At 37.2% G+C, this 61,072-nt stretch overlaps 1 protein-coding gene across 2 annotated transcripts; it reads right to left on the minus strand.

The window, feature by feature from the left end:
- Positions 1–12,706: 12,706 nt before the first annotated feature.
- LOC146002811 (RING finger protein 145-like) lies at positions 12,707–59,908 on the minus strand. Of its 2 annotated transcripts, none has more exons than XM_083140769.1 (3): positions 59,571–59,908; positions 37,497–37,704; positions 12,707–16,994 (listed from the first exon to the last, which is right to left on the minus strand). In XM_083140769.1, exons 2-3 carry the CDS (start codon positions 37,681–37,683, stop codon positions 15,256–15,258), a joined length of 1,926 nt encoding a protein of 641 aa, XP_082996895.1. In that variant the 5' UTR covers positions 37,684–37,704; positions 59,571–59,908; the 3' UTR covers positions 12,707–15,255. The 2 variants fall into 2 exon arrangements, with proteins under 2 accessions (XP_082996895.1, XP_082996894.1); XM_083140768.1 differs by having other exon boundaries at positions 59,559–59,908.
- Positions 59,909–61,072: the final 1,164 nt, after the last annotated feature.

The following is a 61,072-nucleotide window of genomic DNA, read 5'->3' on the forward strand; positions in this document are numbered from 1 at the left end:
AAGTTACACCTACGACAAGAACCATACAAATAGAGTTAAAAAAATATTACGCAAGTGTTCCTAATTTCTTTATAACTAGCTTAAGAATTTCATGAAATGATTCCTGGTAATAATATGTTAAAAGTTTGTGTTTTTTAATGTCATCTCTTGTGTTTTGTCTAACGATTGATTAAATCAAGTACTGAGCATTATCGGAAAGCAATACTCGAAATGTTAAACTGAAATGTTAACATTATCACAAAAATCTATTTTCCATGGTTTCCTGCATTTGACAACTTTTTTCTTCTGAAATGTTACACGAAGGAAAGGGAGGGGGGTGTTTAATCTCTGGAAACATCTATGAACAAATTGAATTAGGGCGAACATTTTTAAAACGGTCCAAAATATGCACTTAACTTCCTAACTTCCCCAAACTTACACCCCCAAAAAGTTTCCAACACCCACCCCCCAAGGGAAAAATCCTGGATAAACCCCTGAGTGGAGGTACGTGTCATAATTAAATAAAGATGACTTACATAGGTAGACCTTTGTACTACGAATGGGAGAGGAAAGAAGACTTTACAAGATTCTTGTTGGAAAACGTGATGGTAAGAGACCTGTAGGAAGACCAAGACGAAAATGGAGGGATAGCGTTGAGATGGACCTGACAGGAAATGGGTAAGGATGGAAAAGATTGGATTGATCTTGCCCAGGATAGGGACAGATGGAAGGCTTGTGTTGCTGCAACCATAAACCTTCAGGTTTAAGAATTCTAGAGAGTAAGTAAGTATCTGTGGTATTTCCTACTTATGTGGGTGATAGCAGCTACAGTTCACCATACTAATCACACATTTAAATTTTCAACTAAACATTTATTTTATTGATCCTGAGAAACATATGTAATATTTGCCTGCATTAAAGTTTTCTTTATTCAGCATATATTGATCAAGAGCCTACATTTTTATAAAAGAAAAAAGTAACAAAATAGAAATATCAAAATTCTTAAGTGAAACATCACAAAACATGTAAATTCAGTTTTAATTCAGGTTAGATCTTAAATTCTGGAAAAGTACAATCTCAGATAGAAATATTTTAATGGACTATCATGCACAGATTTCCAAATATTCACATCATTCATTGTGCAATTAACATTTCTCCATTCCTCTGCATATTATCAATACACTTTAATCTTAGACCTTATGTCAAAATGTTCTTATCTCTGACCAGGTCATTTATCTGTCTTTTAACAATATGAATACACTCATTATGGCTGAAGTTATCAATTTACAAATGATTGACACACATGGAATGATAATGTTATCTGTTTATGATGTCATAACTGTTGAAATATAATTAATCAGTGAAATGTTTAGCAATTCGTTATGCTGATTGTGTTCTAAGTTAGATAATTATTACTTCTGTACCTCCCATGTCATTTCAGAATGATAAGTTGGTTAATTTAAGTTGTGTAAACAGTAAGATGATATTTGTTCAAATGCACACAATTTCGAGGTGTTCATGTTGCCCTCAGATTGTTGAGATCAGTAAGCCCTGTTTATTCTTAAATACAGGGTGGGCCACGAATAAGTAGTGTGGTTCTTCAGTACCCCATACCAGCTTTTATTCTTCATTTAAACGGGAACCATTTCAATAATCCCTTATGACAAGAGAGTGTTACAATTGTACTAATGACAATAATAAAGTAGTAGTTATACATTATCCACATGCTTGTTTCAGGCTGGGGCTACTCTTTCATGATCCATTCTGTATAACTGAAATTGCAAGACAGATCTCAATACCGGGGGGGGGGGGGGGGCTGAAATACAGGATGTTCAAAAATTAAAGTTGCTATTTTAACCCTTAATAAACAAATAATTATAAATCATAATATGTGGAAGTTGGTTTTTAAGTCCACTTTCTTTTCAGATAGGCTAATTAGGACCGGACCTACAGTTTAGAGTGATCTGAAGCACTGTGCAGTGTGCCTGAAATAGGAATCAAACCCGAGACTCTGTGATTAAAAGGCAGTATTACCACTACACCATCCGGGAGGGCTTATCATAATAACTGTGTGTGTGTGTGTAAAAGTGTAACTTTCAATGTTTTTTTCTACGTTTGATTCCAGGCATGTTGATATGTGGAGAATATACAGCGGCGGCGCCAGGATTATTGAATTAGGAGTTCTGAGAGGGTGCGGAAAGAAATTTAGGGGGTGCGATTCTGAAAATAAGGAAAACATGAAACACACATGCAACATTTCAAAACTGGGAAAGGGGGGGGCAAGGGCAGTTTACTTTCCCTTGGTAGATAAGTTTTAGCATAGTGCGGGGGCAAAAATAGCAAAAAGCAGGGGGGGGGGGGAACTGCATCCCTAATCGCTGCCACTGATTAACATAAATTCCTGACTGAAATTAAAATGTATGTGTGAAATATATAACTTTAGGTTGACATTCATTTCGCAGGGATTCTGTGCCCCCCTTGCCCTCCCCCTGGACGTCCATGATGATATGTACCAGGTGGTTATAATTAAAGTGACGGTGTTCAGAGTGGTACAGCACGGGCTGTAATGAGAGTAGCAGTCTGAAACTTCGTAGATATGCTAATGAAGCAATGCGCTCGCGAATTATGCAAAAAAAAAAAAAGTTCCAATTCTCGCCACCAGGGTAAAAAACGGCGCTGTAAGCAGTCAAAACATGGAATTTTCCATAACTCTGACGTCAAAGTCGGTGAAATTGCCTAACCATTGTGTGAGCTCCCTGGTTGTTGTTGGTGACGCTTGTTGCTTTTTCCTTTAGTAATGTTCATGTAATTCGAATAGTGAAATTGTAGCGATATTTTATTACAAAGAGTATTGTTTTCTGCGATTTATAGTGTTTTTCCTGTAACTATACCAAGTTTTGACTGCTTACAGCGCCATTTTTTACCCTGTGACATTGACATTTTTCCATAATTCGCGAGCGCATTGCTTCATTAGCATATCTACGAAGTTTCAGACTGCTACTCTCATTACAGCCCGTGCTGTACCACTCTGAACACCGTCACTTTAATTATAACCACCTGATATTAAGTATTATACTACAGTGTAAACATTCAGATACACGTTGCAGTCTTATTGAACTATGTAGTGAAATACAAAATAAAACCATCCTGCCCTCAAAAATACAATTTTTGAAGATTTTCAATTAACCACTGGAGGTACAAAATACATAGTATATTATACCTTCCGTCTGACACAGGACAAAATGCGAAGAGCATCTTTAAAATCCCTCCTGCAGCACTACCCCCAACAACGAACTGTAAAATTTCTTCGTGGACATTGGGCCTCTTCCCAACAGTTTTTGAAAAAGCTTGAAATGGTACGTTTACTAGACATGTTACGTGGAACAAATACATAGCACGTATTAACAAGAAAACTACCCTTCATGTTACAACTCACATTAAATAATTTCCCAAGTACGGCCTGGTGATACCTTGAAAGCAGCTGAAATTCTTGCTCCAGTGCGAGGAAGAACAAGCAGGCAGAAAATAAACCATTTATCAACAATGAAAAAAGAAAAAAGCATAACTCACATTAAGCTATAGGCAATTATCAAAAACCACGGACAGACCACTTGAAGAAACAAGAGAAGAAAAAATTCATAACAACAATGCTGATAAAAGAAAAAAACGGTCACTGATCTTTATAGAGGTTGCTGCCAGTGCAGAAAAGTATGTATATCGGCACATCTTCCAGTACTTGCCTGTTGCATACAAAAATAACGGTCTTACTTCAGTAACATTCGGCGCTCAATATGACGACATGACATAATATTACATATTAATGCTAGTGTTTTCAGTTGAATGTAGGGGGTGCTGAAGAAAATTAAGGGGCATGCAAGCACCCCTCGCACCCCCCTGAGAATATAGCCAAATTCCAGTAGGATCTCCAAGAAGAGCTCATGGAAATCTATCATTTGATAGACAATGTTGAAGTACATATCTTGTTTGATTCATTGAATTTGATATTGTGGGCACTTCATCACATAGGTTATATTGGACCATCACACAATACGGGGATATGCCCCTTAATTAAAACAAAATTGAGGACAGAACTCTTAAAGAGTAAATAAAATATATCTGTTAAAAATTGCCTTATTCAATTTTTAAAACTAATTCCTTCATTCATTCCTCAAGATGATCTAAAACTATACTACAAGGGCTGCTGGAAAAGTTTCTGCAAACTACCACCAACAGTGGTGCTATTATAAAAATCGGAAGAATAGACCTTTTTTATGTTGAAATTATCTTTGATTGTTTGTTTAAGCCTATTCGTTTATTTTTCACAGCAGTTTGAAGTAGTAGTTTCGTGTGAGAAATGGAAATTTCTCGTGAACACTTTCGGGTAATGATATTTTATGATTTCAAATGTAGTTTAACACCGAAACAATCCATCGAGCGACGTCATTTGGCTTTTGGGGATGAAGCACCATCCAATAGGTCTGTGTACAATTGGTTTTCCGAATTCGAGCATAGTCGCACATATCTCAGTGATGAATTTCATGAAGGTTGTTCATCCATGTCTGTTGTTGCCAGTAATGTTGATGCTGTGCGTGAAATGATTGAGAGAGATCGGCATGTGACATACCGTGAAATTCTTGCATCCCTGAACATTGACATGAAAGAAATACATACTATTTTGCATGGTCATCTGAACATATGGAAACTTTCAAGCTATTGGAGCCCCACACAACTTAACCGAAGCTAAAAACAGGCTCATGTAAATTGGTGTAAAGAAATGCTAAAAAAATTCAACCAAGGCAAGTCAAATTTGGTGTACTACATCGTTACAGGGGATGAAACTTGGATCTATTTATATGAACCCGAAACTAAACAGTAATCCACTGTTTGGGTGTTTCAAAGTGAGCCGAAACCAACAAAAGAAGTTTGTTCAAGGAGTGCTGCCAAGCAAATTATTGCTTGTTTTTTCAGTTATACCTTACATGTGGAAACAATAGCTTTAGAAGATCGAAAGACTGTAAATACTGAGTGGTATACAACAATTTGTTTGCCAGAGGTCATCAATGAATTGCGTAAAACAAACCCAAATCGTCACATTATTCTTCACCACACAATGCCAGTTCCCACTCAGCACACCAAACTGTTGATTTTTTGTCCAGTAAAAATGTCGAATTAATGACTCATTGTCCATACTCACCTGATTTATCACCTAATGACTTGTTTTTGTTCCATGAAAAGTAAGATGCGTGTTGAGCGATTTATGTCACCTGAAGCAGCTGTTGATGCATTCCAAACAGTGGTTTCTCAGGTATCAGCTTCAGAGTGGAAAAAATGCTTTCAAAATTGGTTTGAACGTTTAAGGGTGAATATTTTGAAAAACAATACCATTTCCAGAACATGTCTTTTTTCATAGGATTGCTGAAACTTTTCCAGCAGCCCTCGTATATGTGTGGACTAAATTACCCTTATGTAGTAAAAGCTGAGGCTGTAAATGGGCACTCAGCACATAGAACAACACAGCCCTACGGAGTATTATACTGGTCGTAGATCCAGTCACCAGAGCTTTCTTGGCTTGCAATATTGGTATATAAGTGGAAGTGAGGATGATTTTTGGGTAGGGCTACGAGATCGCTATAAGGGAAAAGAAGGACTTCCTATCCAAAAATGTAGGACTTTTAAGTCAAAATGTAAGACCCAAATCATTTGCAGTTAATAATGCACATTACTAGAACATGTTAAAAAGTAATGTCAAAATTGGCACATTTTCAGTTCTAAAAAATATTTTTTAAAGGATTTCTTGGATACAAAATTCGCAAACTTGTAATCAATGACAACAATACATTTCTTACCAGACAGGTTTTCAGTCATGTTTCTCGGAGGAGCCAATTTTTCTTAAAATTTTAGATTTAGTCAAAGTATACTTATGGAACTCTGAAATTATACTGAACTAGTACCAAAACCTTTTACAGACACTGTGAGAATTTTATATTTCATCACTGCATTGTGCTGACATTAATGAAAATACTCTCTCAACATTTGCATTACTACATGGAATGACAAACAAATATTCTGAAATTAACATAACTTGAAATAATATGAAACATAATGTCCTGAAATTGTTCGAAAAGTTTCAATTTGATATTTTATAGCTAAGTGGCTTTGTTCTGTATCAATCTTTGGTGTGGCACTCTTATTATTATTTTTGAAGTGTCTGAATCGAGATTAATTTCACTGTTGGGCATGGGAGTGCAGTCTACAAAATTTAAATGCATGATGTTTCCTTTTATTAGTATTTTTTTCGATCCAAGCACATATTTTCTTAATTCAAATTATGTCAGGCTCAAAATGTAGGACATTTGTAATCATTTTTCAAATTTCTTCTGGATGCTAACATTAGGCTAGAATGTAGGACACGTCTGGGAAAAAGAGTACGTCTGGTAACCCTTCTTTTGGGTGCCTTACCAGAAGGTCACTCCTTACACCTTCTTTGAGTATACACCTGCTTCCAGGATCAATAGAAAAGGATACTCTGCCAGCATGGGTAAAACTTGGGGCCACCTTTGGGGGCAGAATCGAAAAATTTCCATCCCATAAAATTAGCATCCATGACTATTTTGCTAAATAACTTACATTTGAGAAATCATAAAAATTCCTCTATTTATTTGTTCCTCAGACCTCGGGAGGTTAAAAAAAAAATTGAAAACCTGAAAACCGCATGAAGTTATGCCTATGCATATCAGCCTATTTCATATGTATGGTACACATCTGTGTGCACCAGTGATTCTTGGTGATTATCTGCCCTGCATACGAATGACACAAATAATGGCTGGAAAAGAATAAAAATGTAATTTTGAAAATATGATCGGTCTTACAAACTTTACGTAACAGATAGATATCAAAAGCACAGTCAAAATTTTGTAACCTATAATTTCCTGATGAACATAATTAATTTGTAGTGTTCTCCGTATATTACCTAATAACTGGGAACACATGGGGATGTATTACACAGAAACTTATGTGGAAAATGTAGGCTAATCAGGAGTGGACCTACAGTTTAATTGATTTGCTTTATTTTACTTTACTTCTTGTGCCACTTTTGGCTAATTTTCAAAGATGGGATGAGTGATGATATGATGAATGGACAACACAAACATCCATGTCCAGACCAGGATTCGAACCTGGGACCCCTGGCATAGTAGCATGATGTGCTAACCACTCTGCCATGGGGGTTGGCTAGGACCTACAGTTTAAAGTGGGATCTGAACCACTATATGCCTCCACCGGGAATCCAACCTGGGACCCCTTGATTACAAGGCAACAATGCTACGACTGTGCCATGGGGGTCATCCTATTATGATCGATGTGGCAGAGAATGTGTTAACCAGTCCATTGTCTCTGTCAGTGTTATTGCAATGGGATTTATCAGCTTTGAAATACTGATTAGAGAGATGTTGAATAAAGTGGCTTTCCATAAACACTTGAATGTAGGTTATTCTCACAGGGTTTCACTATTGTGGATTAAATGTATAATCAATATGTATTATAGGTTATTATTAGAGATGGGATCTTAAAGGGAATTCCATTTTTATTTTACAACACGGATCATGGAACAAATAACAACAGTGTTGATTATTATCTTCTACCAACAAGATTACATGATTTTGACTTCCCTTTTTCAGCCCACATTCCCTTTTTTCTGGTCCCTTTATTGACTAGTTTTTCAGCCTACATTCCCTTCCCCCTTTTTTGTTAAAACAAATCTTCCTTGTTGATAAGATATCAAATATTTCATACACCTGTATTTTCCATGAACAAAACTATCAACAATTATCTATTTGGTGCAGCTTAGAGGAAAGAAGAAGTGCCTTCTGCGTTACCTTCCCTCCATGAGTGTTGGGACTATGTTGCAGCATTTGTCAAAACATTGGGATCTGGGCTTACACAGCAACAAACGCATTGTAAGCGGAACAACTGTTGAGTTGAAAGTGTATTTACCTGCTAAATTTAGACTTTTATTGTGAAGTTATTTTAGAATATTTGTAACTTTACTGTGACAGTGACGACAGTATTGAGTGTCAGTGAAATGGTGAAGCTAGGTACAAGTGGCAGCAAGCTATGGAATGCGGTTAGCTGTTGCAAGGAAGATTTCATCGAAACCGGTGGTCAGATTATTCGCTGTACTTTACCTTCAATAAAAAGGAAATGAAAAAGGACTAGTTTATTTTGCAGGCATATATAATCTTGCATTTTTTACTTTACTTCAAATGAAATTTAATGTAAATTTCATATTACGAACGGTAAACTAGAGTCCTTTTTCATTTCCTTTTTTTTTGGCAATAATTTTCCCTTTTTTTGTACTTTTTAGAGTAAATTTTTTCCCTTTAAAATTCGGTCTCTAGTTATTGTGTATACAGCTGGAGAGATAGCGAAAGATTTACAATACTGGAGGCATCTAGTAAAGCAACTCAAGGTCCAATAAGGATGTTAAAAGCTTTGAGTTACAAGCAGACTCGTTAGAAATTAAATAAATGAATGAATAAAAACTGACCTATTTTCTATTTATACAATTGCAATTTCCTTCAAGTACATTACATTCAATTCTCTTGATCCCCTATTATGATAAAAAAAAGTCCCATTATTCTCGGCTGCAGGCTGAAATCTATTATATTGGGTTCAACCATACAGCAAAATGCTATGAAAATAATAATCATTGTCATTACCACCAGTGGCACTGACTGGTAACCCTGTTATGAAATCCATGCCCCTCTCTCTCTCTCTCTCTCACACACACACACACACACAAACACAGCCATTTCTTTCTCCTTTAACTAAAATTATTTTTAAATTCAATTCTAACAGGAAAAAAAATATGTTTCTTTGTATATTACACTACAGTCCCATTTAAGTTTTGATTGATTGAGTTAGTTTATTTTACTTCGCGTTTTGTGCCTCTTGGCTAATTTGCGAAGATGAGGATGAGTGATGAAATGATGAAATTGATGAATGGACATTCACAAACAACCAAGCCCGACCGGGATACGAACCCGGGACCCTTGGCGTCGCAGCGCGATGTAGTCCCATTTAAGTAAATCCCGATTAACCGAATTTCCAGGTTAACCGAATCGCTAAAAAAAGCAGTTACTCGTGCGCAACCGTGTTTTACGCAGGAGCACCGATGAAGCACGTATTATTGTTAGCTTTTTGTTTATGCCTACATGCTGAAATACATATGTACTGTATATCAAAATACTGTACGTAATAAAATGTACATACTGTATATCAAAAAACCTTTATTCTGAAGCACCATCGGTTAAATGGGACTGTAGTGTATACAAAATCAGGAAATTTCTTCGAAGACAAAATTATTAGTACTGTTACTATATACTGTTATAAAACTATTAGTACTTCTAATAATAACTAACAAACTGAAATAATTGCTCTGTCATTTAGTTAGTTACTTGCTCATGCTAGTTCATTGAAATTTATCTCCGCACCATTTTTTTACACCACACAAATGATCCATTGCTAAATCAAATACATCATGTTTTAGCAATGGAACATTTATTGTGTGAAGGGAAACCTGCATGGAATTCTTTTTACAAGTCAAGGGAAGAACAGAAGCAGTTGATTTAAGATTCCCATGGTAACAAGCTATGGAGAGGCAACAATTGAACATTGAAATCAGATCAGGAGTGCCATACCCCAGGAAAACATATCTTTGCAGTTATAAGAAAAAAATAGGAATTTGAACTTGTAGCAAACAGAGTAAAGGAAATTTCTCATACACACATCTTAACACAGGGAAACCAAATTTTGTTGGGAACTTTCTTTCGGTACCCAGAAAAATAATTATCAAAATTCCAACAGAAAATCATCACACACAGGTAAATTTATTCAGAAAGTTTCCCAAATAGTGAAAACTTTTCATCAACAGTATCTAAATTACATCCAGTCAAGAATTACAGGTGGCCTATCAGGTTTCCTTATTTTAAAATCTCGCAAATAATAATGTGCGCGTGCGAGTCTTTTCATTATGATGATTTTGTGCACTTTTATTGCAATTTTTTATCTTGGGTATCTCCACTATTTTATGTACATCTTCTTTCAGTGGATGTTGTTCCTTTTTTGTGCATATTGCATTCTCTCCAATTTCAATGACTATAAACATTGTTTTACACAAATACTTACTCTTCAATCAGTGTGGCAGCAGTGGCTCAGTCAATAACGCATCTGACCACCATGCTAAAGGTCCCGGGTTCGATCTCTGGCCGGTTCAAATCCGGGAACTTTTCTAACGTCGGAAGCTGCCCCCGCGCCCACCCAGTGTCAAATGACATGGGTACCTGGGGGAAACCCTAGGGGGTAAAAGCGGTCAGGGGCATGATGCTGATCACATCACCCCCACTCATGCCCGGATCAACAAAGTGTGGGGCATTACCCCCCCCCTTCCATATGCCTTCATTGCATGAAGTTAAGCACAGGGGAGCCCTTTACCTTTTTTTACTTGCTCTTCAATCTGTTGAAATGTTAATGTACTTCAATAATTTTATACATATCAAAACTATATGGTCTGAAATTACCTTACTTTTTCGTATTTGAATAAAGAATGACCAATTCTGAAATTTTATCCATATATTGGGTACATTTTTCTGAATTTTGGAAATCCAGAAGAAGTATTTCCTTATCCTTCACCCTGATATTCAGATTATTATTATTATTTATTTGTTCAGCACAGGATACATTTCCCGATTATATTGAACATAATACACTGAATAAATAATGAGAAAAAAAGAATATATGGAAGTACACAATATTTACATCAATTTATGAACTTATTGTTGTGATTTATCTTTATTTCTCAGCACACTACACGAGTTTGTGAACATGTCGAAGTCTACAGTTTTTAATAGTTCATTCATTGTGTCCTGTATGCGCACTGCAGGTAAAACCTATGCATGTTGACCCTTGACCTCTCCGTGTAGAATAATTTTCGGTTTCTTGCACTGTGTCAGCCTACATTCAAGTTTACACTTTCTAACTGCAGAACACTCGCAGCCATGGGTTATCCATTACTTTCTGCACAGACATAAAATAATTTGAAACCTTGATATTTGTCGGCCAGAGGTTTTGGTTATCTGGTTGTGTCTTGTATATTCACAGGTAGGTCGGGTGAGGAAAAAATTGACATGCTAACAAGTTGCGAAAATGGGTTGCTAACAGCTCTAAACCTGGCTTCCTAACCTAACAAACGTAGGCATTATTAGATATCTGTGAAAGCAATGCATGATTTCCTCTTTCAAGGAATGTAAGGGCTGGTCCAAAGATGGCATTGATGCACATTCTGAACTAAACTTGAAAATAATAACTAGAGACTGGATTTTAAAGGGGAAAAAAATCCCTCTAAAATGGACAAAAAAGGAAAGAAAAAGAACTGGTTTATTTTTGCACTACACTAAAATATTACTTTAAATGAAAGCACAATATATAGCATTCATATGTAAAAAGGGATACATTACATTTCATATGAAGTAAAGTAAAAAATGCAAGAACTTTCATGTATTCCTTTTTGTATATGAATGATATATTTTGTCCTATCATTTAAAATAATATTTTTAGTAGTGTGCAAAAATAAACTATAGTCCTTTTTCATTTCCTTTTCTTGAAGGTAAATCACAGCGAATAATCTTACCATTAGTTTCAATGAAATCTTCCTTACAACAGCTTACCGCATTCTATAGCTTGCTGCCACTTGTACCTGGCTTCGCCATTTCACTGACACTCAATACTGTCATCACTGTCATAAGTTAAAACTATTCTAAAAACTTCACAATAAAAGTCTAAATCTAGCAGATAAGTACATTTCCAACCCAACAGGTGTGCTGCTTTCAATGTGTTTGTAGCTGCTTAAGCCCAGATCTCATTGTTGCAACAATCACTGCAATGTATTCCCAACACTCATGGAGGGAAGGTAAGGTAGAAGGCGTTCTTATCAATAAAGGGACCAAGGAAGATGTTTTTAAAAAGGGAGAAAAATGGAATGTAGGCTGAAGAACTAGTCAATAAAGGGAAAATAAAGGAAAATGTTTTTAAGAAAGGAAAAAAGGTAATGTGGGCTGAAAAAGGAAAAAAAGGGAAGTTAAAACAATATAATTTCATTGGTGGAAGATAATTATCAACACTACTGTTATATATTCCATGATCAATGTTGAAAAATTAAAAAGGAAATCCCTTTAAAATCCAGTCTCTAATGATAAATTGTGGGTTTCTGCATGTAAAACATCTTTCCATTACCATTACATTATTACTATACATTTGATATTTTTGAATTCACAGATCACCACAAGGCTACCACAGCTTTAGAGCATATACAGTGTGATAAAAGAGTAGTATTTGTCAAATCTGTAAACACTAAGTAATAGTATACTGATAACCACAGTCCCAGGCCTGGACAAGGCCATCCAATAACTTCCCCAACCAAACCAACCCCCACCCTTCTCTCCACTCACTACACCTCCCACCAAACAGAAACCTGACCAATTCCATACAAGACAGAATTGTAGCTATTTGGTATCAAGGAGGAGTCACGCACTATTAAAAATGTTTCAGTCGAAGGTATCCAATTTTATATCCTACACTTCAATGTTTTCTAAAAAAATAACCTACCTCCTCTTCAACTAACTGGATAAACTAAATGCAAATGTTGAAATAAAGCTAACTGAAGTGATCAGAATTTAGGAAGTTTAACTTTGTATTTATTTATTATCAATATATACATCCTAATAAACTTTTCTCTCTTAATGCTATACATATGTACACAATCTGAAGACTTTCTCTTCAAGAACTATACATTACAAGCGCAAAACAAATTATGCTAAAATGTAACAACTGAATTACAAATAAAATAACACTAAATGAGTACTGTTGAAATTACAGGAAGCACCAAGTGGAAGTTCAGTAAATATTTATTGATTTTTTCCTGGGATTTCTCTTTGTGTTAATTGCTGAAATTTCACAGAACACATTTTCACATTAGAAATGTATATAAAATCTTGAATGTAATTTCACCATGCTAAAAAGTAAAAATCTCAAATTTGAGAAAGCATTACAACAAAATACTTAATGACTGATGTACGCAGGTTAAAAAATCTGTAAGAACAGAGTAATGAATTATTATTTATGTTTACTTACAGTTAAACTTGTTTCTGTAAATTTCTTTCAGTCTCTACATGGAAGAATTATAACAATTGTTTATTAATATCCATCTTTCACAATAAAAATAGCTTGCGAGTTCAAGATGCTAAGCATCACGCATAAATAACATGATATATATGCAAAATGACAACTCATGATTACTCTGAAATTTTTCTTCACATTCTCAATTTTGTTATTTTAGTTGAATCAAAATAACTAAATTTGGCAATCAATGGTAATTCACTTTTATACAAACCAGTGTATGAGCAACACTTCTTGCTTGAATCTTGTGGATTTCTTCTCAACATTTTAACATCATTAAATAGTTATTACAGATAGAGAGAATTTACCATGAAAAAAATTCTGCAGAATGCAATTTAACAAAGTATACAATAATACGACATAAGCAAGTTACTAATATTTATCTGCAAAAAATTACATGTAGAGGGTTGCAAATACTACATCAAAAACATATATTTTCTTTTAGACATATCACTTGACATACGGTATATTTTTTCATTATTGATTGTATTATATGTTTGTATGTTGCAATTATAATATCAAATATCACCTACATTTTATAGCTATTTTTCGTCAGTTTTAATATTAAGAAGATTAGATTGATTTTCAAAATTCTTTAGAGAATTATGATATAATAATGAAAAATTATACAAGTTCTTTACAAGTGATCATGACTCAATCACTACTAAACTTGTACCTGATATTCTTTTTCCAGAGTACCATGAACACTTTTTCAGTGAGCATACTACAAAAAAATCACTAGTTCATCCCTATGACTTGGTATGTTTCTCATATGATTAGTTCAATTTTACTTTTATTTATCTGAAGGAGAAAATATGAGTTATTCAAAAGGCACCACCTCATTTCATGCTACTTGAAAGTTGCAAAATGCATGTTGAAACTGATGTCTGATAAGAAACTGAAAATAACAGAATCTTCTCATATTAACATTTCATCTGCAAAACTCTTACTGTTAAACATTATTAGTACTATATATAAAATTCCCTTGGTTAAGGTGTGCAAAAGCTTAATGTTTTGTGCTGTGCTTCTTATCATAGTGACGTATAATTGCTTTTAAGGTGAATATGATTTTGATAACAAAGATTTTGGTTTTCTCTTTGACTCGCAAAAATCTCCAGCCCAGAATTGAATGACAATTAATGAAAAATACGAACATGTTAGAAATTTATTCTAGTCTGACTAAGGATCCAATAATAATAAAGCTCACAGCAGTGCATTCACTGATAAAATGGCTGCTGGATGTTTTTTATCATATCCTTGCATCTGTTATGCTGTCACGTACTACTGGAAAGCATACAAAAGGTTTTGATCCTTATATGCTAATAAAGTTACGAATGACATATCACCCGTGGAGCAATTCACTGTCACAATGATATAAGCATGGTGGAAAATTTTTCCTACCTAAATCCCACACTGGGAGAATAAAGGATATCAACTTTGTTGTTAATTTCTAAGATGTCTAAAGAAAAATACACCCAATTTATGATGATGTATCTTGTTTTAAATTAAGTCTCGCAAGTGAGCAAATTGTGTTAACTACCAACGATTGTGTAATGTTATAAGTAACTTTGGTTTCAATGCATTACTACAAACATCAATAAAATAATGTGACAATACGTAGTAAAATAAACGAAACTACAAGCCACACCGTTAATCCAGGTTCCTGAAAATAAATTTGTCTTGTAAATACATGTCCATAACTTCATTAGCATCAAATATTGGTAAGTTACTTGACATTATTCATCTTCCATGACTGCATTTGCAAATATCACAAACATTACTTTAAAAGGTTTTACTTCCAAATGTAAAATTAACATAAAATTTAAAACTGCGTAATGGCAGGCACAAAAGTATAGGTTTCTATTCAAGCAACACATTCTGCTAAATTAAGTGAAATAAAAATGTAACGGTTTATAAAATATTAAAATCAAAGCATACGCATTCTATTTAGTTTCATTCTGTTTGCTTTCAATCCATTAGTATCTTTTCATGTTAAAATGCATTCTAATCAACAATAGGACTATTGGAAGGAGGGTAATATCTTATCTACCCTGAGTCTCTATGAGTGGAAGAATCATCAGTCCCTACTGGGTTTATTACTTCAGTCTCTGCAACGGGAGTCTCAGTAGTTTCGGGACTGTCGGTATCCTGTCCCAAACATATCTTTGCTGAACACATCGGACACTTGTCTTGCACGTACAACCATTTCCGTAAGCACGAACCGTGGAAAAAGTGTTTGCAGCTTGTTATTCTGGCCACCTTCATCTCCATGTAACATATGGCACACACATCATTGTAAAGTTTCAGATCTTTCGACGACGCTTCCGGCAGCGAGTTGATCTTTCTGACGGCTTCGCGACGTAACAAGAAGGACTTCCAACCGGACTGCAACCTCTGCCAGACGTTGTAGTAACAATGGATAATAAGAACGGAGCTATTTACTAAAGACCAATCACCTTGAACCGACTCCCTCATCCCCGCACCCACCACAAAAACTGCAACGAGAAATTCGAGAACGCGAGTAACGGCTTTGGCATAATAGACCACGTCGTCCAAACCATCCCAGCACTCCTCGCAATAGGCATCGTACAGAAAGAGCACGTACACAACCAGCATTCCTAAAACTTGAACTGACGTTAAAGCACATGTTGAAATAACGACTAGGGTCCAAAAGTCTATATCAAATACATAATACAGCATATATGTCATATAAAGTGGAAATACGAATAAAAATATGCAAACGGAAAGCACTCGCAGATGACGGAAGATTGATCTGCTGTGGGAAGCACTGAGAGCTAAGAGAACTGGTTCTGTAATTTCATACATTGACTGAATCAACGAACCGATAACAATGAACAGGATGATTGACATGGCTCCTAGGCGATGAGGCATTTTTAAGTCAATCAATCCCGTTTGAATCGCTAAAAGAACCATCGTTAGGCCTTCTCCCATACCTGCATGAACTAATTGATCTGTAATAATGCCATTGTAGCCTTGGATAAAGAGCTTTGTAAGACTGAGAACTCCATATGAAAAATATGACACAGCGAAGCATGTACCGAGTAAACTAATAGGAGATGCGCATATTTCGGAAATTGCATAAAGAAGCAGCAGGTACCATTCTTCTGTGACTGGGTAACTTAAAGACCTTTCTATGGTGGAGCTGTACTCCTGTGGGTGGTAAGTATAATTATACAACTGTGTCGTTAACAGCACGGCCCAAAAGAGAAGAAACTGTGAGGAAATGAAAAACTTCTTCCAGATAAAAACCAAGGCGTGAACGAACCCAAAAGCATCAATAGTAACTATCATCCTTTCGTACACATCCTTCATGTACGTTATTAACTTTGGCACAAAGCTTATCATGTAGTAAATCATTGACAATATCATAAATGCACTACAAAAGTTATGGATTACATGCAAATGTACAATTGGGAAATTTGCCATTCGGGCAGCTACGGGTACGGAATAAATTGCCAAGAAGGACTTTCTCATGTTGCACTCAATATCCAGCAGATACGAGATCGTGGTTGCTACGATGATGTGGAAGGCAATGGAAGATATCTGTCGCTTGAGGTAAACAATATTGTCATTGTCTGTGAACAGGAATGACTGCTTCTCTATCTCTATCTTGGACACTGATAATGCCTCCGCCTGCTCCACAAGTACATAGTGGCGTGAAAAGAACTCTGCGGCTGCAAGAAGGGCAACACTGATGTAATGCATGTAGAGGTTGACTAGTTCTTCAAGTGGTAGTAAAAGAAGAAGCACTCCTTGAAGAATAACTGAAAAAAAAAATGATAAAATTCAGAATTTCCACACTACATCTTTTAGACATAGAAATACTAATACTGTTAACCTTCCAGATGGATGGTATTGCTATCTTCCGAGCACATGGAAACAATTAATGTGCCATTTCTTGAAAATTACACACAATATTTCAGTTCTGTCCTTTTCCTTTATTTGTATACATATGAAGGTATGACATACTCAAATGACAAAACAATACATACATGGTTACTACAGTATTATTAATATGCGGTGTGTGAGAAAGTCATTTGGTTTATGAGTATTATGAAATAAATCTTATAAAATGGGCTCTAACTCCTCAATCACTGCTTTTTGCAGTCTAACGTAACACTTTAACCACATGCAACAATTAGGGCTACTGGGGAAAATGCCCCAATTATCAGAATTTCCTGAAAATGAAGACTCAAAAACGATGCATAAAATCAGTTTTTCTTTTCCCAAATTGGGCAATGGGCATTACACATCCTCAAAGAGTGGTATATTGCCATGCCTCCATCCAGCAGTTTTAGAGCCGATGCTAGAAGTAAAATTCCAGATCTTTTCTGTAAGCTGGCCACACTGTCAAGACTTTTATATTGTTATTGTCCCGCCCTCCAAGATGTATTGGCCTATTTTCAACAAACTTTCCATGGTTGTAGGACTGTATGACTATAACATATATTTCATCATTCAATTTGGTCTATTGTGGTGGCCATAGTGGCATGCCGAATACAAATTTATTTGAAAAGTCTTTAATATTCTTCTTCTTTCTTTAACTTACATCGCAGGAAGTTTGAAAAGCCATGTCCAGAGAGGCTACACAAACATACACAGCTCTATGCACTCAAGATTAATACATAAAAGTAAAGTGCTCCCCTGTGATTTGCACCATGCCATGAAGACCTACAGGGGATGTGGAGTTAGGGTTTCATACCTTCTTGTTCACGGTCGAAGGTTGGGGCGATGTGATCAGCACCCCACCCCCGCCAGCCTTTACTTCTCAGAGTTTCCTCCAGGTACCCACTTTTCACAATGCTGCAGGGGGAAGGGGGGTGCCGGATTCGCTTGAAGAGGTGGAAAAAAATCCCAGTTTTCCCCTGCAGGGGATCGAACCCGGGTCTCTCGCATCGTAGTCAGATGCCCTAACAACTAAGCTACCACGGCTCTTTGGTTAATACATAGAAATGTCAAATTGTAAATGTTAATTTTTAGCTGCTCTTGAAAGTGGTTTTATGGTTAGCCAATATAATACAAACCATGAAAACCCTGCTTCTTCGTAAAGGCATCACGAGTACAAGTGAGGAGTTTCCTGAATATGAAACTGCAGACATTGAATTTCAAACCCAGCAAAGCAGACAAAAAATAACATATTTAGAGGGTTTCTAGAAAATTGGAGGGAAAATGACAAGCACGAAACTGATGGTCAAAGAGGATAATGCACATTTCTTATTATATGTGATAACACCATTAAGCCTTGTTTCCATGATATGAAAAACTCAATATGCTGACCAAGGCAGAAATTTATTTTATTACAAAACATAAACTAAACGTAACGTTTCAACCTTCTAGCAAGATCTTCTTCCGATTCAGATTATAATAAAATAAATTTCTGCCTTGGTCAGCATATTGAGTTTTTCATGTGTGATATGTCAGCTATTAGTCACACAACAGAATAAGTTTTAACAAATGATGCCTATGAGGTGCAGAGTGAGAGGTCAACTAGCACAAATACAGACTAGGTAAGCTTATGCAGATGTATGGCCAGTAAAATTCATTTTATCATCATGGTCAGCAATTTTTTAATTTTGTTTACTTTTTAATTAAACATAAATAAAGTGAAAAATAAAATAAAAGGGGGATCCCCTTTAAGGTTTTAATATTGAGTACGTGAAATTTTGTCTCCACCAAAACTCACATGTCCTGATGTCTACAAGGGCACATACCAATGCCATGACAGCTACATCAGTGGAAACATCCACACTGTTCAAGAACGGATCGAGGAGCACGTAAAAGATGCCAAAAAGACACCAGGATCAGGCCTTTCACTACACCTCCGTACAACAAACCACTTCATCTCCTCCACATCCATACTTCACCCAACCGGCTCCTTCAATAAAAACACCATCAAAGAAATCCAATGCCATCATCCAACAGTATACCTAGACAATGGAAAGGCACACCCAACCAGTCATCCTGGTGTTCAAAAAATCCCAGAACAAAAAGAATAATAAAGGCAGTTACCCTGTTCAATTCCCTTCCACACACCCCAAAGAATGCAATGAAGCAGATGGACCGATACCTCCTGGCAACACCACCAGACAACGAAAATGAAAACAACTGCCAGCAGAAAGCACAGCAGATAAAAATGAAAGCCAAGAAACACTCACCAGCACCACCAGATGGGCGAAAATGCAACTAACACTGCCATCTCCATTGCACATGATGTATTCTCCGTCAGTGAATTAAGGCAGAGTGTCTTCAAAATTAATCAGGAAAAAACTATCTTCATTCACAATGCAGAAAGATGAAATTCCAAAGTAAAGTCAATATTTTTTGTGTGTGTTCATGACTGGAATTTGGAGATTTTTCATTTTATATTTTGGGGAACTTCCCGGAGAAAAAAAACAACAACAGATATTTAGTTCATATTAAAGATTTTAAAAATTAATTCTTCTTAAGAGCTATTCCATGTGAAAGTGGACAAACAAGGTTAATTTATTTTTATTCAAAGTATCACTTATGAAATGAAAATAAAGAGAAAACTATGTAGAATTTGAAATTATTAATGCAAACATTAGTTTCATGGCTTTTAAATAACATGTTGTTTCATTATGATACAGACAATACCATGAAAAAACTAAATTCTAATTTAATTCTAATTGTCTCAATTATTGTTTCTATATCTTAAGCTCTCAAGCATCCTACTTCTTTTCTGAAACAGACCTTAGTTTGAAGAATCTATTTATGATAATTTTCATAGCTTTTGTATTGTTCCATAATCCTACATGTGCATGGTCACAACCATCATAAAATTTGTCACAGCAGTCACGGACAAAAATTGTGTATAAACAAAGTATGAGGTAGTAATATTTTCAGAAACTACAAACATGTAAATATCGAATAAAGTTTCCTTTGTGAAAATAAAATGAAATTGTTTCAGCAAAACCATATATTTTCCAACAGTTTTTTATTTATTTATTTATTTATTTATTTCGTCTTCTTTTACATGGCGAAGTTAAGGCTGTGGAGCCTTTTCTTCCACTTGACCATGTTTACAAAAAAATTGAATATGAAATAATTAAAATATTGAAAAAAAAAGGAAGAAAAAAATATATAAAAAATTACAGAGAAATAAAAAATACAAAGAGAAATTACATATAAGAAAGGTAATCTAACCTATAGATACGGACACACACACTCACACACACACATACATATCTTTGCCCTTACACACGTACAAGCAAATACATAACACTACACTTACTTAAGCACAGTCCAATATTATACATACTTAAAACACAGTCCAAAAAGGTATACTTTGACGATAATTCATCTTAACTATTACTCTAATTCATTTTAGTGCCTTACGTCCTTCTATCATTCTCTGCACCCGCCATATTAATAGGGAAATCAAACATTTAATTTTCATTGTATAATATGTGTAACTTTAACAATTTTTTGAACGTCACAATTGAGGAAGAGACATGAATTTCAGGTGGCAACTTGTTCCAAAGGCCTGCTGAGGTAACAGTAAAAGAATTTGCATAAAAGTTGGATTTGTGGAGTGGAATGGACAGCAGAGACCTTTCGCGCGATCTGGTGTTGTGGCTGTGAAAGTCGGAAAGATGCTGAAATCGGTTATAGAGATATTGCGGGTCTTTTATTTGGAGGATTTTGTACAGTAAAATTAACTTATGAAAATTATGTTTATCGCTTAATTTAAGCCACTCGACCTTCGCAAAGTACGATGTCAAATGGTCTGAATATTTTAGGTCGAAAACGAAACGAATGCAGGCATTTTGAATTCGCTGCAGTCGTTTAGCTTGCTCGTGATTGACATCCAAGAAAGCAATGTCGCAATAGTCAACAATGGGAAATACAAGAGACTGGACCAGTTTAATTTTTATGCGTTCAGGGAGGAAGTTTTTGAGCCGATAGAGTGAATGCAATGCACCGAAAGCTCTTCTAGATACAGAGTTAACTTGCTCTGCCCAGGTGAGATGTTGGTTGAGTATCACACCCAGATTCTTAACAGTAGTGGAGAAGGGCAGATGAATGTCATTTATGTTGAGTCTAGGGAGGCTAGATTTATCTATTTTGCTCAAAATTCTAGGGGAACCTACAAGAATACACTGGGTTTTAGTCGGGTTTAGATGTAAGCCATGGTGTGCAGACCAAGTACTTATTTGTTTAAGGTCATTGTTCACAATTTCTATTGCATGCAGTATTTCTTGCGGGGGGAAAGAGAAATATAACTGAAAATCGTCGGCATAGATATGGTATTTACAGCCGTTAAGCACCGTCGGGAGGTCGTTTATATACAGAGCAAATAAGAGGGGGCCGAGTACGGTGCCTTGAGGGACACCACATGGAATGTTTTTCCACGACGATTTTCCATATAGGTCAACGACACATTGTCGACGTTCTTGTAGATAGGAGCAGAACCAATTAACCGCGGAGTCGGAAATATTGAAAATCGATGATAATTTAGAGAGTAGTAGATCATGATCAATTGTCTGAAAAGCTTTTGTAAAGTCTAGAAGTACCAGAATCGTAAGTTGTTTATTGTCCATGGCTAGCCTCATGTCATCGGTTACATTGACAAGAGCCGTGCAAGTGCTGTGGTTACTTCGAAAGCCAGACTGAAGAGGATCTATTAAATTATTTCGCGTTAGAAAGTCCCGGGTTTGATCGCTAACGAGATGCTCTAGAGCTTTAGACAAGGCTGGGAGGATGCTGATTGGTCGGTAATCGTTGACGTTTATTATGTTGTTTGTTTTAGGTATAGGGCGTACCAGGGCGAGTTTCCAAGACGAGGGAAATGCGCCGGTAATTAAAGAAAAATTAAAAATATGAGTGATAGGAGCAAGTACGTGGTAGAGAATTTTTTTAATCATGAGGATAGAAATTTCATCTACTCCTACGGCCGATGACTTTATCTTCTGTAACGATTTTCTGACCTGTTCCGGCGAAAAATAAGAAAAACAAAATTTTGGAGCAGTTGTGGAGCGTGTTTCAATGTTACGAATCGTTTCGTGTTTCACATTATCATCGACGATCGGAAGATCACAAAAGTGATCGTTCAATACTTCCGGTGGAAATTTATTCACGGATTCGTGGTTTCTCCGTTTCCCAACTCCCAGTATTTTCAATTTTTTCCAGAGGACGTCAGGTTTGCTTTCGTATGTTAGTAGTTCAGACGCGAATCGACGCTTTGATATTCGTACTTCCTGGGTGCAACGGTTCCTCAGAATTCTGTAATTTTCAAAGATGGATGTGTTATAATCACCGACCTTGATCGCCTTCCTATATTTGGTGTACGCTTTGTCACGCATCGCCATAAGCCGGTGCAACTCGTCCGTCAGCCAGGGAGCAGGGGGACGCGAAACACGCTTCTTCCTGACTGGAGCATGTTTATTGTACAATTGGAGGATAAAGGTATTTAACAATAAGACTTGCTCATCCACTGTAGATAACGTACTGATTAAATGCCATGGTTCAAGGGCAGCGTCTTCATTTAGGCGGGCTTCGTTAATGTTTTTGAGGTCTCTATATGAAACTTGTTTTGCTTTGTATTTAGGAATGCGAAGATAATAGGACACGTAAATTAAATCGTGGTAGGAAATTCCAGGCACTGGTATTTGGCCATGGCGCGTTACACGATTTTCGTCAGAAACCAAGATGACGTCAAGCCACGAGTCGGAAGTGGCCGTGTGGTGGGTTGGATTTAAATGGCAAATGGAAAGATTTAAAGCAGAGAACGTATCACGGAATTCTATAACCTTTTCTTTTTTGCTACATAGGTCGGTATTCATATCTCCCAGAACGATCGTGTGTGAATATTTTGGTAGAAAGTTTGCAACGTCGTTCTCGAAGTTATCAAGGCGAGTGCAAGGTGGACGATAGACTACCGCCAGGAGGAGTTTTTGTTGACAGATACTGATTTCGAGGATTATATATTCCGATGAACCTTCATAGGCGACTTTGAGAGAATTTTGGCAGGGACGTCCTCGCGCAAATAAATTGCCAGACTGGAGAAGTGTCACACCTGTCACAATTTCTAAAAATGTATTTTCTGTAGCTGAAAATTGAGGTGGGGAAGAAATATTCTGAAATTAAATAACTTTCATCAAGGAAAATGAAATTACATGAATTGAGTTACGTATTTGAAGGTGCTAAAAAAAGATAAAAATGAATGTAAATTTGTCTCAATGTCACACCCGTCACAATGGATTGCACCTAATCAGGTTATTAGGGGCAATCCATTGTAGTGGAAAAAACATTCAATTGATTGATTTGGTATATTTTACTTTGCTTTTCTGCCACTTTTGGTTAAACACGAAGATGAGGAAGAGTGATAAGATGTAATTGATGAAGAGAGACTCACAAAGAACACCCACACCCATGCTGGAAATTGTACTCAGGGCCGCTAGCATTGTAGCATGCTGAGCTAAACACACTGCCATGCATGTGTAACATTTCATTACAGTGTTTTAACCTTATTACTTTTTTGTAGTAAAAAATGAAAACAAAAAGTACTAAATTTTTGTTCAATAAAATGATGTCATAAAGTGGACAATGGGAAGTTCAATGTCAGATAAAAAATGTTTAAAATGAAATTCCAGTTTCACGTTTAAAATGGTGGGATTTAATTAAATTGATCAGTAATTAGTCAATACTTTTTTTATATTTTTTTAATAGAAGAAAAACTATTTACTACACACAGTTGTGGCTGTTTTTTCCCCTCAAAGTACTGTGCTCTTGTGGGATGGGAAATTATGGTATCGCATTAAAAAACATAATTAGAAGAAGGCGATTAAGATTTAAATTTTACACAAAAAAATTCCATTTGAAGAATCCCTGTGGCCCCTGCAATAAACAGATGTGAATAAAAAACACTGCAGTACTCTCAGGGTATTACAACAATGCAATATGTGCTGGTAAGTACCTTACACGGAACGCTCAGAGGAGGGGGAATTTACACATTTCACCAACCAATAATGAAAGTTAAAGAAAGAAGAAGAAAATCAAATTTTAAACAAAATTTTTGCATTCGGCATGCTCTCATGCCCACCACAATGTACCAAAATGCTGCAGTACGTAGCAGGTATATTCCAATACCCATGCAAAGTCACGTTCAAAACAGGCCGATACTTTTGGGAAAAAAATAATAATGTGTAAGAATAGCAACACTGTCTTATAAAAAAATGCAATACTAGTGCGGGCCCTATGTATGCTGGATGGACTGAATTTACAGGGAAACATGATGGAAGACCACTCCTAGAGGACATGTAATCTCTGTAACCACTATGCTGGAAAGAGTGAAGAAGTGACCTGCTTTGCCTGCACCATTAGCACAGCGATGGCAATGTCCTCTAGAGTCCGAAACTGTCTCCCACATCATTGGCAGCATGTTGTGGATGCTCTGGGGGTTACTTAGAAGGTTCATAGGGAGCTTTGTTTGCACCTCCTTGGTTTTGTGCTGACAATGTAGCCTTGTGACTAATAAACGCACATAGAATGAAACTATTTGTAATGGTTTTCTTGGCACTTCACTACCAAACCTTGGTGCACAAGACCTGTCTTTTTCATACATTGTTCAATTGCATAAAGTGTCCTGTTCCATTTGTATATTTCGAATTTTTGTGCCGGTCCTAGATTCTCATTCCTATAAACTTTAGAAAAAAAAAATAAAGTTTGTTTGTTGATTTGGTGTTTTAAGTCCACTTTATGCACAGTAAGGCTAATTAGGACTGGACCTACAGTTTAAAGTGGGATCCGAAGCACTATGTGCCTCCACCGGGTATCGAACCCGGAACCCCTCACTTACAGGGCAACGATGAAAATGAAAAAAAGCAATAAAGTGATACCGTATTTACACACTCTGGTTTCTGATGGGAAAAAACGACAAAAAACTATATCTTGTATATAATAATTAATAATAACAATTAAGGTTCAAGAAATGGATTTTTTAGTTGCAGGTCCTAAAGTTGTTGCCATGTCAATGAAGAGCGAATGACATCATACCTATTCAATGAGTCACCTGTTGCTACGTGAGCCAAGACGAGAATATCATCTAGTGTATATAATGTTACCAAATCATGCCCCTCCCCCCTACTTCCACTTCAGTAACCATCTTGTGAAGAAAGCGAGATCAAAATGTGAAAGAGGGCGAGTTATACTGCTATTTTGAAATTGAAAGTTCTGTGGTACATGCAGGAAAATGACAACAGGGTTGTGCCAAAACAGGTCGTCTCAAAATGCTTCAATACAAATTTAAAAATAATGGGAAAAAACAACAATTTCACTTTTATACATGTTTCTTTAAAAATTATTATTACTAAACATGGTAATTTGTATTTGTGCCTGTTGTTATACATTTTGTATTCAGTGACATGGTGAAAACATGTGGGCTTTATGTTGGTTGTCCAAATTATTCTGTGCACAATACGCACCACAGTTTTTGGGAGCAAAAATATTTGGGAGAAAGTGCACATTACACATGAGTAAATATTAGGGCTGAGCCGATACCACTTTGACCCGATACTTGTCTAATTCCAATTTAAAATAACAACTTCCGGTTCAGTCTCTTTCTCCTCACACCGATGATGCTAAGAAGTTAGCGAAAATTTTGAATTTCTCTACTGTCCGGTGAGTGTTTCCTTTTACCTTCTTTGATTTTTACTTAGCCCTTTTAGCCCTCCTTGCTTTTATCCATTATATATATATATATATATATATATATATATATATATATATATATATATAGGGTCATTTCATGCCAAACGATCCAATGGTGGTTGCATGACCATTTTAGAAAAATTTCATTTTTAGTACCAGGTGGTTATAATTAAAGTGACGGTGTTCAGAGTAGTACAGCACGGGCTGTAATGAGAGTAGCAGTCTTAAACTTCGTTGATATGCTAATGAAGCAATGCGCTCGCGAATTATGCAAAAAAAAAAATAGTTCCAATTCTCGCCACCAGGGTAAAAAATGGCGCTGTAAGCAGTCAAAACGTGGTATAGTTACAGGAAAAACACTATAAATCGCAGAAAACAATACTCTTTGTAATAAAATATCGCTACAATTTCACTATTCGAATTACATTAACATTACTAAAGGAAAAAGCAACAAGCGTCACTAATGACAACCAGGGAGCTCACACAATGGTTAGGCAATGTCACCGACTTTGACGTCAGAGTTACGGAAAATTCCACGTTTCGACTGCTTACAGCGCCATTTTTTACCCTGGTGGCGAGAATTGGAACTATTTTTTTTTCTCATAATTCGCGAGCTAATTGCTTCATTAGCATATCTACGAAGTTTCAGACTGCTACTCTCATTACAGCCCGTGCTGTACCACTCTGAACACCGTCACTTTAATTATAACCACCTGGTACATACGTTTGTACATGTTTCTAGATATCAAAACCAATGTTCAAAAAAAAAAATATTGTCTTTAGTTCTCCTGGAGCAGCCATTTTTCCAACATGGCGCATGGCTTTCTTTGCTCATTTTTGAAACAAAATTCATTTTGTAGCTAATGAAGTATACTTTCTATGATATTCAAGTATGTTTTGCTTAAAATTGCATCGTAAGTACGAAAATTATGGTAACGATCGTTAAAAAAAATTGGATTTTTAAGACAGATTTTTTTCATGTCTAGACCTGCCAGCAGGGTGTCTGTAAATAAAGTATCAGTGCTTAGAAATTCAACTCTTTTTTTTACATCATGGGCTCAAACATGGCCTTTCATTGAATTTTGACAGTTTTCGGGTTAAATATCTCAGATGGGTCCTTTTGAAAAATTCTGAAATTTGGCACAAAGGAAGCCCTGGATGAACCTAACTCACAGTAAAAATCTCAACTTTTAGATTAAACTCGTGTTGGTCAATATAAGGTAATGTATGTCACCTAATTTCTGACATTGCAAAGTAAGGTTAAACTACATTCCATACTTACAATAATGAAGTCTTTTCTTTCTCTTCTTTAAATTTGGGTTAAATAAAGTCTCAGAAAATATAGTAACATACGGTTTTAATACTTGACTTACCAGAAATTGAAATCAAAAGTATGACAATTGAAAATCTGCGAAATCTCATTGCAAAAGGTTTGATTTATTAGGTACCAATGGCCAGTTGGTGTTGTCAGCTCCAAAACTGAGCTTCCACCCACATTTTTTAAATGTAGTATCTGTGTGTGTGCTCTGTTGCAACAATGCATCTCAAGTTTACAGTCTTTTTTAGATCTGTGACATCGATCAGATGTTTCAAATGTGAGAGAAATATTATAAGAAGCTACGAGCAAGATAATCGTATCGTCGTCCCCCCACCCACAATGTTGAAAAATGAGATCATGCCTCTTCAACCTCCTCTAAAACTAAGGGATCAATCTTCCCAAACTAACATTAAATCATCCGTGAACACAAGAATAACTGACGAGTTAGCAGCCCCGGCTGGACACGACGTCTAAAACTAATAGTAAAGCTGTAATGTGAAACCAATCTAGTCTCTTTTTTGTCCTTTAACAAAGAGAATAAAAAATTGTAAACAAAATGTAAGGAGAGGTAACTGACCAGTATCTTGCTTCTATATCAGGCGATTGACTTCAGTACAGTGATACCCGATGCGACTTTGCTTTCGACATATATACTTTCGGCAAATGATTTCTAAAAAAAAGTAACTGCATAGTTCTATCCATTGGCGTGGAGGAAAATCCAAACCCATCACTACACGTTCCAGAAAGTGGTTGTCATCATCTGTCGCTCAAACAACATTATTCCCCTGCTGTATCCCTGTGTCGAAACATGCCTGCTGAAACACAGTTATCCAGGTCGGGACAAACAAAAGTCTAAAGTTGGAAAGGAAAAGAGGATTAGCCCAGGTATTTGAATTTCCAGGAATATGCTACACACTATGTCTGAGACATGTCCACCACATGAGCGATGACTGTTTTGACTGCAGGAGGTCTCTAAGGAGAGAGATGTCCACAATACACCAGGTGTCTTGTTGGCACCGGGATCTTATTGGGATTATTGTTACACGAGACCGCATCTGTGGGAACAAAGCCTGGTAGGAACTCCTATGGGGATAATTTCACGTTACCCTTGCAGGGTGCCTACAAACAAGCAGAAATGAAATTCCCTGACTTTTCCAGGTTTTCCAGGACAAAATTTACATTTTTCCCTGACAATTACAAACTAAACTAAATCGATGTTTTTGCAAATGGAAATAATAAACTCATACGTATCCAGGTATGGATTTGTTAAGTACCAATATTATTTTCTATGAAATTGACTCAATTTCTCTATTCTCTATGATTTGAATTCAAACTGCAAAATAGTGAACTTGGAAAATTATTACAATTCACAAGCTAGGGAAGGATTACGGAATTTTGTCATACGCAGTAAGTTTAAAATAAAATACTTGATTATTTTTAAAGTTACGACTCAATGAATAAAGCAAACAACTTAACTCTTGCATATAAGTGAAACAATTGAATCGAACAAAATAAGGTATGTAGGTATTAGAAATTTAACGCAAAGAATTTATAGAATTGCATTGTATAGGTACCTGATTTAGCTAACCATACATTAAAACAGGAAAACACTAATAATAAAAGCTTCTGAAAGTTCATATGCGAGGGGCATCCTGAAAAAAGCTCCAATGGTGCCTATACGCAGCACTGGTGGTCAGAGATAAGACACACACCCATCCAGGCAGGAAGAAGTGGCATGTAGCAGTAATCTGGTACAGTTGCAATGCAGCCGTTTTAGGACAGTTCTAGGTTAAAGATTGCAGCTGTCATACATGTCTCCCACCGAGCCTAGCCTACAATGCACACTCAGAATTTGGCACAGAGCCACCAGCAACTGTGTGAGGTGTGCAGACCGGACGTCGTCAGCGATAGTATGGTCAGACGATGGTGCAGACAATTCACGGAAGGCCAATCTAATGTGCACAACCCCATACAGCTGAGTACACACAGGCCCTTTGCATCACTTCAGGTGAGAGATCTTGGACCACTCCCTGTACAGCCCTGGCCTTGAATGTACCGACTTTCATCTCTTTGTTTAACTGAAGAGGTTTCTGGCAGGGCAACACTGCGGTAGAGATAGTTCCAGTCTTTGCTGTCCGACACGTATACCATGGGCATACAAAATTTTGTGCCATGCTACGACAAATGCCAGAACAACGGTGGTGATTATGCCGAAAATTAGGTTAAGACTCACTGTTACTAATGCAATAAATTACAACTGATATTCATGTTTTATTTATGCCTAATCGGTAGGGACCTTGATATTTTGTTATTTGTTTTCAAATTGGTGTATTTTGTTATTTTTTATTATTTACTATACGGTGTTATTTTTCTCAAAATTCACATTTTCATTTTAGCGCATTTTCTGGCAAATATCTGAAATTATTCCTTCATTGTGTTTTTAAACTACTGTTTCAAATTGTAAGTCACGTGGCTTACGCATCTTCGTGAGAGTTCTTTTTGGAAAGTTATTTTCCATACCCCTTTTTTTAATTTTAAGGTAAGGATTTTAGATAATTTCCGCCGTATATACTGAAGGGTGCATAATGACCATAAGTGGCGATGCACCCAAAAAATTAAAATCAATCAATCTCACGTGACAGATACCGATATATAATGGCACCAAAAAATTGGCATTATCTTATTTTGACTTGTCAGTATTAAGTTTCCCAAAATTCGCTTTTTTGTTTAAGAACATTTATGTGCCAAATATACCGAAACTTAATACTCCATTGTCCTTTTAAACGATTATTTTAAATTGTAGATCACATGGTCTACGTATTTTCGTGACAGTTTGATATGTTGGAACAGATTTTTGAGGAAGTAAAAGAAAAGAGCTCCCCTGCACTTTTCCATGAAGGTGTATAAGGGTGTGGAGTTAGGGCCCCCCACACTTTCTTGATCACGGCTAAAGGTGGGGGTGATGTGATAAGCACCACACTCCTGGCTACCTTTATCCCACAAAGTTTCCTCAAGGTACCAGCTTCATATGATGCTGGGTGGATGCCGGAGCAGTTTGAATAGGCGGAAAACATCCCGGTTCACCCCCGCAGGGTCTCTTGCATAGTAGTCAGACGCCCTAACGACTGAGCTCCATTATTACTCGCTTGACAAATGCTGATGGAGCACACTTAGCTTGGTAATTCAAAACATATCTCGTGCGACAAGTACGAGGATGTGGATCCCGTATGACAGTAGATACGCACTCGATCACATGTTAGAACCCTGCCACTTTTCTCTGTGATGCAAATAGTTTTGATAGAAGTTGAAAAAATCCTGGGAAATACATGATTTAATGTGGCTGTCGGAATTATTCCATGTACGTATAACTCTATAGTTTACTCTTGAGTAAAATGTTGGAAAACTTGCATGTTCTATGTACACAAACAGGCCTAGAGAAGACAAGAATGTTGGATTTCATGGAAATTTTCGTTGTTTTAGGTCACTTCTTTTAAAAAAAATCGCTAAAAACGCCAACAATTCACATTTTATGACAAATTCACATTATTTCGATATTTAGAAAGGGCGAAAAATGTGTCCAGACATCACTGCACATTCCTAAACATAACTTCACTGCAATTACCATGTTTCACGGTTTTGGCGTTTGTGAAAAATCAATCGGAAATTACTTTCTGGCCACCCCTTGTATAAATCAGTAGATGGAAAGTGAAAATTTAGCAGGGCTGGCAGAAAAAAAGTCAATTCTTGAAGAAAGTGATTTGCTTTTATGATTGAATGATTTGAGTAAATATGATATTAAAATATTTACATATTTATTATTAGTATTTTATTTTATAATATTGGACATTAACCTTACTCAGTGAGAGATTAATGACCATCTCTCACGAGTTTAAACAGACAGGACAGAGAATGGTGTTAATTTCATTGCAATACTAGTGTTGCAGTAAATCTGAGGTTGGGAGCAAGCACTTGCCAATTTTTATAACATTCACCAATGCACATGTATGTTTCACTTTTTCGTGATAGTATTCAATATATATCCCATTTTGTTGGATTCTTCTTGATATCTAAGAATAGTGCAATATGATTGTAAACGTATGTTAACTAGTGCGAAACCAGTAATACGTCAGGATGATGAAAGAAAACCTTTGTAAGCACTGCTACATTAAATGAGGTGAATTGAGCCAGAAGAGTAATAAAATTCCAGCAGCATATTTGCAGTCTAAAGCTCTTCTTGTTTACGCATACGATTTTTGTTGGATGTTGCAGTCCGAAGACATCGAACAAAAATCATAAGAGTCCCATGCATGCAATTTCTGTCACATGTTGTAGTGATATACTTTGTCGGGTGGCGATATTCGACAAAAATCAGGTGTATCAATGGAACCTATTTGTTTCCATGTTCCTTCAGTTTGCCCAACAAAATGCCTTACTACGACGTCCGACAACTATCGGACGGTGCCACCCGTTCCCATCCCCTCCATCTGTTGACAGTTCTGTCTCCTTACTACTCTCCCATACGGACAAGAAAAAAATGATAATTCAATGCATTTTCCACGTAATATTTAGAGGCTTAACCTTTACTCCCTCGATGATATTATATGGTATCATCAGAGTGAGGTTGTTCTGACCCGATGAAACCATATGGTAACATGGTGCAGATTACGACATGAATGGACACTCATACTCTTCTGTTTGGGTTGAAACTCTGACACAGGTCTGGAGCAAGCCTGGGTAAATTCATATTGATGATCAATATCCCGCCCCTCCTCTCCGCAACATATCCATGACACATTTCCGAATAGTTTCACATTTTGGCTCATTATTCAACTTGTATGGCACCCAGGAACATGAAACAAGTTTCAATCTCTTTGGAATCGTCCATTCTTTGAAGAGAATACTAAGGTTTGCGTCATCTACCGAAAATAGCGACAGAAGAGGGGTGAAAACTCCAGGTTTTTGTTTTTTTCATTGAAATTCGGTGGTCACGCCCCCAAACGCCCCTTCCTCGGTTTTGCGATCTTAATTGTACACGGTTGCATGCTATGATGTTTTGGCTGCAAAACAAAACTTATCCGAAGTAGATTGTTCCATAGTGCCAGAGTTATAACAATTTTCCTCCAAAAATGCTAATTACCTATTTTTCGTAAAAAAAAAAAAAAAGAAATCACATTTTGGCTTGTTATTCAACTTGTATGACACCCAAGAACATGAAACATGTTTCATACTCTTGAGAAATGTCGATTCTTTAAAAAGAATACTCAAGTTCGCGCCTTCTTCCCAAATAGCGGGAGAAGAGGGGGCAAACTCCACATTTTTATGTTTTTTCATTGAAAATCGGGGGTCGCGCCCCCAGACCCCCCTTCCTTGGTTCGGCGTTCTGAATTGTACACGGTTGCATGCTACGATGTTTTAGCTGAAAAACAAAACTTATCCGAAGTAGATTGCTCCCATAGTGACTGAGTTATAACAATTTTCCTCCAAAAATGCTATTACCTATTTTTCGTAAAAAAAAAAACCAACAAGAAATCACATTTTAGCTTATTATTCAACTTGTATGACACCCTAGAACATGAAACATGTTTAATTCTCTTGAGAAATTTCCATTCTTTAAAAAGAATACTAAAGTTCGCGTCTTCTTCCCAAATAGCGGGAGAAGAGGGGCAAACTCCAGATTTTTATGTTTTTCCATTGAAATTCGGGGGATATGCCCCCCCCCCACAAGCCCTCTTCCTCGGTCCGGTGTTCTAAATTAAAATTATACACGGTTGCATGCGCTGATGTTTTAGCTGCAAAACAAAAGTTATCCGAAGTAGATTGCTCCCATAGTGCCCCAGTTATAACAACTTTCGTCAAAAGAGTGTTCGAAGTAAATGAAGACGATATTCCCTGACATTCCTCTGACTTTTTTTGACACCTCAAATTCCCAGACTTTTCCCGGTTTTCCAGGTCTGTCGCCACCCAGCCTTGATTTGCAAGATACTTGACTGCGAGTCTTATCTGCGTATAGATTCTTTGTTATGTACTTGCCGTTCACGGAACTGAGTCCACGTTCAACTAACAAGTGCACAAATACGTATTTTTCAGTTTTTTTAAAGCCAAATGTAAGTTGGAAAAGGTGAATGAATCTTTGAAAAGGAACAAATTTTGGTTTTGGCCACACTTCTAGGGACTCAAAGACAATGGTATCTGTATCTGTGCAAAAATATCAACAGATACTTTCTGATACCGATACCCTTGGTATCGGCTCAGCCCTAGTAAATACAGTATGTCGATTTGACACTGATATATAGCATTTTCTGTTAAGCACTGCAAGCTAGCATTAGCCTCAGCAATGACTGATCCATACAAAATTCTGAAACTTTATCCTTCTGTTCCTTGGTAACTATGAGGTCTGCAGAATATATATATATATATATATATATATATATATATATATATATTCTGCAGACCTCATATATATATATATATATACACCGTGCGTTCATTTCGATCTGCAGCCGAGAGATCGGGAGAAGCGTGGCGGGCGGCGCTGACGGAGATGCCGACATTTGCGGCCTGTAATGCCCGCTTATTTTTATTGACATATGCAGACATTTATATAAATATTGCAAAACCAGCACTAACCTGTGTTATAACACGCAAAAGTTCTTCTGTAATTCATCCAAGTTCTGCCGTTATATACACAAATAAATACGCTTTAGAAATGATGTTAAGAGCCACAGATAATAAACATTTTAATCATAGTTTTGACCTGTAACGTCCTGCTTAAGTTTATATCCTTGGAAGAGTTTTGTGTCGATGGGGATCGTTTGGAGGTTTTGAATGTGCAACACTGTATCAAGATTACGCTGCAGACGAAACCGTTAAAAGTCAGTGGTGTTCGTGAGCTTCCGAAATCTCAGAGCTCGAGTTTTTTGTTCCTTCGCGACTATCGTGGCGAGCAGACGTAAACAAAGAGCATGTTAATTTCGTACTGTGCCCAAGAGTGTTATTCTTGGTTACTTGCCGTTACTTGTTTGTGTTATTGCAGTGTGTATGTGTGTTGTGTCAGTGAGACGATTGGAATGACAGCCACAAGGTTCACGTTAGAACAAATAATTTTTATGTATGACACTTACGTGAAAACAGACTCGTGTCGAGACGTGTGTAGGCAATTTCTACAGAAATTCCCAGGTGTTTCACCTCCACATAGAGATACGGTTAGACATCTTGTCCTTAAATTACGAGAAACTTGATCGTTAAATTTTAAAATACCTAAGCAAAAACGACGTATTCTAACCGAAGGAAAACTCGATGAAATTGGTGCAGCGTTAGAACGTTCTCCAAACAAACCTCTACGCAGTGTTTCACAGGAGATGGGAGTGTCAAAATCATGAGCACATACAGCCACAAAGCTACTAAAATTAAAACTGTACCCTTATAACACAGGTTAGTGCCCGTTTTGCAATATTTATATAAATGTCTGCATATGTCCATAAAAATAAGCAGGCATTACAGGCCGCAAATGTCGGCATCTCCGCCAGCGCCGCCTGCCACGCTTCGCCCGATCTCTCGGCTGCAGATCGAAATGAACGCACGGTATATATATATATATATATATATATATATATATATTGCATATGTTCATACCCTGATAGTACAGTGGAACCCCAATTTTACATTTTCATGCATTACATATTCAAACAACTAACAACTTTCTTTACACCAATTTACATGACCCAGTTTTTGACCTTCGGTCAAGTTGTGTGGGATCCAATGGCTTGAAAGTTTCCATGCATTCAGATGACCATGCAAAATAGTATGTATTGCTTTCATGTTAATGTTCAAGGATGCCTGAATCCCATGGTATGTCACATGCCGATCTTTCTCAATCATTTCCCGCACAGCATCAACATTACTGGCAACAACAGATGTGGATGGACGACCTTCACGAAATTCATTACTGAGAAATGTGCGACCATGCTGGAATTCGGAAAACCAATTGTACACAGACCTATTGGATGGTGCTTCATCCCCAAAAGCCAAATGAAGTCACTCGATGCATTGTTTCTGTGTTAAACTACACTTGAAATCATAAAAAATCATTGCCCGAAAGTGTTCACGAGAAATTTCCATTTCTCACACGAAACTACTACTTCAAACTGCTGTGAAAAATAAACGAATAGGCTTAAACAAACAATCAAAGATAATTTCAACATAAAAAGGTCTATTCTTCCGATTTTTATAATAGCGGAACACTAGCACCACTGTTGGTGGTAGTTTTCAGAAACTTTTCCAGCAACACTAGTATTAACAAATACACCAAGTTTTAGTGAAATCAGAATAGGTGGCTGTAACTTTGAAATTTTACTGGTTGATTTGATGTGGAATAAGCCATTCGTAGTATTTTTATGAGTGCAGTAGTCATAACTCATGTACATAGTGATACTATATGTTCCGGCCAGCTGGCCGATAATGAAGTTCAATGTTATTAAAAGAACTGAGTGTGGTGAAATACATTATACTTCAATTCTTTAACCCTCTAACGTGGAATGTGATATGTATGTCACAAGGAGAATTTTTGACTTTTGGAACATACTGTGACTCAAAGTTTGGTAATGCATTTTTTGAGTGCAACATGACCCTTGAGGTATCTCATTAGTAGGGCCAGAGACTTTATGTCCTATAAAACTGTAAATATGTATGTAATTATGTCATATAAATTGGAAAATATGCCATGAAAAATTACAAATATGTCAGAAAAATGCAGAAATATTCCCAGTAAAGCCAAAAATATGCACAACAGTACTCTCGAATTTCTCCCATACCCAATAGAGTAGAGTAGGGGCTGTAATATACCGAATGTTATTTTTACTTTTGACTGATATTTGTGAAAAGCGAATAAAGGCAAAGAAATGAGAACGAAACTTCTTTACTTCCCGTGCAACAATGAGAGAGAACATTTTTCCTCAATAATGTTTGCATGGCTATCAATTGTCGGTGGGATAAAAAAAGTGGGGGTATTTTTGTTCTGTACTAAGAAAAGACGGCACCTTTCTTCCTCCGTAATTTCCATATCCTGCCATCCACAATATGAACTATCCGTTATGCTAAAGCTACGAAGAAAAAATTATGAAATAACCGATTATGTGCGAGACAATTACGGAATTATACAGAAATATGTCTTATTACAACAAAATTGGCGAAATATGTCAAAATATGCTTTGTAAAGTTTGTCTATTTCGGCTGATTTTCAGATATGTAAAGATCTCACCCCAATAATATATCTGAAGCCAATTGAAAAAAATGTTATAACATAAAGTCCCGGGCCCTACACATTAGTAATTAGATCCTGGCTATATTTGGGAGGGGGTGGGGAAGAAGGGGTAAAATTCCCACTAAAACAGGAACGATTTTCACATAAGAAAATTCTCTTTCGCTGAAAGTATCGGCAGCAAGCTCTGAATTCATGATATGACAATGGAAAACATATCATGCAAAACGTACTGTTTTGAACCCTCATGCTTCGGGTTTGCCTACATGGGGGCTCAATACTGGATTTTAATTTCAGTTTCAGTACAAAAGGCTTAATAACACTAAAAATTAACATAATATCTACATAACATTCTTAATAAACGCACAATGAAAAGGTATGTTCTAGAGTTCCGCAATTCACCGCATTATCTTCGCACCCTGTGTTTCCAGTCCAAAAATTGGTTTACAACCTTTCATTGCATAATCATCACATTGGTGAGTCAGATAACAAAACCAATCATAGCGGCACAGAATTTTTGGAGACAGAAAATATAATTTGTAAAGTTCGTGAATTTTTTCAAATGTAATATTTTGTCTATAACAACTAGTGTGCTAACTTTCTTTAGACCAGAAAAATGTTACCTAACTGTCGCGAAAAAATTGTGTGTGTCGATTTTGACTATTTAATTTTAAAGTATTTTCACAAGTCTTGCGTGCATCCTAAGCTTGCACCAAATAGAGTTTACTAATAAATGATTTTTAAGTACAGGTTATATTGGCATGATTTTTTAAAGAAAAAGCTTCAAATAATTGTCACAATTTTTTTAAAAAAAATTGCCCAAAATATGCGACGATTATGCGGTGAAATATAGTAAACTCGAAGTTGAAATTATATATTGAATAGTTAGTTAATAGGTTGAATGTTGTCATTAACAATTGTAAAAAGTATAAACAGAGGAAACAATATATTGAACAACTGATTCCAGTCTGCCTTTGGCATAAAATAAGAAAAAAAAGAAAACTTATGAAATGGGAGACTCACCTGAAGCAGTTAAAAGGGAAGTTATGATATCAGGCCATTCTAGGGATTGCGGCAAGGCATTGTACAATAAGAACTGCCATGAGTAATCAAGGATGAACAACCCAGGAACTCTCAGGATGATGGCCACCACTTGCTCCAGCTGCTCATCCTTTATGCTCACTTTCAAACCCAACAAGCTTATATCCATGTTGAGGCAAAGTCACAGTCACTGAAAAAGAAAAAGAGACTTGAAATTAACATCTGTATTGCAATAAACTGAACACAACTATTTTAAAAGGCTTCATTGAGCATGTTAAGTACTATACTAGATATTCCCGAGAGGAATATCTGGAAAGTAATTAATGGCAGACTTTTAAACACCAAATTTGACATATCATCCAAATCATATCAATCATTCATCCATCAGAATTTGAACACAAGTATACACTTATACGCAGGGGTAGAAAAATACAGGGTGTCTAAAAAATTAATTTTTTTTAATCGTTTTGAGTTCGCTTATGGATATTTACATTACCTTTTATAAAATAATGAGAACAGTATGAACTTTTTAATGTTTGTGTGTTTTGTGAATCATTAAAACAGAATAAAAATCTTAAAATATGCACTGATATGGGGTCATTCCATGCCAAACCATCCAATGGTGGTTGCATGAGCATTTTAGAAAAAAATCATTTTTAGTACATAGGTTTGTACATGTTTCTAGATATCAAAACCAATGTTCAAAAAAAATATTGTTTTAGTTCTCCTGGGGCAGCCATTTTTCCAACATGCACATGGCTTTTTTTGCTCATGTAGCAGTATACAGAAACCTTAATATCTCAAAAACCATTAAAGCTAGAGACCTGAAACAAAATTCATTTTGTAGCTAATGAAGTATACTTCCTATGATATTCAGGTATGTTTTGCTTGAAATTGCATCGTAAGTATGAAAATTATGGTAACAATAGTTGAAAAATTGGATTTTTAAGCCCGATTTTTCTAATGAAGAGTTTAGTCTAAGGCTAAACCTGCAGGGTGTGTGTAAATAAAATATCAGTGCTTAGATATGCACCCCTTTTTTACAGCATCGGCTCAAACATGGCCGTTTATTGAATTTTGACAGTTTTCGGGGTTAAATATCTCGGATGGGTCCCCTTTAAAAATTCTGAAATTTGGCACATAGGAAGCCCTTCAACTCATAGTAAAAATCTCAACTTTTAGATTCAACTCGTTTTGGTCAATATGAGGTAACGTATGTTACCTAATTTCTGACATTGCAAAGTAAGGTTAAACAACATTCCATACTTAGAATACCTTGTTCTTTTTTTAAATTTGGGTTAAATAAAGGCTCAGAAAATATAGTAACATAAGGTTTTAATACTTGACTTACCATAAATTGAAATTACAAGGTATGGCAATTGAAAATCTGCGAAATTTCATTGCAAAAGGTTTGATTTATTAGGTACCCATGACCAGTTGGTGTTGTCAGCTCGTTTCCTATTCATTCTCTTTGTTAAATCAGGCAGGATTCTTTGTTCTTTCACTAAGTTCCTAAGTAAATTATCAGAAATCTTCAGTTCATCACATATTTTTTTTGACCAAGTGGTAGCAATCAAACTGATGATTCTGACTTTTTCAACATTAGTTTTTTGCTCATTTACATTTTTCTTCTTATAATTTCAATTACATGATTGTACTGGCCACACAAAGGATTGTCACACTTGCTTTCCTTTTCTTCAGTTTTAATACTTAGTGAAAAGCAACTTTCCAGTTTCCTTTGCGCTCCTTGTAGGATGTGAATAGTTTTTCGAGCTAGATCACTTTATTGTTTTTCTGCAATCAGCCTCCTCAGTTTTGAAACAGGAGATGCATAAAAAACAGAACAGACTTCATGCATTTCCTTTAATTTTCCTTGGCTTGGCACAAAGACATGATTTCAATTCTGACATTTAAGTGAGTCACTTTCTCCACATATGAAACTTTTACTCCAACATATCAGGCATATTGATTTAACTGGTATAAGGTTTTCTTGACACTTTTTTTTACCTTACCTTACTTAACCTTTTCTTTAAGTGGTACTTCTGAAGATCTCAACATACTTTACCATATAAAAAGTAATGGTATTTGCATATTGTCTCTAATCATTACACCAGTAGTCTTCACCTAAGAAGTGTTATCATTTTCACAGACTTTGTTAAGATTAGTTAGGTCTTTGGGAACCTTACCAAAAGGGTATTTACGACAGTCCTCTCCAATTAAAAATATTACAGAACACTCCATTTCCTGTCACAGATAATGAACATTCACAAGTCTACTCTCGGCATATTAGGCAAAGGAAGAATGACAGCAGAGATTGTACAGTGGGATCTATGAGTATTAACGTGCAAATTGTCCATCACCATGTTCGTGCACTTTATTTGCCCCAATAAGAGCTTCAAGAATTAATTCGAAACAAGCTGTTGACAACTTTTGCACCAGCATACTAAAAAATCCATCGCTTAAAAACACGTAGGATGTAAGAGAAAAATTAATGAAAACAGTCATGGACAATTTGCACGGTAATACTCATGGATCCCACTGTACATGCACAGATCAATTCCAGGCTTGCCTCACATCCTATCAAAACATGTCTGAATCTTCTGCTGTGCATGACTCACATCTATTTCAACGAATGTTTTTTCTTGGGGGGAAAAAAAAGTGGAAAATAAAGGAAACAAAAGATAATATATTCTACCAGCTTTGACACTCCAAAATAAATAGCCTACTTTCAGTGCAGTGCCCAAGGAGGGGTTTGTGGGGGTCATAACCCAATACCTTTGGCCTAGTATTCCATAAACAATTATGTCCAAGGCAGGATAATGTGGCAAAAACAGGGCTGTATACTAAAAAAGTATATGTTACCCCCTCCCTTCCCTTTCGAAATTCCTGGGCATGCCACTGCATATCTTAAGCTGCATGTACTGCTACATTGATAAAAATATGGGAGAAACTCAGTTTTGGAGCTGACAACACCAACTGGTCATGGGTACCTAATAAATCAAACCTTTTGCAATGAAATTTCGCAGATTTTCAATTGCCATACCTTGTAATTTCAATTTATGGTAAGTCAAGTATTAAAACCTTATGTTACTATATTTTCTGAGCATTTATTTAACCCAAATTTAAAAAAGAAAAAGGTATTCTAAGTATGGAATGTTGTTTAACCTTACTTTCCAACGTCAGAAATTAGGTAACATACGTTACCTCATATTGACCAAAACGAGTTGAATCTAAAAGTTGAGATTTTTACTATGAGTTGAAGGGCTTCCTATGTGCCAAATTTCAGAATTTTTAAAGGGGACCCATCTGAGATATTTAACCCCGAAAACTGTCAAAATTCAATGAACGGCCATGTTTGAGCCCATGCTGTAAAAAAAGGGTGCATTTCTAAGCACTGATATTTTATTTACACACACCCTGCAGGTAGGTCTACACATGAAAAAAAAATTAAGCCTTAGACTAAACTCCTTCATTAGAAAAATCGGGCTTAAAAATCCAATTTTTCAACTATTGTTACCCCATTTTCCACCATAATTTTCATACTTACGATGCAATTTCAAGCAAAACATACCTGAATATCATAGAAAGTATACTTCATTAGCTACAAAATGAATTTTGTTTCAGGTCTCTAGCTTTAATGGTTTTTGAGATATTAAAGTTTCTGTATACTGCTACATGAGCAAAAAAAAGCCATCCGCCATGTTCGAAAAATAGCTGCCCCAGGAGAACTAAAGACAATACATTTTTTTGAACATTGGTTTTGATATCTAGAAACATGTATAAACGTATGTACTAAAAATGAAATTTTTCTAAAATGGTCATGTAACCATTTTTTAAAAAATTGGTTGATTTGACATGGAATGACCCTATGGTAGATTCTGCCACATATTAGAATGTATTGCATAGTAGTTCATGCTGTTACTAGTTGAGCCTTCCTTAGAAAAGCCATTCTGGTGGGAAGAATTAATATATCGTAATCCAATCTTGTATTAATTAATACATTAAATGTTTTAAGATCAGTTGGAATCTTGGCTTTCTAAGACCATATTTGTCACACACACACACACAAAAAGTTGGCTCCTGAGTGAATTTGTTTTTTTTTCCTACAGTTTGAAGCAAGCCTTATTACTTAAAAACCAACAAAACATCCTAGTACAGTAGAATAGGCAAGACAAGAAACTCCTCGCGGCCTCGCGCCCAAGCCATACGTAGGGGAAGGACGCACAGAAGCAGGGTTGGCAGTGCATATGGGCCAAACTGTCTATGCAGAACGAGAACACAAGAAAAGTAAGCAAGAAGATCTGGGTGGTATGGTGGTAAACGTACAACGGAATGGCCGTGTTCTGCTAAGATGGAATCAATTTTTAACATCTTCAAACGGGGTTTGTTTATTTTCACCAATGAATACAATTCTGGTTTGAACATGTGTGCGTTAAAGGGGGTGGTGTTTTGAACGAGCCACTGAATCATAATGTCTTTTCGGGAGGAGGAAGAAGGCGTAGGATTTATTTGTATGTTATGGCATGAGGCGTTGTCAACAACAACCACACTGTTTGGTGTCAAATTTGGGATCAACTTCTCTCATAGCCACTTCTCAAAAATTTTGGGGCCGGACCCTGTGGCTGAGTGGTTAGCACATCTCTCTGCGATGCCAAGGGTCCCGGGTTCGAATCCCGCTCGGGCATGGTTGTTTGTGAATGTCCATTCATCAATTTCATCACCCATCCCCATCTTCGCAAATTAGCCAAGAGGCATAACACGCGAAGTAAAATAAAATATATCAAAAAAAAAAAAAAATCAAAATTTTGGGTATTCATATCATGGTGATAATCGCCAAAAGATTTTCCAGATTTGAACATTAACCGCCAACATGTACAACAATTACATGTTGCCCTTTAGACACCGGTGCTTTGACGGCAGCTGCGGTTCCATCCACTCAAGCTTCTTCCTTTATTGTCGAGCTGTGAAAATAAGACTCGTCAACATAAACAATGGGTCACCCTTGTCGACGAAAGATTTTTATGACTTTGAGGTATGATGAACGTAAACTTCTTACTTTGTCCTTTTCTATAAGCAATTGTCTATTATTTTCTGAGTTTTCCAACTTAAACTCTAGGTGACGTATTATCTTACGCACACACCAGAGACTGAATTGGAACTCTATTCCTTGTTTCAAAACCCTTCGGATACCTTCCCCGTCCGTAAGGTGAAATTCGTGCACAACATGCCTAACAACACACTTATCGAACTCGTTTATATGACTTTTGATTTTTCGGTGAGGTCGTGTTTTATGGGGCGTATGAAAGTGTTTCTTCAACGTAGTGCATGCTTTACTTTCTATTAGTACAATTCTTCGCACACTGCTGAAAAAACACCACATGCGCGAGCCACCCTCCTTTGCAACTGGTTTTCGGACATACGAACTCCCACCTCGTCTTTCATAAATGCATTGACATTATATACAATTTCTCGCACTTCGGTGTGGATTACTTTCTGTCCACCGAGTTTACTTGATTTCTCTGAAATGCAAGCTTCCATGGTAGCAAGTACACTGCACACAAAACAAACACATACTTTAAATGAAGACAAGGAAGTCGATCACGTTGTTTCTGCTCACAGAACATTTATGACGTTCGGCAACCCTGCCTGTGCACACGATAAGGGAAGTTCGCGCATGCTCTTGCCGCGTATCCGACCCAGCACACCGGTAGGAGAGTTTCTTGTCTCACCTCTTGTACTGTATTTCCCTATATCCAAATCTGCTTACAGTTTGATAAATCCAATGAAAACTCCGATGTCACTATTTAAAATTTCCCTTATTGATCTACAGTCTTTTGTTTTTCCTCTGTTGCTATGCTCAAAATGTTTATAGAAATTTATACATCGTAATTTCACATTATCAATAATTTCATCATAATTAATTATACATCATATTAATTCAACACAATGTTATTGCAAAATATAACAAAATAGAAATTGATAAAATCACAAATATATCATCGTGCATATTAAACACAAAATTAAACAATATATCTAATCACTAGAGCCCGGAAGTTCAGGCATTTATTTTCATTAAAATAGGCAGGCAAAAAGGCATTTATAATGTGGAAAATAGGCACTAAAAATGAAAAAAAGGCAAAATAAACCGAAAAAAGGCACATTTGGAAGTTGCTTACTTTTATCTATAATTTCTGGCAAAATGTTAAAATCTACATTGGGAAGAGCATTTCAATTTTCTCCGTCTTGATTGCACATAACTACAAGGTGCTTTTTAAGTTTTCAACAGAGAATGTTTTTCATAATAGAAAATGATCTTTCTACTTCGACAGATGTTATTGGAGCATACATAAAACAAGCTAATGTAGCTGGACTCATTTTGGTAACAGCATTTTCACCTTGTAGAATATCACAAATTGTTTTCAATTGTTTCAAGTCCTCATTTGCACTCACTACCCGTTTGCACTTTTCCGCAACAGCTGACCCCTTTTCTCCTGGCACTTCCATCATCTGCCGCATAGATTCCTCATAGATTTTCATGGATGCTATAATTGTAATTGTCTCTGGCAATGCACCATAATGTGCAAAAATAAACTTGAATAGCACAGGAGTTTTTCCACTTCAAGAATTGATTGGATTGATTTGTTGTTTTAAGTCCACTTTATGCACAGTAAGGCTAATCGGGACTGGACCTACAGTTTAAAGTGGGATCCGAACCACTTGTGCCTCCACCGGGTATCGAACCCTTCAAGAATTGAAGCCGCTTCATTTTCTGGAAGTGCATCTATCACCTCACTGATTTTTTTCAAAGTCGTTAGCATAATAAATAGCTTCTGATATTCAGGTTTACCATCTGGTCAAGACTGGTTGCGGAGGTAAACTAAGCTCAGATGCAACTTCCTTAAATTTTCGGGTTCGAGAGGGAGATTTCAGAAATATCTTCTTTGTGTTCGAAATCAACCTGTCCACTTCAGCAGTCAATCATGCACAAGGAAATGTTAACCGAAAGGCAATATCCTAACTGAGCATGAAATACATTTTTCTCGCACTTTTCTCCTTCAGCAATGTTGAAACATGCATGAGTTCAATATTACTTAAATAAAGTGAAAATTATTCACATAATAAACGGAAGAAAAATAAATGTCAACAACGTTTTTTGGGAGAACAATAATTTATATACACATTTTTTTTTTTTAAAAAAAATGGTCAAATTTCATTGAAAAAGGCAAAAAGAGGCATTATAATTAAAAATAGGCAGTGGGGTCCCAAATAGGCAAAATGAAAAGGCTTCTAAAACATTCGAAACAACATACAAATTGAAAAGGCTTCTAAAACATTCGAAACAACATAAAAAAACATATATACGGAAAATTTTTATCAATATATGCAGTAGATAAAAAGAGGCATTTTGCCAAACTTCCGGGCTCTACTCACATCACTCGCAGTGTTTTGTGCAATTTTTGGTCCCAAGATCACCGAACCTTACACAGTGTAACTTCTTTTTGTGTGGTTTCATCAAAGACAGGGTATTCGTCTACCGACGCAGCCCTAAGGGAGTGTATCATCGCAGCGATAAGACACTATCGACAGGGTCATGTTGGTTCGAGTGTGGAAAGAACTAAAAAAAAAAAAAGGTAAAGTGTTCCCCTGTGCATAGCACCACGCCATGAAGGCGTATAGGGGGTGTGGGGGTAATGCCCCACACTTTCTTGATCCGGTCGTGAGGGGGGGTGATGTGATCAGCATCACGCCCCTGACCGCCTTTACCCCCCAGGGTTTCCCCCAGGTACCCATGTTATTCGACGCTGGGTAGGCGCCGGGGTCGCTTCCACCGTTAGAAAAGTTCCCGGATTTGAACCGGCCGGGGATCGAACCCGGGACCTTGAGCATGGTAGTCAGATGCGTTACCGACTGAGCCACCGCGGCCACCGTGGAAAGAACTAGACAATCATATTGATGTGTGCCGTGTCACCCATGGTGCAAACATTGAACATTTGTAGGTGTCAAAAAACACTATTTGCATTCCTCGTTCATTCTGCACTACTTTCATTAACGTAAGTTCAATACTTTACTTGCAATACATTTTTGTTAGTCCTCAATTATTTCTGAAATACCCTGTATTATCATTGGACTTCACTTAAAGTTTTAAAGTCATTTTTGTTTCATGGCTTCCAACATTTTTGGATTTTAAAGACAATGAAGATAAATTTGACAACTCATCTGAGAAAACTGACAAAGCTTGGGTAAAGAAACATTGCTTTGAGTACAATTCATGCTACATTTTATGTCCTGCATTTATTTCTATATACCATCTCCAATGCAAATGGCTGACTAATATTTGTTTTTGAACAAAAATCAAGCAAGCAATATAACATCTAGAATATTTGATAACAGTTTGGTATATCAGAGACACATTTCTTCATTTTTACACAAGAAACTACTTACGGAAATGAGTTTCTCTAAGGTTTTTAACGTTCGTCGAGGTATTTTCTTTCATCATGGAATCCATTTGACCGGGAAATCATGTATTTTGCAAGAGAAATACCTCACTGACGCACAATTGCCATTGCTTTCCTATGTGAACCAGATGCTCCATACGTTTGATGAGGTAAAACCCTGTCAGTGTTTCCAATCACACCTTTTTTTTAAACTATGCTTGCCTAACTTAACCAAACCTTATCGGAAATGGTTTGTGGGGTTATCCGTCAGCTAAACGTGCATAATGTGCGATTTGCACACGTGATGAACATGATAGTAGGTATTTTTCAGTGAATAAGGTTGGAAACACTGCATACCCACAACAATAGTCAACTTGTGCCCACCATATTGTGTGTTAGAGAAGCGAAAAAAGGAATAACAAAAACTACTCTCTATGTGAAAAATTGTGTTTGTTTTTGTGTAAAAAGCATAATGGCACCTTGAACTATGTTCCGCAATACACAATTGGTAAGTACGAACCATGCGAAACACAAAATATCCAATTTTAATGTCTCTCCGATATACCGAATATTTTTAGAGGAAAAATAAACATACAAAGTGTTAGTAGAAAATATTTCAGCTCCGTTACTGGTTTTCTCTTTTAGTTGTAGCTCTTTGCAAATACCCATTGTTTGTAAATTTGAGCTCTACTTAATAACAATTTGATATTTAAAGCATAAAGAGTACTATGTACTGTAGATTTTTTTTCTTTTTGGTAGTTCGATATTCCATGGATAACAAAGTTACAACAGGCAGAAATTATGGTAAGAATTCACAATACCAGACCCCTCTCTGATTTTTGCAATATTTCGCATACTCACTACTTGAGGCTTCTTAATCACGAATTTGAAGTTAAAATTTGGGGGTTACATCTAGAAATTGCAAAATAAGCAAAATTGAGTGGTCTGCGATCGGCACGATTGCTCATTATTTATCGGAAAATTTACAATACCGTACCCTTTTGCAATTTTGGTAACGTTATAGTATAGGGGTGATGGATTTCTTCAAATTTACAGGAGAAAGTACTTACAGAAATCATTTTCTGTAGCATTGTGGAAGTTCGTGAATCCATTTTAATGGGAATACATGTTGTTTTCTGCAAAAATCTCTGTCCAACATGCTGTTTCCGCTGCCGCCATTTGCTTTCTGCACAAGAGCACAATGTTCCGTGTGTTGGATGACGTAACCCCGAGCAATCGTGCCGATCTCAGATCACACAATTTCACTTATTTTACAATTTCTAGATGTGACCGCCAAATTTTATCTTCAAATTCATGATTAAAAGGCCTCAATTAGTGAGTATGCGAAATATTACGAAAATCAGTTGCAGCGAACATGGCGGCAAGCAGTGTGTCTGTGCCTGTGGAGCAGCGGTGTGTAATCAAACTTCTCGTGAAGGAGAAAGTGAAACCAGCTGAGATTTTCAGACAATTGCAAGCACAGTATGGTGAACAAACGATGTCGCAGACAAGAGTGTACGAATGGTGTGAGCAGTTTCGCGAAGGACGGGAGATGGTGACAAATGAAGCGCATGGACACATTCGCCCGACTGCAGTCACACCAGTGAATATCGCACGAGTTGAGCAAATGATTCTTGAGAACCAGCGAGTAACAGTGCGGGATATTGCTGCCGAGGTGAATATCAGTGTCGGGAGTGTTGAGACAATCATTCACGACCATTTACGCTTCCGCAAAATCTGTGCAAGGTGGGTTCCCCGCCAGCTGACATTCGATCAGAAGTGGTCACGCAGGACAGTCTGTGAACAGCTTCTGAATCGGTTTCGAGCAGAAGGTTATGAATTGTTGCAATCCATCATCACGTGTGATGAAACATGGTTGCACAATTCAACCCCAGAGACCAAAAGATGCAGCATGGAGTGGCGGCATAAAGATTCCCTGCCCCCCAAGAAAAGCAAAACGTAGCCGTCCGCTGGAAATATCATGGCAAGTGTCTTCTGGGACATGAAGGGCATTATCCATGTGGATTTTCTGGACAAAGGGAGCACGATTAATGCCCAGTATTACTCCACATTGTTGAGTGGTGCTGTACGAAAGTCAATTCGCAAGACAAGACCTGGGATGTTGTCTGGAAATGTCATTCTTCTCCGTGACAATGCCCGCCCTCACACGGCCAATGTGACAACAACTACTCTGGCCGACATGCGCTGGGAAGTTCTGCCCCATCCCCCCTACAGTCCGGATTTAGCTCCCAGTGATTATCATTTGTTTGCACCCCTTAAAGACCATCTGGGAGGGAAGAAATTCACGACAGACGAAGCACTGCGGAGCGATGTCCTCCAGTGGCTACGACAACAACCAAGTTCTTTCTATGCCAAAGGAATTCGGGAGCTGCCAGAACGATGGCAACGGTGCCTCGGAGTGCACAGAGAATACTTTGAAAAACTGACATAGTTTGGTGTTTCTTCTGCTACCTATTTCCTCTGCAGAAATAAAAGTCCCGGTCAACCTTGAATGACCCTTGTATATACAGGGTGTCGCAAAAGTCCCTTAACAGTCACCCTAGAGACGTGTAGTGCAGAGATTGACATGATTTGAGTATATAGTAATACTGTAGGATAGGGGGAACATGATTGCTGCGGGTGACCATGGCGGTGGCCATCTTGGTATCCGCCATTTTGGATGGAGGTCAAATTTTTTAAATGGGAAGGTATATGTGTGGCACATAATTTTAGGCTAGAATTGCACCAGAAACAAGAACATGAAGTCAGTTTTCAGATATCTTTAATCTGAGAAAAGTTATTGCGCTACAAAATGTGCTCAATGTGCTCGCCATGCTCCTGTAAACACATCCGTAAGCAAGTCTCCCATGCATGCGAACATTCAAAAGAGTATCGGGAGTGACAGTGGCACAGGCCTCAGTGATTCGTTGACGAAGGTGACGCATATCACGTATTGGAACTGCATAAACCATGGCCTCAAGATGGCCCCACAAGTAAAAATCAAGAGGAGTAAGGTCTGGAGACCTGGCTGGCCACTCTCTTGGTCCTCGTCTGCCAATCCACCTACCAGGGAATTGGACATCAAGGTACTGCCGAACAATGTTCCCATAATGAGGTGGTACACCATCATGTTGAAAAAAATTCTGGGAAAGACCCATCCGGCATACACACTGAAGGTAAGACAAGATCGCATAGCAACTGTAGGAGGGTGGCTACAAACAAGCAGAAATGAAATTCCCCGACTTTTCCAGGTTTTCCAGGACAAAATTTACATTTTTCCCTGACAATTACAAACTAAACTAAATCAATGTTTTTGCAAATGGAAATAATAAACTCATACAGATCCACATATGGTTTTGCTAAGTACGAATATTATCTTCTATTAAATTGACTTAATTTCTCTATTCTCTATGACTTGAATTCAAACTGCAAAATAGTGTATTTGGAAAATTATTACAATTCACAAGCTAAGGAAGGATTATGGAATTTTGTCATACGCAGGAAGTTTAAAATGAAATACTTGCTTATTTGTAAAGTTACGACTAAATGAGATAAGAGTGACTGATTAAGAAATACAATTTGTAATTTATCAGTCTCCTTATACATTCTCGGTATTATATGTTGATATTTCCACTGAGGTTTGGAACCTTCTGCTTGCAAGAACCATGAGTGCGGACTCATTTTTCAATGCATAAAGCTACTTCTCTCTTCTCTGTAAAGCAAACAACTTAACTCTTGCATATAAGTGAAACAACTGAATCGAACAAAAGAAAGTGTCATATTTCCTTACATTATCGATGGGATTTCTGCTTCAGTACAGAATATCCAAGTGAAGTCCTGTGAAACTGACAACATGCAGTTATACCATTAATGCTGGCGAAAAGGGTATGTAGGTATTAGAAATTTAACGCAAGGAATTTATAGAATTGCATTGTATAGGTACCTGATTTAGCTAACCAACACATTAAAACAGGAACACTCTAATAATAAAAGCTTCTGAAAGTTCATATACGAGGGGCATCCTGAAAAAGCTCCAATGGTGCCTATACGCAGCACTAGTGGTCAGAGAGCGACACACACACATACAGGCAGGAAGAAGCGGCATGTAGCTGTAATCTGGTACAGTTGCAATGTAGCCGGTTTAGGACAGTTCTAGGTTAAAGATTGCAGCTCTCATAAAGTCTCCCACCGACTGCGATGTAGCCTACATTGCACGCTCAAAATTTGGCACAGAGCAATCGTGTCAGGTGTGCAGACCGGACGTCGTGAGTGATAGGATGGTCAGACGATGGTGCAGACAATTCATGGAAGGCCAATCGAATGTGCACAACCCCATAGAGCTGAGTACACACGGGCCCTTTGCATCACTTCAGGTGAGAGATCTTGGACCACTCCCTGTACAGCCCTGGCCTTGAATGTACCTACTTTCATCTCTTTGTTTAACTGAAGAGGTTTCTGGCAAGGCAAGGATTTGACAGCTAAATTGCGGTAGAGATTGTTCCAGTCTTTGGTGTCGCACACATATACCATGGGCATACAAAATTTAGTGCCATGCTGCGACACATGCCAGAACAACGGTGGTGATTATGCCGAAAATTTTTCCCAAAATTCACATTTTCATTTTAGCGCATTTTCTGGCAAATATCTGAAATTATACCTTCATCGTGTTTTTAAACTACTGTTTCAAATTGTAAGTCACATGGCTTATGCCCCTTCGTGAGAGTTTGATATCTTGAAAGTTATTTTGGGAAAGTTATTTTCCATACCCCTTTTATTAATTTTAAGGTAAGGATTTTAGATAATGAAATTTTGGTGTGGAGTTAGGGCCCCACACTTTATTGATCACGGCTGAAGGTGGGGATGAAGTGATCAGCACCACACTCCTGGCTGCCTTTATCCCTCAAAGTTTCCTCAAGGTACCAGCTTCGTATGATGCTGGGTGGGTGCCAGAGCAGTTTGAATAGGTGGAAAACATCCCGGTTCTCCCCCGCAGGGGAACGACCCCGGGTCTCTAGCATAGTAGTCAGGTGCCCTAACGACTGAGCTCCATTATTACTCACTCGACAAATGCCGATAGTACGCACTTAGCTTGGTAATTCAAAACATATCTCGTGCGACAATACGAAGATGTGACGGTAGATACGCACTCGATCTCCTGTTAGAACCCTGCCACTTTGCTCTGTGATGCAAATGGTTTTGATAGAAGTTGAAAAAATCGTGGGAAATAAATGATTTAATGTGGCTGTCGGAATCATTTCACGTATGTATAACTCTATAGTTTACTCTTGAGTAAAATGTTGGAAAACTTGCATGTTCTTTGTACACAAACATGGCCTAGAAAAGACAAGGATGTTGGATTTCATGGAATTTTTTATTGTTTTAGGATATTTCTTTAAAAAAAATCGCTAAACATGCCTACAATTCACATTTTTTTTTGCCAAATTCGCATTATTTCGATATTTCGAACGGGCGAAAAATGTGTCCAGACATCACTGCACATTCCTAAACATAATTTCGCAGCAATTACCATTTTTAACGGTTTTGGCGTTTGCAAAAATATCAATGTACCTACTAATCGGAAATTACTTTCTGGCCACCCCTCGTATAAATCAGTAGATGGAAAGTGAAAATTTAGCAGGGCTGGCAGAGAAAAGTCAATTCTTGAAGGAAGTGATTTGCTGTTATGATTGAATGATTCGAGTAAATATATTAAAATATTTACGTATTTATTATTAGCATTTCATTTCATAATATTGGACATTTAACTTCACTCAGTGAGAGATTTAAGACCATCCCTCACGAGATTAAACAGACAGGACAGAGAGTGGCAATAATTTCATTGCAATACTATTGTTGCAGTAAATTTGAGGTTGAAAGCATGCACTTGCCACTTTTTAAAACATTCACCAATGCACATTTATGTTTCACTTTTTCGTGATAGTATTCAATATATCCCATTTGGTTGGATTCTTCTTGATATGTAAGAATAGTGCAATGTCATTGTAAACGTATGTTAACTTGTGCGAAACCAGTAATGCGTCAGGATGATGAAAGAAAACCTCCGTAAGCACTGCTACATTAAATAAGGTGAAGTGAGCCAGAAGAGTAATAAATTCCAGCAGCATATTTGCAGTCTAAAGCTCTTCTTGTTTATGCATTCGATTTTTGTTGGATGTTTCAGTCCATGCAATTTCTGTCGCATGTTGTAGTGAGATACTTTGTTGGCCGTGGTGATATTCGACAAAAATCGTATGTATCGATGGAACATATTTGTTTCCATGTTCCTTCAGTTTGACCAACAAAATGCCTTACTACGACGTCCGACAACTATCGGACGGCGCCACCCGCTCTTATCCCCTCCATCTGTTGACAAGTCCCCTTACTACTCCCATACGGACAAGAAAAAAATGATAATTCAATGCATTTTTCACCACATAATATTTAGAGGCTTAACCTTTACTCCTCCAATGATACAAACCATTATGGTATCATCATGGTAAGGTCGTACTGGCCCGATGTTACCATATGGTATAATGGTGCTAATTACGAAATGAATGTGCGTTTTGGACCTTCATACTCTTATGTTTGGGTGGAAACTCTGACACAGGTCTGGAGCAAGCCTGGGAAATTGATATTGATGACCAAGCTCCCCCCCCCCCCCTTTCCGCAACATATCCATGCCATAAGAGTTTATTTCACATTTTGGCTCATTATTCAACTTGTATGGCACCAAAGAACATGAAACATGTTTCATTCTCTTGAGAAATGTCCATTCTTTGAAAAGAATACTAAAGTTCGCACCGTCTTCCCAAACAGTGGGAGAAGAGGGGTTAAACTCCAGATTTTTTTTTCCATTGAAATTCGGTAGTCGCTCCCCCCAAAACCCCCTTTCCTCGGTTCGGCATTCTGAATTGTACACCATTGCATGCTCTGATGTTTTAGCTGCAAAACAAAACATATCCGAAGTAGATTGCTCCCGTAGTGCCAGAGTTATAACAATTTTCCTCCAAAAAAGCAAATTATCTATTTTTCGTTAAAAAACAAAACATTTTGGCGTATTTAACTTGTATGGCACCCGAGAACATGAAACATGTTTGATTCTCTCGAGAAATGTCCATTCTTTGAAAAGAATGTAGCAAACTCCAGATTTTTGTCTTTTCCATTGAAATTCCGGGGTCGCACCACCCCAAACCCCCTTCCTCGGTTCAGCATTCTGAATTGTACACTGTTGCATGCTCTGATGTTTTATCTGAAAAACAAAACATATCCGAAGTAGATTGCTCCCGTAGTGCCAGAGTTATAACAATTTTTCTCCAAAAATGCAAATTATCTATTTTTCGTTAAAAAAAACAAAACATTTTGGCTTATTTAACTTGTATGGCACCCGAGAACATAAAACATGTTTCAATCTCTTTGGAAACGTCCATTCTTTGAAGAGAATACTAAGGTTTGCGCCTCCTCCCCAAAATAGCAGGAGAAGAGGAGGTAAACTCCAGATTTTTATGTTTTTTTTCATTGAAATTCGGTAGTCGCGCCCCCAAACACCCCTTCTTCGGTTCGGTGTTCTGAATTGTACACGGTTGCATGCTATGATGTTCTAGCTGCAAACCAAAACTTATCCGAAGTAGATTGCTCCCTTAGTGCCCGAGTTATAACAATTTTCCTCCAAAAATGCAAATTACTTATATATTTCGTAAAAAAATAATAATCACATTTTGGCTTATTATTCAACTTGTATGGCACCCAAGAACATAAAACATGTTTCATTCTGTTGAGAAATGTCCATTCTTTGAAAAGAATACTAAAGTTTGCGCCTTCTCCTCAAAATAGCGGGAGAAGAGGGGGCAAACTCCAGATTTTTGTTTTTTCCATTGAAATTCGGGGGACGTGCCCCCCAAGCCCCCTTCCTCAGTTCGGTGTTGTAAATTGTACACCGTTGCATGCGCTGATGTTTTTGCTGCAAAACAAAAGTTATCCGAAGTAGATTGCTCCCATAGTGCCAGAGTTATAACAATTTTCGTCAAAAGACTGTTCGAAGTCAATGAAGACCAAATTCCCTGACATTTCCCTGACTTTTTTTGACACCTCAAATTCCCTGACTTTTCCCGGTTTTCCAGGTCTGTCGCCACCCTGTGTAGGTAGGTCTCTGCATTCAATGTCCCCTCAATGAAAAATTGACCTGTGATTTGGGTATTCCAAATTCCACACCACACGATAGCTTTTGCTGGCCCAACCACGTTCCCCGGGTTTACCCAGTGCAGTTCTTAGAGGACCAATACCGCAAGTTTTGACGGTTGACCTCAACATTGGTATAAAAAAATGCCTCATCGCTATGCAGAATGTTTCGCCAGAAGTCAGGGTCACGTTCAAGTTGCATGACACACCACTCACAAAATTCCACCCTCCTATGAAGATCATCTTCACTGAGATGTTGTTGCGTTTGCATCTTGTAGGTATGCCACTTGTGTTCTGGCATAATCCTGCTAATCGAACTCTTGCTAACACCACATTGGTCGGATAATCGTCGAATACTTTTTTTGGGTGAATACTTTTTTCACGAATGATGCCAGAAATGCCGTTGTTGTTTCTTCATCCGTGGCTGTTTTTGGTCTTCCCGATCGACGTCTATCGTGCACTGCACCCGTTTCTTTAAACCGCTTCAACACATTGGCCACACTAACATGCGACACTGGCGGCCTAAGCGGATGTCTTTGATTGAAGTCATTGGCAATGTCCCCTGAACTCCTTTTGCCGGAAATGAGGATGATCTCAATTCGTTCCTCATTGGACAACATCATGTTCTTTGTCACTTACACTTGCAACAAAAGAGATATGATATCAGTTATCACAATTTCCATACTTTATCACACGTCATCATTTATTCAACATTGCATCAATAACTTTTCACAGAGTAAAGATATCTGAAAACTGGCTTCATATTCTCGTTTCTGGTGCAATTCTAGCCTAAAATTATGTGCCACACATATACCTTCCCATTTAAAAAAAAATTGACCTCCATCCAATATGGCAGATACCAACATGGCCGCCGCCATGGTCACCCACAGGAATCATGTTCCCCCTACCCCTACAGTATTACTATATACTCAAATCATGTCAATCTCTGCAGTACACGTCTCTAGGACGGCTGTTAAGGGACTTTTGGGACACTCTGTATATTAATGTGTGTGAGGTGTATAGAGGGGCCCAAAGGAAGAAATAAGTGTTTTTTTTGTTTCGGCTAAAAAACTGTTTTAGGGGGCACCCCTGCCCCCTCAAATGTCAAGATGAGGAGAAATTGAAGTGGGGATCTGACCCCGAAACCACGTAAATATGGCATAGGAAGAAACAGGGGGCATAGGACCCCTCTATACACCTGCCAATTTTCATGGAAATCGGACGGGGACACAGGGGTCAGATCCCCACATCAATTTGTCCTCATCTTGACATTTGAGGTGGGTTTTGCACCCTAAAACAGTTTTTTAGCTGAAACAAAAAACATGTATTCCTTCCTTTGGGCCCCTCTATACACCTGCTAAGTTTCATGGAAATCGGAGGGGGACACTTAGATAATCTCCCTTTTAGTCTTACAATTTGTAATTATATAACACTGCATATATTATAATGTTTTATTTTAATTTTTAAAACTGTAAATGTAGAACAATTGTATAATATTTGTTTAACATTTCTATCTTGTTAAATGTGTTCAAGGTTTTATCCTGGAATGGAATGTCTCACATTTATGTGTCTTTCCATTTCCAATACATTCGAATGAATACATATTCATTTCAACAGCATTTACAAAATCACCTCTGACATTTTATGTTAAACAAGTAAGATTATTTTTGTGCAAGAGTGTGTTAGCCTATGTATAGCGAAGTATTTTAGGAACAACACTTGAAAAAAAATCTTGTAGGACTAACTAATGAAAAATTTCTTTGTAATCAAAGATCATACCTTTTAAGGTGTGGTAATATTATAATGGGATTGAGATACGAAACTCTCGGATCCGGAACCTGGAACTTTTGGATCCAATTCTGGAATTTTTGGATCTGGATCGGATTCCAGAATTTTTGGATCCGGATCCAGATCCATTTGGCCATCCCTAATTCAGATCACTCAAGGAGGCAAGACTGGCTACTGGAGTAGTAGCAATTTTCCACTAATGATACTCCACTTACATGTTTTAACCTGTTCAGACAAAATCTTATTTATCTCTCCTTTACATACATTTCCATTCATAATGGTTAGTAACGTGCTTACTATGCAACTCACATGATTTAATTAACAAATACAATAATTCTATTTACATTATGGTTTGTTCCGGAGTCAAATAAAAATGACTGTTTTGAATTACCCTTGCATAGGGGTTATATCAACATAAAAATGAAATACTTTAAAATTGTCCAAGCAATCAGTGCTAGACTATTTGGGGCAGCTGACTCCGAATAGATGATGCAAAAGGTACGTTACACAAATATCTCCACTTCAAATTGAAAATGCAATCAACGGACTACTGCCCATAGAAGACTCAAAGGGGTGTCATGCTTGATGCCCTAACATGATGAGATGTTGAAAGTATTTAGGTAATGAAAGTATTTAAGTAATGCTAAGAGCCCTAAACCTGGCCCACCTAACCTAACCACGAGAACATTTAGAAACATTTTTGAATACCAAGGGCTTTAAACCTGACTTGCCTAACATAACTATGAAACCCCTTCGCACCACACATGTGACCTAGATGGTAGCAGATGTCCATAAACAAGACAGCAGTAAACAAATGCCTGGTTGCAAGAGAAGAATCACATAGGAGTATGCAGAAGTGAAAGACTATTCTCCAGCAAACATGCAAATCGCTAAAACTCAGAAGTATGTTACAATATAAATAAAATCAAACTATGAAAAAAATGTTCCGCAGGGAGAGCACTTCGTTCAAGTGCCAAATAGTTTGCACAGGCGGAACTAGGGACAATTTTTCTGTGGTAAGGTCATTCAACAGTAAAGCATGCAGTGAAGGAAAAGCACATGGTAGATAATTGGCAAATAAATAAATTGAACAGTAGCAGGAATTAAACTCGTGTTACAACACAAAACATGCAGCTGCCAACTACAGCCACTTCCTGATACTGAGGAAGAGTGGAGACTGGATGTTATGACTCACAATGTGTCTAGCATGATTTCGCAAAGCAAATGCTGGCGGAGCGAATTTACAATATAGAGAAAGTCTCCAATTTTGTTAATTTTCGGTATACTAACTAATTTTGAAGACCTAATCATGAATCTGTTAAAAAAAACCGGTGGTCACGTCTGAAGATTTGAAAAAAAGCCGATTGAATTTTTTTATATATATAGGTGTTTATGCGTAGTTTTACGAAGAAAAATGTAATCTCTTGTCATTGTGTCCAACCACGCCGTTGTTTTACAAGAAAATGATTTATGATGTTCAATTCTAGTATGGTCCCTATTTTTTCGATGAATGTAGGGGTGAAATGAGTGCTAATGGAACCTAACCTAACCTCGTGTGAATGGTTCGTGGGGCTACCCATGGATGGATTTTGGGGCTAACATCAATGGTTTTTGGGGCTAACGCCAATGGTTTGTGGGGCTACCCGTGGATGGTTTTTGGTGCTAAGGAATAATTTTTCATCAAAATGTACAAATTCCAGACGTGACCCCCGGTTTTTTACAACAGATTCGTGATTAGGAGGCCAAAATTAGTTAGTATACCGAAAATTAACGAAATTGGAGACTTCTCTATATTGTAAATTCTTACCATGCTGGCAAGCATTTTTCCGTTAGGATATTGGTCAAACTATGCCAAACCAGTGTAGCACTTTGGTCAATCAATTCTTGCTTGTTCTGACCATGAAGTTGTCAAGTGCGTAACACTGATTGTTCAATAATTGAGTTGGTGCTTTAAGTCCACTTTATGCACAGTAAGGCTAATCGGGACTGGACCTACAGTTCAAAGTTGGATCTGAACCACTATGTGCATCCATGGGAATCGAACCTGGGATTCCTTGATTACAAGGCGACGACGCTACCACTGCGCCATCGGGGAGGCCCCTGATTGCTCAATGAAAAAAAGTGAAATTTAACAAATATAGTATCTGCTTTGTGTTACCATTATTACTGATTAATGTATTAGAATGTCATATATTCTGGACTTATGACACATGGGGTGCTTAATTACTCACACTTAGAATATATCCTTCCATAATATGAGAAGGCTGCAGTGGTTTTTTAACTTTACATGCACAACTATGCCTTCCACGTGGTTGAAAATGTAAACTATGAACACTTTTCTGATGTGTGCTAGAACGTTCATTTTTGCCTGTCATGCAAAAGTATCCTGTCTCAATTTCAGACTTGCGCTTTGTCTTAGAGCTCTTCACTCTTCGTTAAGTGTCAGCGATAGTGTAACATTGGGCTAGAATGTAGAATATAAAGAAAGTCTCTAATTCACTTCATACTTCTTATACTTACTTTTTATGCACTCCTAGAGACGTATCTCGAGTTACGAGACGGTGGTCGCGTGTTAAAATTGTATATTTATTTGTAGAAGTTGTAAAATAACGTTGTTAATTAACGCGATCATTATCCATAAAGAAACACGGGCACCATCTTCCATGTCAGAACAAATGACGTTCGAAATTCCTTGCGCCGTCTACAGCGTTGCCACACTGTTCAGAGCATTGGTCGTTGAAGGTGATAATTTAGGCGGGAGAGAAAATTATTAACGTGACATAGCCCCACGAACCATCACGGGGACGAGGTATGCCTACTAGGTTAGGTTAGGCCTGTTAGGTTAGGTTCCATTAGCACTCCTTTCGTTCAATTTAGCATATACGGACAACTACAGGTAAGTTTGGCAACAGTGCTTTAACGTTCATTTCAGGAAAGTATGGCGTCTCCTGTATTGATGAAACGTTGTTGGTCAGTTACGTGCTACAAAACTATAAATTTCTTATTGACAGTGATCATTGGTTCACAAATGATTCACGGATAACCATTTCAGGTAATGTTAGGTTAGCTTTAGTTACGTTAGGCAAGCATAGTTATAATATTTCGTTTGTAAAAATACGCAAATACTCCACCGCTGATTTTAGGAAACATGGCGTGTTTTGTGAAACATTGTTCGTCATTTACATGCTACAAAACCACGAATTCCGTATTCAAAGTGATTATTCGCCCAAAAACCATTCACGGAAGGTTCAGTTAGGTTAAGTTAGGTTAGGCAAGCATAGTTATAACATTTCGTTTATAAAACTTATAAAATTTCGTTCGTAAAACTACGGATATAAACCTTCATAAAAATTGGAAAAAAATTAATTTTTTTTTCAAATTTCCGACTTCGCCGCCGATTTTTAATAACACATTCGTGATTAGGAGGCCAAAATTAGTTAGTAAACCAAAAATTAAAAAAATTGGAGACTTTCTCTATATTGTAAATTCGCTCCTAACATTGTTAATTTAATCACGAAAATAGTTGTGAAATAAAAGTTCTACATATTGAACAACAACAAAAGCTGACAACTCTCGATGGTGCTACTAGTATACTTGTTTAGCCATATTAAAATTATTCAGCGGAAGAGATTTAACACTTACTTACCCACTCCCCTACCTTGTATTTATTATTATTCTGCTTCCAGCATATCTCCACGTGCTCTCAGCTCTCACAATTATGTTGTTAACTAGCTGAAGATCCCACAATTGCGATAATGAATACAAATTATTTTTCAGCATACTTGCTCCTAAATCTTCATTTCCACTTCAAAATTAAAACTAAACAATATGATCTGTCTTGATTAGCATAAGTAATTACTACTACGAAACACTATTTCTTTAAACTGTTATAGTTACTTTAACCATGAAAAGGAAAAAATGAAAGTCATTAAAACATGTAACAAAAATAACATTACAGAGAACAGACATGCGACACTTCCTTCACAGACTACTGACTTGAACCTTGAAGCCAACCATCGTGCAGTGTAGCCGAAGCCAATATACTAAATATACCTAATTTTCGAAGCTTCGTGCATTATAGGACCATGTCCGAAAGTTGCAGACCGTACTTCAGAATGGTCTCGCATTGTATTCCTTCCTTTTTTTTTCATGTTTTGTTAAAAAAAATTGGACATAACAATGAATGATTTTTCACTCTTCTTGAGCAGGTACATAAAATTCTATGGGGGGCTATTCACCGGATGTTCACATTGGACATTTCCACTCAATTTTTTTTACAACAATTTTAAAAATTACACCCTGGAAAAATGACCCCTGCAAGTTCTCGCGTTTCTCTGCGTCCAGTTTAAGGCAAAAACGAGACTTCCAAAGTTGCGAGGTTAGCGTTGCGCTGAAAACACGCCCCGCCATTTTAATACGTCAGAACTTAGAGAGAGCTCGTTTGTCGTCTGCTTCGAGCGTCCAGTTTTGCCATTAGCCCACGGTGAGCGAACATGTGCAGCAGTTTTACAAATCTGTACAGATTTAAATAATGGAAGAAGGAGCGATAGTGAAAAGGAAAGCTATGCTTTGTAATGATCATTCTTCCATGAAATATCCCTGCTGCTCACGTGCAAGATAAATGAAAGGGTCCTGCTGCGTGCGTGTTCTCAGGTCATGCGAAAAATATTGCTTGTAAAATTGGTTGCTGACCAAACTTTCAAAAAAAATATATATTTTAAACTTATATTTATCGAAATTTACCGTAACCTATGTAGTGCAAAATAAGAATTTTCACATTCTTCACTTTAATTATAAAGCCTATTTTCCATAAAGCAATTTCAGTTTGTGTTTCATTTCTGTTGCGCAAGTTATGATCAAATATTTTTGGGCAATTAAGAGAAAATACACTGAGAAGATTACATCAGTTGCACAGTATATATTAATACTTAGTTTATGTACAATTATTACAAGGAAATAATGTGTATTTGGTTCAGTAAAATTACCAGAGTTATCTGTTCTATCCGCTTGCTCATAAAAATTTCTTCGGACTTATTTTATTCTCTTAAATTAGAGACGTAGGACGGGATACGGATGGGAAGGAAATTACGTAATTCCACACACCAGATGGGACTGCAGACCAAGTGTCTGCAATTTCCTGATAGTTTCGGAATTTCTGTG

The sequence above is a fragment of the Lepisma saccharinum genome, chromosome 19 (genome assembly GCF_977018435.1).
Source record: "Lepisma saccharinum chromosome 19, izLepSacc3.1, whole genome shotgun sequence".
Lineage (NCBI taxonomy): Eukaryota > Metazoa > Arthropoda > Insecta > Zygentoma > Lepismatidae > Lepisma > Lepisma saccharinum.

Excerpts from the sequence above, each read along its gene's own strand:
- LOC146002811 (XM_083140769.1), bottom strand. The coding sequence starts at position 37,683 with ATGGATATAAGCTTGTTGGGTTTGAAAGTGAGCATAAAGGATGAGCAG. Across the intron at positions 16,995-37,496 it reads TTCCCTTTTAACTGCTTCAG|TTATTCTTCAAGGAGTGCTT; the intron begins GTGAGTCTCCCA and ends TTTTTTTTTCAG.